The sequence below is a fragment of the Ascidiella aspersa genome, chromosome 2 (assembly GCF_963924565.1).
Source record: "Ascidiella aspersa chromosome 2, kaAscAspe10.2, whole genome shotgun sequence".
Taxonomy (NCBI): domain Eukaryota; kingdom Metazoa; phylum Chordata; class Ascidiacea; order Phlebobranchia; family Ascidiidae; genus Ascidiella; species Ascidiella aspersa.
The window spans coordinates 18,152,911-18,223,589 of NC_139448.1; the positions used below are offsets into that span (position 1 = coordinate 18,152,911).

General features: G+C 36.8%; 5 protein-coding genes and 1 non-coding gene across 10 annotated transcripts; 2 read left to right on the top strand and 4 right to left on the bottom strand.

Moving 5' to 3' along the window:
* The first annotated feature begins 2,613 nt into the window (after window positions 1–2,613).
* LOC146164150 (transient receptor potential cation channel subfamily A member 1 homolog) lies at window positions 2,614–23,774 on the top strand. The gene is made up of 24 exons (XM_083380677.1): window positions 2,614–2,640; window positions 9,155–9,205; window positions 9,601–9,725; window positions 11,002–11,125; window positions 11,531–11,728; window positions 12,670–12,840; window positions 13,021–13,219; window positions 13,314–13,518; window positions 13,732–13,915; window positions 15,252–15,359; window positions 15,577–15,812; window positions 15,901–16,015; window positions 16,448–16,661; window positions 17,348–17,463; window positions 17,749–17,868; window positions 18,892–19,032; window positions 19,237–19,457; window positions 19,790–19,904; window positions 20,179–20,313; window positions 20,935–21,135; window positions 21,898–22,092; window positions 22,302–22,370; window positions 22,868–23,047; window positions 23,305–23,774. Exons 1-24 carry the CDS (start codon window positions 2,614–2,616, stop codon window positions 23,467–23,469), a joined length of 3,615 nt encoding a protein of 1,204 aa, XP_083236803.1. The 3' UTR covers window positions 23,470–23,774.
* On the bottom strand, window positions 14,152–14,226 carry Trnaa-ggc (transfer RNA alanine (anticodon GGC)). Its single transcript has one exon. It is a non-coding gene; the product is annotated as a tRNA-Ala (tRNA).
* A 10,554-nt stretch (window positions 23,775–34,328) lies between the features above and the next one.
* LOC146164152 (uncharacterized) lies at window positions 34,329–38,551 on the bottom strand. The gene is made up of 2 exons (XM_083381914.1): window positions 38,420–38,551; window positions 34,329–36,392 (listed from the first exon to the last, which is right to left on the bottom strand). The coding sequence occupies exons 1-2, from the start codon at window positions 38,438–38,440 to the stop codon at window positions 34,599–34,601; spliced, it is 1,815 nt and encodes a 604-aa protein (XP_083238040.1). The 5' UTR covers window positions 38,441–38,551; the 3' UTR covers window positions 34,329–34,598.
* Window positions 38,552–44,688: 6,137 nt separating this feature from the next.
* Window positions 44,689–60,497, bottom strand: LOC146164153 (solute carrier family 35 member E1 homolog). 3 transcript variants are annotated; one of them, XM_083381835.1, is made up of 10 exons: window positions 60,407–60,497; window positions 58,773–58,887; window positions 57,242–57,374; window positions 56,998–57,130; window positions 56,655–56,725; window positions 56,449–56,586; window positions 56,157–56,303; window positions 55,191–55,283; window positions 54,899–55,045; window positions 44,689–45,562 (listed from the first exon to the last, which is right to left on the bottom strand). In XM_083381835.1, exons 2-10 carry the CDS (start codon window positions 58,880–58,882, stop codon window positions 45,260–45,262), a joined length of 1,275 nt encoding a protein of 424 aa, XP_083237961.1. In that variant the 5' UTR covers window positions 58,883–58,887; window positions 60,407–60,497; the 3' UTR covers window positions 44,689–45,259. The 3 variants fall into 3 exon arrangements, with proteins under 3 accessions (XP_083237961.1, XP_083237960.1, XP_083237959.1); XM_083381834.1 differs by having other exon boundaries at window positions 60,411–60,481; XM_083381833.1 differs by having other exon boundaries at window positions 60,378–60,470.
* A 275-nt stretch (window positions 60,498–60,772) lies between these two features.
* Window positions 60,773–63,676, top strand: LOC146164154 (tetratricopeptide repeat protein 33-like). Of its 3 annotated transcripts, none has more exons than XM_083381585.1 (6): window positions 60,773–60,990; window positions 61,804–61,911; window positions 61,993–62,074; window positions 62,243–62,353; window positions 62,539–62,678; window positions 63,164–63,676. In XM_083381585.1, exons 1-5 carry the CDS (start codon window positions 60,833–60,835, stop codon window positions 62,665–62,667), a joined length of 588 nt encoding a protein of 195 aa, XP_083237711.1. In that variant the 5' UTR covers window positions 60,773–60,832; the 3' UTR covers window positions 62,668–62,678; window positions 63,164–63,676. The 3 variants fall into 3 exon arrangements, 2 of the variants coding, with proteins under 2 accessions (XP_083237711.1, XP_083237712.1); XM_083381586.1 differs by having other exon boundaries at window positions 62,548–62,678; XR_014494523.1 differs by having other exon boundaries at window positions 62,186–62,678; window positions 63,164–63,173.
* LOC146164155 (gap junction beta-2 protein-like) lies at window positions 62,896–69,776 on the bottom strand. Its single transcript, XM_083381584.1, has 7 exons — window positions 69,654–69,776; window positions 68,890–68,981; window positions 68,552–68,689; window positions 64,668–64,749; window positions 64,507–64,598; window positions 63,951–64,087; window positions 62,896–63,545 (listed from the first exon to the last, which is right to left on the bottom strand). Exons 1-7 carry the CDS (start codon window positions 69,772–69,774, stop codon window positions 63,212–63,214), a joined length of 996 nt encoding a protein of 331 aa, XP_083237710.1. The 5' UTR covers window positions 69,775–69,776; the 3' UTR covers window positions 62,896–63,211.
* Window positions 69,777–70,679: the final 903 nt, after the last annotated feature.

The following is a 70,679-nucleotide window of genomic DNA, read 5'->3' on the forward strand; positions in this document are numbered from 1 at the left end:
TGATTCAGTCGTTTGTAAACAGTGTTTGTTTTACATCAGTTTCCCCAGTCAATCCTATCACAGTTGTGCATTCAACTGTTACTTTATACGATGTTACAATTACACAAAACCTAGAAGACTAGAAATAAATTTCGACATTTCTGCTATTGCAAATATACAAAAAAGACTGATTTTTAAGACAAATTAGTCATAAGAGAAAATACACAGTAAACAGCAGTGCAGCGCTGTAGGAAAATAGGTTAACGTTGGGTTTTGAAAAGCTATATTTTATTGCTTAACCCCAATCGGTCTTATTAAGTCATTTTAATTGTTACACCAACACTGTGTAGAACGCTTAAGTTGTTCAGTTTGCGACACTCTAATGCAAAGTTCCTCAACTGGTGGGTAGTTCCAGTAGGGAACGTTACCTTTCGTAATTATGTAGGGTTATCTTATTAATGTAGGGTTTTTATCATCATTGTTCATAATAATGGCTCAAAAAATTTTTTTTCATCTATTTTTTTAGGACAAGCGCCATCCACTGCTGTTTTATGCACATTTCGTTTTGCCTAACCCAGTGGTTCTAACTCCTTTGGAAAAGTTTGATGGACTTATTTCCGACGAATCCAGTGAGGGGAATATCTATGTCTGCCTTTTTTTTACAAAAATAATGTCGAGTGCACATGTCAGGAGTTAATAATATTTGAAAGCATTTTATTACTGCAATTAGTACGAAACGGAATCAATGTGCGACGCCCTTAAAACGTTGAAACGGCTCACAGTTTATAAACTTCTCTCCTAACCTGCCTTGTAGCTAAACAAAAGTGACAGCTGTAGGGTTAATTCCACAACTTGTTTCAAATCATCTTGATGCTTTCACCCAATTATATCACTACTCATTTTTTTCTTACTACGTCATGTGCCGAATCAATACAGTGTACTGTAACCGGAAATACTTTCTTGCTTCTTATTTCCAGAAGTAGTAAAATTAACGTTAGAAACACTAATGCAGACAGAGTAAGATCGTATGTGTAATAATTTAATTTTTCCTAAAAGCTTTCCGAAACATCAATAACAGTTTTTTTTTTTTAAATGATTGTTTCTATTTAAAAATCTAAATTTAAACCAAAATCACATTTAAGTTGGATGATATAAGTATAAACGCACAATTAGTTGGAAGTTTGACCATACGCAAAATACATATGCGTATTGGTGCAAGTTATGAGAAGAAACTACTTTAATCCCTAGTATTTTTCGCGTGTGTTGACATAACGATTTATGACTAAATTAGTCTTCATTGCCTGTCACCATACGTCATATGTGTCTCTCTATTCCTTTCATCGACAGCCTAGTTTTTCACGAAAACTATGTGATAATAAGAGTTATTTTAAGTAGTGATATGTGGCCACGGGTAAAAAATGGTTGAAAACCACTCTACTAATGTAAAGGGTGCATTGAAATCCCACATACCTCTTTGCAGTACAAAATCGCTATTTGCTAAAATTAATTACAAGTTTCGCAATTGGAAACCTTTAGGGCTGGTTCTCCGCAGCACACAGTTTGAGAACCATTACTTCTGTACTTCCGTAGGGGTGCGCTAGCTGTACTACAATATTTAACTTTTGATGGTGATTTTAATGATTCCATGTGACGCTTCGCGTTAATGTCCTATGCTTTATCTTTAAATTTAAGTTGTGTAGTTAAGTAAATGCAAAATGGGTTCATGATGTTGATAGTTGCACATTTTTAAGCTTTTGATTCGTTTCTAGGTGTTTGGGTCCCTTGCTTATAGTCAGGATAATTTGGTACAATTTTTTTTGTTCATGTTTGTAGCTAAAAACAAGTAAACAAATCAGATCCGCGTTAATTGTGACGTATTAAATGTTTTTCTGTAAATTACTTTGCCTACTAATGGGTTTTCATCATTTGTGCTGTGTATGTTTTTTTATCTCACGTATAGAATTAAAAGTCTACTCAGGAAAATCAAATTGAAAAAAACTTTAGAAGGATGCTGAGTGGAGTGTTCATCTTACCGAAATGCATTTTTGGGGATTTTTTGTGCAGATACCGTTGTGGTAATTTTTGTGCAGATACCGTTGTGGGATCAATGGGCCTCACAAATTGACAAAATCATCTTGATAAACAAATGAGCGAATAATTCGCGATTCTTGATTGTGTGCTAAAGACATCACGTATCCTATTTTGCTAAATTGGACGTTTTGTCAATTTAACCCAAACAATCGTTTATTTTTTTGCGCGATCGCTTTGTTGCCATATCCTTAAACGTATATAAACCCGATTGCAGTTATATTTTTGCGCACTACAAAAAATATTTGCGCTGTTGAAAATTTTCTTTTGGGAAACACTGAAGGGCCCTATACCCACTTTTACCGGCCATGTATTGAACACATGGCCTTTTCAACTGACTATACTCCCGCATATTTTGGCGATTCCCACATAATTTAATCCACTTCATGTGGCTCTTGATTTAACTACTGAATTTGAAACACGGCTCGCAAGCTGAGAAGGTTGCCAACCCACCTATAGGCTATATGGCATAGGTAAGCGGTATGGAATTTGCAAATCTTTCAAGTGGTTAAACTTTGGAGATAGTAGATAGGCCTACCGGAAACCATGAGTAAATATATGTTCGTCATTCAGGTAAAACTGAATCATCCGGATATGTACTACGCTACATGACATGCTACAGCGCATATTGAAGACTATGCGCTGGCTAAAATAAGCTTGTCAACCATATAACCAGTTTAGAAGTATTTATCAGGAAATGCTTAATTTTATTGAAATGTCTACTGTGTATAAAACTGCACGGCCACCGATGATCTAGTACTGATTGGTGGTTATAGGTCAAATTAATAAAGTTTTACACACCAAAAACAAAAACTATTCAAGTTTTACAACTTTGTGTATTTCTGCTGTAACAATTACGCCAATAACCTCTGTATAACATTCTAGAACTCATCAATGGAATATAACTCAAGGCAGACACACCGGCTTGTGGATATCAAGAAACCAGCGTATCTCTCTGAATATGTTGAAAAATATGGGAATGGAGAAGATTTAAGCTTGACTCATAAAAGTTCCTCCATGACAAGCGTAGATGATCCAACGAAACTAAATCGCCGCACTTTAAATTTGGTTAGTGTCTGATTTTATATATAGAAACTATAATGCAAATTAGGCTTTGACTGCTCATAACATGTTGAGTGGCAATAAGTGTTATGTCATCGCATTAATCATTTCTGTAATAAACCAAGTAATTCTACTTTCATCCGGTATTTAGGAAATAATACTGAAAAAAACCTGAAGTACAAACGTATTTTTTCGTTTAACTTATAGCATTTGTTAATACTTGGGATTTCATCCCTGAGTTATTTAAAACAAACCAGCATTTATTATTATCTAGATTAGTGTTTTTCAAACATTGGCAGCTTGCGGCACAGTATCAAATTTAACGGTAATGGATTAGATCAGGGGTGAGCAACTATTTTTTACCTCGGGCTCCATGAGAAACGAAATATGTTGTAGCGGGCCGGATTAAAAATAGGTTCTCAAATACGCGCAATATGAAGTCATACTGTGACGCAATAAAACAAATAAGCTAAAAACCTGTTATTACGTTAGGAGTTGTGCGCAAATGCGCAACTGAAGTCGAATTTAAAGAAAAGGCGACAGGGCGTTGCGGGAAGCGCTACAAAATTGCGGCTATTTGTTTAAAACGTAAATTTAAATTTAGAGAGGGACATGACGCACTGAGCACAGTAAACATATATGTAGGCTACAGTGCTCTATATATTGGCATTTATCAAGTTATGGGAAGCGTTGACCTAAAATGAAGGTAAAATACGTAAAAAAATTCCCACAAAAAAAATACAAGAAAATTACAATGCTTTTTTATGCATTCTGAGAGGCTTTCAGTTGCCAATGTGTTACTTGTGTTACCGTGACCATATGGGAAATACTGTAGAAATCGGAAGAAACACAAAACAAGGAATTAGCTAAATCAGTTTAACAAAATGTGAATCGGGATGTTTTAGAGATTGGAAAACGGACGTTATACTAATTTTGGTCCATATTATAAAGAAAAAGACGGAATACATTCGACCGAAGCCAAAAAATCCACTTTAAAATATTAGGCTTTAGCGTAACAATCAGGTTTGAAAAAACTTTCTTATGAGAGAGTGCCGCGGTACAGAGGACATCGTTTGCCTGTAAAAACGCGTGGAACATACGAGAAAGACAGATACTTCACCCAAAGCGTGAAAATAAACTTCCATGTTAGTCTATAAAAGAGGCTAAAATTAGACTTTTGGAGGTGTCATGATTAGATTAGTCCCTGGAAAGAGTGTTTATGATGCAACCAAAGATGTAGAAACTTGAATTTACTTAGCCTATGTATTTCAAGGAAAAAGAGCCGCGTTTTTGGCAGGATTGTTAACTTGTGTTCAATTGACACCAAGACAATCATGCGGCGGACCCGACTTTTTATAGGTACTTGCCTTCTTTAGTCTACAGCAATTTTTTTCTTGTAATAAAAGGGTCAATGTAATGAGGTTTTAAACCTCTTCCATTAAATTAACTAATTTTATATTTTCTTTGCCAAACATGATGCAGTTGAAACATGCTTTTATCCCTATCGCAACTGTACGCTTGGCTATTCCTTCGAATTATGTTTATAACGGCTGTGCTGCAGTCGCATTAATCTAAAATACTTTTTAAATTACTTCCTCTTTGTTTACCGTCTAATGGTGTTTTTTATGTTCTAAATAGTAGGTTAATGCCTTATTTTTACTAGTATCGATTCTGCCAAAGTTGTTTAGGTTTAGGAGAAAGGATTGTTTGCTTTCCACTAATGAATAGCCTAAATCGTGTTATAAGTGCGCTGAAATACTGACAGTAATACTGACAAAAAAAAAATTTGTGGCGAAAGAACTAGGTTTAACCAAATATTAGGTGCAGAATAACGCTTTCCTTCCTAAGCTATACTAAGGCCGACAAGTAAGAAAATGGGAAATGGCTATATTTAGTTAGGACACCAGAAGTGTAGGCATTGAAACATATTATAGTTTTAAACATTTTCATTTGAATTGGTTAAACGTGTCAATGATATGGACTGTGTGACGTCGCCCACTATAGCCATAGAGCAGTGGTTCTAATCTGTTTTGTTCTCACGACACACATTTAGTTTTCTGAAACTTGTGCGATCCATATTTGGTATATTACAAATACCCAGAGTCATTAGAATCACATTCTAATACAGTAGGAATCGTCTGTAGGAGTGTTGTCAAAGTTTTTTCAGCTGCGTATAGCCTTTTCAATTAATTATCTGCGTGTGTGACGTACCCCTTAAAATAATTAATGTTTTTAACTTATTGGCGCATGAGAGCCGAATATCCCTAGATATTTCTGGCTTACAACCAGAACGGCAGTGGATAAACTTAAGTTTGCTAGTTGCGATCACTAGCGTCACAAGAAATACAAAATCTTGTGTGTTACGTTCAAACTATACTTATTCCGAAGGGTGCAAAAAATATTTCTTGATCTCCACATAAACGTTAGCAACGATTTCTATGAATCAGGGTTGCGGAAAATATTTTGCCAGTAATTTGTAGGGTACGCGTACCCCACTTTAAGGACCCCTGGGGGTAAGTACACTCCAGTTTGAAAACCCTTGGCCTATAGTTGACTTCGGCTATAGTGACAGCTTACCTATATAGCCATGATTTGCCCTTTAAACTTTAGCCATGATTTGTCTTTGAACTTAAACGGTGAACTAAAAAAACGGGAGGAAACTAGTATTCTTAACCCTAAAGCAAATTCTGGACTTATGACCTGGAAATATTATCATTTATTTACTTGTTTAATCATAGTAATAACGTAATTTGACCTCGATTTTTATCGCAATATTTTTATATTAATATCTAGGAGTGGATTCAGGCCATGCCCCTCCAAAAAAACTGTATTTCTTGCCTATTTCACCTATACGTAAATACAATTTTTTGTGAATTTGGTTGGCGTTTCTTAAATATTTTGATGTATTTTGAGAAATTTGTTTTAGCCCATATGCGTTGTGCGTCTTATTACACCATCGAAAAAATAAATATAAAGGCGTTGTTTCGCATTGCCCGAATCGATAACATCTTTGTAATATAGCGTTTGTATTAAAAGTAACCGCTCTCCAACCTAAAACTTTAACAAATGAACGAACTGTGTAGTGTTTTAAATCAGTGCTCTTCAACATTTTTTGGCTTGGTGAACCCTTAAAATTGTTATGACGAACTCATGCACCCTGTTTGCTTAAAAGGTAAACTAAGGTAAAAAGCAATATGAAAAATCATAATGCATATCAATATCATTATGTCAATTAAACCGAGCGGAGCTGTCGCATCAACATTTTAAGTAAACACAGAGGTTCATTTATACATCAACTAAAACCAACATTTTTTCTAATATACTGAATGTCAAATATTAATGGTTTATTAAAAGTTTATGATGCACCCTTGTATACCTTTTCGTACTGATACACCCCATGCATATTTTGGTGGTGCACCGTGCACACCGGTTGAAGAGCACTGTTCTAAATTACTTCTTCATGAAGTCTAGTTTAGATTAACTTTGTGACGTCAAATTTTGACGTAAGTTTGTGACGTCACGTTATGACGTAACTTTGCGACGTCATCAATTGAAAAATGCAAGCCCCCAAAAAATATCCTGGATCCACGCCTGTCGGTATCTGAATAAACTGTCAACAATCAGACAACCCTACTTTAGTTTGTGATACAATATTATCGTCTTTGTGCAACAAGATGGTAAAAAAGGTTTATGGACATTGACCAGGCTTCATAATTGAGATGCAAGACAAAGCGTATAGGCTGATGTGGCTACGAGACAATAGTTCCAAACTTACAAGACTTTTGTTCTTGCTGACCACTTAGGAATGACAAAAAGTTCCGGTAAGCAAAAATTTGACTCATTGTTGCATCACAAATCACCACAGGCCGGGCCTCCCTAAACTATACTTTTACTAAAGTTTAACTATGGAAATACTTTTTTTTCGCGCGTAGCGCGAACTTTTATTCGTTTTACTATCTATTTAACCAAAGATGATATGCGTACAGTTCAATCTATGTTAAATTAGACTATAAATGCCGTTATTTCGAGAAATATTAGAATCTATTTAATGTGCCGCATGCGTCACATATCCGTTTAATTAAAGTTTTACCAATAAAAGGGTACGACATGACGCATGAGGCACATAAAAGACTTTCGGGTATTGTTAAAAATAACACTTTGTAGTATTTATTCGTCATGTCACGTGGCGCACAACTACATAAAAAACAATTATAAATATCTCGATAAATAGCAACGTGTTATTTTTAAGATCGATTAACAGTATCGTTAACTCAGAGTTTCCTTTGCGGATGCAATAAAACTGCTTTGCGGACTCCTCAGATACCGCGGACCCCAGGTTGAGAACCACCGGTTTAGAGCGTAACATAATTAAATTAAGATAGGGGGTAAGGGTGTCCGATACTTGATATTTCATTCCAATGCGCGATATTGTGGACAAAAAGTTTCCCGATTCAATACCAATACACGTAATTACTATAGTCAAAAAGCAAATTGATCAAATAGATAAGTTAAACGGTAATGATTTTCAGGATATTAAACTTAAGTTTTAAATGCGATAAGAAGCCTATTTATCTACTATTGTTAATGTAATTGTTTCAGCAATTTAGGTTTCAAAGACGAAAAGTTAAATTAGGTCGCAGAACAAGGCTGTATTGCACTAAATGATTTGGTATCGGATCGACACCCCTAGTATTGAGCGACTACTACCACTTCGGATATCGGCTTCGATCTGATATTATCGGACATCTCTAGATCACAGGCAAAATATGTGTATCCGGATTAGGACCAGGGGTAGGTAGAATAATTTTCTCACCTGAACGTATGGAGGTTTTCAAAAATGACGTTATATTGAGTATTGTTACGCCATAAAACAGCAACATCAGCAAACCTGTTGTTCTCGGTCGTTCTTGTGACAACAAAGCAGTTGCGCGTGCGAACATACGATTATTGCAGATTTAGGTGATATTAAGCAGGAAAAGACATATTCACCACGAGCTGACCGTAGCAGATCAATAAATCTCCATTTGCTCCTTAGACTGTTACATTTGCACTATTTGGAAATATTTAACTGCATTGACTGGATCTTAAAAAAAGTGTTTGTTTTCGTATAGGCCGTTGCCAACGCTAGTCGAGTATCCGTGGTTTATTGGGTTAAATTGACGAAAAATATTTTAACTCAAGCACATAAACCAAGTGGAAAGCGTAAAGTGCAAAAAGTACATATATAAGACGTTCAAGAGGTTCGCGTGAAGAAAATCGGTAACGTTTATCGCAAAACCGTAATTTTTTCTTTTTAAAAAATAATTCTATTTTAAATTATACACTAAGATCCCAGTAAGCCTGCATGGACCCTTTAAAACTAGACCCCTAAGGGGTCCATGTACCCCAGTTTAATAACCCCTGTTTACACAATCGCGTGTCTTTAATTGGACAAAGGTGTTGAACATTAATTGCTGTCTTTTTCGCTTGTAATTTGCAATTATCCTATTTCCTGTTTTGATAACATGCTAAATCTTGTTAATTTTCTACAATTCTTTTTACCTTGTATTTTAACTAACCGTTTGCTCGACAATTTTTAAAAATGACCAGCGTCTTGTTTTCCTTTGGCGTTTTATAATTGCCTGTCTTTTTGATATGCCAAAAATATGAACATTTTCAAGAGTCTTGAATAAACACAAAAAAATCTGTATGCTGCATAGGGGGTATGTACAGTATGCCATGTTGACACGATTAAACAACAGAAGAATAATCTAGCAAAGCTAGCCTAATTCGAATTAAAACGATGCTAACAATGCCTTGGCTGGCGAAATATATATATATATATATTTATAGGCCTATATATATATTAAGATCTTTTAATAGTGCGTCTGACCTGAATTGCTAGTTTGCTAGAGTAGTCTGCTGTTACTAATCAGAAATTTAGATTGACATTTATCTTGCACGGGTCAAGGTTATTTCCAACCTATTCAGTGCAGCAATGTTGACACATTTTTTTTATAAATTGCTGTATTTTACATGAACCTAGGACATTGCGAGGCAGTATTCGGCCACTACTGCGAAAAGGGACACTGAAAAGGTGAGAATGCGTGATATTTGCATTGTGAGAACTGATTCCGCTACAAACATATAGTGTTCTATATGTTTGTTGCTGTAAAGACCTTAGCATATTTCGAACTACGCATTATAGTGACATATTTTCTTCGTATTGTGAACTGGGCTGTTTTTTCGTCTTTCTACTAACTTAAATCAACATTTACCTTCTTTTATGTTTCTCGTTGTGCTTGAGCGCCTATTTATAGGCGTCCAGTCATTCGTAAGTTTAAAGTGTGGATAGGGTTTACACAATAGTCACGTTTAAATAAATTCAAAAGTTATAGCATGGATCTTTCAAATTTGCGAGAACAAACAGATAATGCTCAGATAAAACCTGTGTTTGATAATCAAGAAACTTCTACTTACGTCGAACTTCAGATTCTTCGCGAAGGCAATCTTGACGAAATTCGGGAAACGCTGAAAAGAATACAACTGCAAAACAGTGTCTTAGTTAACCAAATCTCCGCTGAAGATTGTCTTTCCCCACTTCACGTCGCAGTAAGGTATGCTGATTCTCCTATTTTTTAAATTTAAACATTAATTATAGAAAGGTATTTTATTCTGTGTTAAAGAGAAATGATGTAATACGTTAATTAGGTTAGTTATTTTCTCAAAAGCTAAATGGTACTTAATGTTTAGCAAACTTAGATACACTTATTTGATTGTTTTTAGTGTTCAAATGTAAAATTATTTTGCGAAAAAAAAGTTGTGGGTACTTTTCATTTACCTGTACGGCAATTAAGTGTTGTTGGCTTTTAGTGTTTCAACAAAATACCTCAGCTATTATGCGAAGTGTATTTACTGTACTTGAAATCGTGCTGTTAATGGTATTTATTTAACTTCAGCTATAATTTCATACTATTCGAGATTCTCGATTAACGAGTTATCTAAGTGGGGCCATGCCTTTAGGATGTGCACATATGTATTAGTCGCCAATTGAATTAACTTCTAGGTTTTTTAATTAACTTCTCCACTCATATCGTATCACGTTTAATAGAAGTGTTTAAAAATAATAAGCTTTATAAGCGTGATTCGATCGCATATTTCCACGAAACCATACATTATTTGCCTGTTTTACTTCCATAAATACAAACATTATTCGTGATTCGCGCAAATCTTACTTAAGTTTTTGTTTTAACTCGTTGTAAGTGGAATCTTTTTAGTACAACTTCGTTTTCTCCATTAAAACGCAAGTATTGGCGGATTCGCGCGAATGGTTTACCTCGTTTGCTTGAATATATTCCGACCAAGATTCAGTTGCTCATTTGTGCACGAGTACGAAGAAAACGTTTCTAAGGGTTTCCTGCAGGGCTGCTGAGTCGAACACGTAGAACTACCCGAGTCCGACGTGCACATGCACAGACGCAAATTTTAAAACTGATATTGCCGCCAACTGAAATTGTAAAGGTAGAACAGCATATGGTGGATATTTTTTAATGTATTGTGAGTGAATGAATTATACGAACCCCTATCAGGGGATTGCTGAAAATCCGCCATAATTTAGTTACGTAAATAGGTGAAATACAGGTTGTAGGTTCGCAGTCGGACTCGTGACTCAACAAAATCTCACACTTGACCGGAGTCGGAATCGGGACTCGGGAGTAGGACTCAGGTTTATTTTATTAGTCGAAGTCGGACTCGGAAGTTTGGATTCGGGTTATTTTAAACCGACACCGCAACCCTGGTTGCCTGTATCGTGATTTGAATACGCCATGAAGTTAACTGTTGGTGACCACCGATGTTGCGTTTCGTGTTTAGTAATGTCGTTTACTGTTCCAGGCGTGGCAACGCGGCGATAACCCAACTTCTGTTACAACATGGCGCCCTTACAAACGTCCACGATGAAGATGAGAAGCAGCCAGTCCATTACGCCGCCAAACATTATAAGCCGATTCTGTCCAAGGTACGGTCTAGCTGTGTTTTTAAATATTAGTAGTCCACGAAAAAACACAGTTGTTTTGCTGATACAGTATTGCGTTAAATGTGGTAAGTTTGACCAAGGCTTAGAACTTTAAATTTTGAACAAACGATTGGCTTCCTAGAAAATCCTTTGCTTGTCGGGTGATTTCCTTAAGCACTTCTAAATGCATCCAGCGTACTACTTCTAGAAAAGTATTTACGTTTATCTTTGGCGATTCAGACTTGAAGCCTTCTTATGTTATAAAACAAAGCCCCCTTACCCAATGTGTAAAACGGGAATACCTAACTATATTCAACTGTTGGTACTTAAATTGTTATAGCATACGATGTATAATATATTAATTTTACCTAATTTATGTAAACAAACAAGTATATCTGTTCTCTACAGTCCGTTGCAGTTACTACTACACCGGAATCGCTGAGACATGGCATGGAAGAGGCGTGTTGTCTCCATATTTTGCTTGAGAATGGAGCCGATGTTAACGCTAGAGATAGATTTCAATCTACTCCTCTGCACTACGCAAGCGACAGAGGCCATTTGGGTGCTGTGGAGATCTTAATCAAGACTGGAAGAGCCAATTTACAGGTGATATTTTAAGGCATGGTCATCACGGATAAACTGCCCTCATCAGCAGTTCAGAACTACCTCGACAAACGAATTACATTTATAGGCCGAGTCCAACAACATTTATACGCCGAGTAATCGGGGTATCTTCAATGTAAACAGTTTATTTGAAATACAAGGTAAAAAGAAACGCAAAACAACAACAAAGCGCTAACATATTTTTGAAAAAGGATTCGATAATTACAAACCAACACAAAAAGAAGACACAGCAAATTTTATGTAATACACTTATCCAAATCAGACATACCCAACTATATACCTAACTATTAAGCAAAACAAATTCGATCTGAATCTAATGCGATAAACCAGGCATGCGTGGCAAATTCTCGCGTCTACTCTTTATATTGTCCCTACGACGACATATAACAGTTAAATGTTGTTGGATGTAATTCAAAATTCTTTATAATATAATTTTAAACTGAACGACAATTTAAAAAAGCTTAATACATTTTTGTTAATTTTGTAAACGATTTTTGTGCACTTTGTTAATGATTTTGTCTTAAAATAATGTTGACAAATTTTGTCCTAGCGTGTATATTTTAACAAAATGTTGACTTATTTCCAATCGAAATATACTCGTAATAGTTCAACAGTCTACATGTTGCTATTGAGAGAGCTCTTTGTAAACTTTATGGTTCCTAAAAATAAAAGAAAAATACCGTTCTAAGCGTAAAGTATTCTAATGTCACGAAGTATGTAGGAAATCTATTCCACGTTATATATTAACGTTCACGAATGACAAGTATATATCAAACATTGTGAGAAAAACTGAACTTAATATAGGCGCCACCTTTGTTCCTCGTTTGAACTTTTAAGCCGTCATAGTGCACAAATTGATTCACCTATCAAACCAGAAATACTTTGAGTTTGCAAAGGAGCGTGACATTTTTATTGTGTTTAAGGCCCGTGACGACCACATGTCGACGCCCATACACGAGGCAGCGAAGCACGGCCACGCTGACATATTGCGCCTTGTTTTGTCCAACGCCAACAACTACTCCAAACTTCTGGATTGCAAAGACGACAACGGGTGTACACCGCTAATCCTTGCTTGCAGGGATGGATTTAACGAGGTCTGTCCATAATTCAATCACATGTATTATAACTGATTTTTTCTTTATTTATGAGATGATTTTAGGCCACCGCACGATAAAATGCTGGACGTTAATTCGAGAGGTTTCATTAGGCATCCATCACAGCAAAATATTTGTTGTATCTTTAAAATTCAGGGTAACACGTTCCACATTTTTAAGGCCGCCGCCGTACTCCTGGAATTTGCCAGAAAAGTAAACTGTAGCGAGGTCGTATCTCGTTTGTTGGATAAGAACAACGACCTTGATACACCCATACACGTAGCTACTGAAAGTGGGTCGGTAGCTACCGTTCGCTTGTTGCTCGAAACATGGGACAAAGAAGTTGTACTGCTCACCAACCGCTACGATGAATTAGCAAGTAAGTTGCTTTAAATACAGAAACCTTAAAATAATAATATATTACAGCTAATCTTCGTACCAGCGAATTTTTGTGATGAATACTCTATGTTCAGAAGACCTTCCGAAATACATAGACATCAGACAAAAGCACGGAAACACCCCTCTTCACTTGGTTGCTCACCACGGAAGCTTGGAGACCCTCACGACGCTTTGTAACGGCAAACCTAACATCGAAGCACAAAACAATAACCAGGAAACGGCGCTGTGGATTGCAGCTCAAAGGAACAACTTAAATATTGCGGAAGCCCTGTTAAACATGCGAGTAACATTTTTACTTTAAACTGTAACTAAATGGGCACTGCCTGTAGTTGTTTTGAACGGGATAAGAATGTATTTTGTAGTGAAACCGTTTACAGTGAGAAAGATTGAATTCAAATATTTGCAACTTTTTACGTAATGATATACAATTAAAGCGGCGATAGGTAGCATTTTTAATCGCTTTAGTCATTATTGATTTAAATTTACACACAGAGGTGCCAATATGGAAATGCGTAACGTGAGCGGAATGACGTCATTGATGGTGGCCTGTAGAGATGGCCATCCAGAAATTGTTAAACTTCTAATTGCCCGTGGTGCCAATACCAGTTGCATTGATGCAAAGGAAAGAAATTGCTGTATATTGGCGGCCGCCGAAGGAAGAACTGACATATTAAAAGTAATTAAATGTGCTTTTAATTGTCTATATTTCTAGAAAATATGATGTTTGTACCGAGACCTAAATCTAAATATTTTTGTAATGTTTTTTTTTGCAAGATTACCACTTTTCATGCATCACAACAGTGGGTATAGCAAACTCAACCTAAAACTATTTAATAGTACACCGAAAAGCCATCGCAGACTCGCCGAAGCTTTCGATCTATGATGCAAGCAGAGCAAGCCAGAAAAACAACTCGCCTGCAGTGAGGTTCGAACTCACGACCTCCGGTCAAGCCGGGACCGTCGCTCTACCAACTGAGCTATGCAGGCTCAGAGAGGGGCGAGTCGAGAAACAACCATGCGCCAATACTTGCACATTTTGTTAGTACAAGCAACTTCACACTGGGGAATCAACAGTCCGTATCAATCAATGAAAGACACACACAAACATATGTGTTTAATAACATCTGTGATCTAGCCCCTCGGAAGTTGCTTTATGACCAACGATTACGGCTTCCGGCTTTTGACGGCTTTTGACCGGAGGTCGTGAGTTCGAACCTCACTGCAGGCCAGTTGTTTTTCTGGCTTGCTCTGCTTGCATCATAGATCGACAGATTCGGCGAGTCTGCGATGGCTTTTCGGTGTACTATTGATACGGAAGCCGTAATCGTTGGTCATAAAGCAACTTCCGAGGGGCTAGATCACAGATGTTATTAAACACATATGTTTGTGTGTGTCTTTCATTGATTGATACGGACTGTTGATCCCCCAGTGTGATGTTGCTTGTACTAACAAAATGTGCAAATATTGGCGCATGGTTGTTTCTCGACTCGCTCCTCTCTGAGCCTGCATAGCTCAGTTGGTAGAGCGACGGTCCCGGCTTGACCGGAGGTCGTGAGTTCGAACCTCACTGCAGGCCAGTTGTTTTTCTGGCTTGCTCTGCTTGCATCATAGATCGACAGATTCGACGAGTCTGCGATGGCTTTTCGGTGTACTATTGATACGGAAGCCGTAATCGTTGGTCATAAAGCAACTTCCGAGGGGCTAGATCACAGATGTTATTAAACACATATGTTTGTCTGTGTCTTTCATTAAAACTATTTAAGTTTCCTAAGTTTCTGCAAACGTTAGTACTATTTTTACTCTCCATTTTTACCAGAACAGCCTGAGAGGAGGAACAAGGTTAAGTCAATATAAATACGATGCATGCTGAATTTTAAATTGTCTCGCCATACTTAAACTGAATACCGTTAATTCCATCACTTGTTTTGCTTTGTTGATTTACTTACTTTACAACTTGCGAAAAAAGAACAAAACAAACAGGGCTTTTCTTTTATATTATGTTTAAACTTTAGATATTGCTGTCCCTGGGTTCCGGCCAAAGCATACTGAACTCGTGTGATCATAATGGAAATACCTCATTACACGCAGCTGCTATACACGGGGAAATTGAATCGATCAAGGCAAGTAAACAGTCGAATGAGAATTTTAATCAATGCGCAAACACAAGTTGCAAAAAAGGATGTGTGGTTGGCAAAATACTTTGTTTATTAAATTATACTTGATTAATAAACCTTGTTTATTTCTGGATGCACCTGTAAAACTCACTAAACTCTGCGTAACTTTTGGGTGCATCTAACTCTCACGGAGCATCAGTAAAGAAACTCTATTTTGTGGCAGGTTCTTTTAACTCAAGGTGCTAACCTGGATCAGAGAAATGACAAAGAACAAACAGCATTACACCTTGCCTCATATTACGGTCGAATAGAAGTAGTGCGTGAGCTCGTTTTACGTGAACGTTCGTTACTGAACGACCAGGACGAGCAATCGCGGACCCCACTGCATTTGGCTGCTTCCAATGGCCAAACCTCCACTATACGGGTCCTCATTCAGCTAGGAGCCAACCTTGGCGACGTGTAAGAAAACCATTAACTAAAATCGTTTGCAAAACACCGGTGAAGCAAATATTTTGCCTTAAAGCTGTAACTCGTTGTTATTTTTTAGCGATAGTAAAGGCCGTACTGCTCTTGATGTTTGCGTCGCTACAGGATGTGAAGAAACGGCTACTATCCTGCTGGATAACTTTCCGCAGCTGGTTCATAACAAGACACGTGACATGGTGATTGGAATCTAAGTTGCTATTACACAGAAACAACGCCATTGAAATTAAAACCAACTTTTGATCATTACTTTTGTGCTAGTTGTTGACTAATTTTCACGTGTTTACAAACATGCTTAGTTGTAATGATAGAATTAAAATAAAGTGCCGTTATTTTAAATCAGCTTCCTTGGTGGCATCTTAAAGGCATAAAAATATGTATAATGAATTGATCATAGGTTGGCAAACCTCTTAAGCCGTAAAAACGTATATATACCGCCCCATACGCTATTTCTAAGAGCTTGTAACTTTACAAGTCCTATTTTTTGCGGAAACGGTCTGAAACATACCAAGCGAAAGTAAACTATTTTCAATGACGAGCTGCAAAAATATTTTGCTTCTAGTGGGTAAATGATTCGCAAATGCTAATACAGGCGATAAAATTATTTTTAGGAAACGCCGCTACATTTAGCCTGTCAATTTGGCCACCGCAAAATCGTGAATTTATTGTTAAAACGCAACGCCGACGTCACATCGCGTTTGCCGGATGGACGCAACCCGCTGGATGTCGCTATAGACAATCGTCACGAGCTTTGTGTACTGTCGCTGATTCACCACGTCTCATGGAAGGAGTCGCTCAAAAACGCAACAAAGCTTGACAACTCAGGTTCAACTTTTTTTTCTGACTGTCATTTTATTCTGAGTTTTCGTGCCGGGATTATATATTGCCTTATGCAAAATAAACATAAGTGAAATAAGCCGAAAATAGGCATAAGGGTCATATCGTGATGTCTAAAGGATGAACGTCTTCAGAAATACCTTAATTTTAAACAACATATGGCAGGCCAGGTTAAACGATCAGGCCGTCTTTGTATTTATCTGTTTTTAATGTATTATTTTTTATGTTCTTCCGGCCTTCAAAATATCATAAATTTGATTGGGGATATTTTAGCCCTATTCAATTTGTAATTTTAACAACGTTTTTCGTAGATAAACTTTATTTTATCCCAATATTTATATATTACGTCTTTTCCATTTTTCAAATGTTGGATTTGAAAAGTTTAACCGCGGATAAGCCAACAGTAGGCCTGCTATTGTTTGCTTTGCTACTTCTGTTGCCATTTAAAACTATTTTAATAAATAATTATGTGTAATAAAAGTAGTTAGTTTCAGTTTTCTGCTGACAAGCGATTTAATATATTGTGCAACACAAGATACATGCAAAGCGAAACTGACAAGAAAAAATGCCAAGAACAATTCACCTATAAAAGGAAAAACAGACGCTTCTAAAAATTTAACAGTTTTCCAAGGTTTGTATTTTGTATTTTGGCTTTATGGCTTTCGTTTTAATAGAGGTCACGCTGACACCCCTTCGAAAGCTGGTCGAGGATATGCCCGATGCAGCGGAGCTGGTTCTTACCAAGTGCATGACGACCAATGATTCGAGGCCTGAGGATCCATCATATGCGGTTTGTTCGAAATGCCAAAATATGTAGAACATAAAATCTATTCGATTAATAAGAAAGGAAAAATAGTTTTATTTCAACTTAATAATAACATATGTTTTCAAAATTTCGGTAATTCAGAAATGTTTTAACTTTTTTAATGTAAAATGTTTTCATGGCATTTTAGAGGCATATGTTTTCTGTAAGGTAGTTGCAGCGGATAATTGTCTTCTTAAAAAGTGCAAGCAATTGAAAAGACAACCTTTTTTAAAATCATACTTATTGAAAAAAAAATGTGATTTATCTTAGATTACTTTTAACTATGAGTTTCTTGATGATACGTATGAGATTCCGACTTGGATAAGGCAAGATCCAACGGACGACAATCAACGAAATAATAGGCCGAGTTATCGCAACAGGGCGTATGAGGTATTTTATAAATTATGCAATCCAAATAAATATTGTTTTGTTGTTATCGACAACCTAAGATTTATGTGGCATTGGCCAGAGACCGAACGTTTAATCTTCTGGTCGACGGTTTACGTAAGAGTCCTGTCCGGACGTAAGTGTCCTGGCGGTACGTGTCTGTCCTATCCAAATGCACGCCAAAGTATGTAGCCTCGTCGTGGAAATGAAAAGTTCTTCAATTGGTATGAACGGATAGCTCACGTTTAGCCTCCTTGTTGTTGAGGTGGAAGAAACCGATGTCGTTTTGGATTCGCTTAGCTTAGTCTCCACTTGTGGTGGGAGTTGGACACGACCGACAAATATTTGCTAAGTCTCTTAACACTCCGTCAATTCCCGTCAACATACAAAATCGCCAAATCATCAGCATACGCATACTTCTTGGAGTTTGTGGCGGGAAGATCACTGATGTAGAAGTTAAAACGCCAGCACTCGTCCCTCTCTGGAAGTGTCAAGCCACTGGCGGTCACCGCAAATGCCAGGTCTGGGTTTGTGCCGGTGTTCCAGCGGGCCTTCGGGTGAAAGCGGGTGAAAGCCTTCCTTGTACTAGTTTGGTAGACGTTGTCCAAAGGGTTTCCTGAGGGGATCAAGGATTTGTTGTTATTGGCAAACTGCTCGATGAAGTTAAGCTTGGTTAAGGCTTCTACATTTAGCTGTATAATGTTGAACCCACCAACACTTTTCACCGGGGTTTCGCCGTGGACGCCATGCTGGATTTAAGTCCTTGCCGTCTTGCGGTTTCTTCGGATATCGAACTGCTTGGCTAAGCGTAGGCTACTGCTAAGTCCAGACAAATTCGAGATATCTGTGCTCGTGAATGTACGACAGAATTCATCACATCTTAAGTTCACGTATAGCTGTTTAAATGTATATTTTTTGTCATGGTTTTGATTTAATAGGCTTTATAAATTGCAATTATTTTGGTGATTTTAAAAACGTTTTATGGCTATTCTAGGAAAATTATGGATAAATGTAATTGTTTTGCAGTTGGGTTTCAACGACGATACCAACGCTGAAGCTTCGTTTGATCATGATAGAAAACTTTCAAAATCAAAACTAAGCAAACAAGCACAACCGTATTGCCAGCACAGCGCTACGGTATTGGAAAACCATGTCTTAACAAAAATGGTGAGTGAGTGTCCTTAATACCATACTGATAAATAGTTAAAAAGCAACCCACAGAAATAAGTGTGTCGAGATACAGGGATGTCACCTTCATATTGATAGTTTACAAAATTTCACTTTTTTGACCTTTGTTGGTCACCCGATGTCTACGCCCTAAATGTTTGTGTTTTTTTCAATGCATTTAAATTTATATATATTTATCGAAAGGTTTTGTCAAACAACGTTCGACTGTTACATCACCCGACGGTATCCAGTTTGCTCAACCATAAGTGGCGAAAGTTTGCTCGCTACATCTACTGGGCTAATCTGATATTCTACCTTATTTTCTTCCTCGTGCTGAACATCTACATGTCTGTGACTCCGCCTCGGTTTGCCATAAACATAACTGAAACCACGACCCAGGTGGAGGGTGGAAACGACTGTATAATGTACGTTACTGAATTTATATTAAATATACAGTTAAAAGCGTGTATTCACGATTAAAATGAAGACAAAAACAAACAATTCAACAATTGTTTTTAATGTTTTCTATCGTAATATAAAAACAATCTGATTGCTTTCTTACATTTTGTGTTATGTTGTGGTAAGATTCACTGTCAAAATATTCAATTATCATATTCATACTTTCCAACTTTTCTTTAACAATCTATAGAGTTCTACAGTAAGCAGTATACGCAGAATACGGTCGGTATAAGAGTTTTGAAAAATGTCGCATAAATTTAGGCTAAGTGTTAATTTATCTTTTATTTACGTACCGCAGGGTTATAAATGACGCTCAGGAGGTTTGGGGTTCTACTTGTATACCACCATCTAACGTTCGGTATGTCTTTACGTCACTTATAATAGCGGTTTCTGCCATTCAATTGGCGAAAGAGGTAAGCAATTATACTCTTTTACTAAAAATAAATAATCCATAAAAATGGTAACAGGCAACCAACGATAACTGTAGAATCAACTATACCTACAGCAGGATCATACGTAAAACTATAGTATTAAGACGATTGACACAGTCAAAATTGTTGCTGCATTCCAAAATAATATTCAACTTTTTGTTTACTTCTGAAATACTACCTGGTTAAACTGTTTTAAAAACCGCTCAATAACGTTTTGTAAAAATCTGTTTACACGTCAAGTTGTCTACATTTTTAGGCTTTCCAAATGTACCACCAAAAGATGAAATACTTTCTGGACTTCACAAATGTTATTGAGCTGATTTTGTACAGTCTATCAATTCTTGTTTTCGTCGATATTGACCCTCTCGCTCACCAAACTGGCCTTAGAGAGGTTTGTTGATTAACGTGAACATAAATATATTTATACTGAGGAGATGCCTAGCTTTTTAACAAGACCGATTTTTGAATTATGATAAATATGTTGGTTGAGAAAGAAAAAAAAATACGGAAGACGTGTACTTTTTAGTGATGTGGCCCTCTAAATCAGACTTGCCAAAAACCGTCCGCGTCTGGCCCAGCGAACAATATATTCGTCCCGCGGCTCATTTTCTATAAAACTATTAGAATGTAAAAACAAGGCATTACGTTTTTTATCTTGATATTATTGAATAATTAACACTTAAACGACAAACTCATTTCTCAATACTCTTACCAGCTTGTCAAACAATGCTACCGGTTCTCTTCAAAGAAAACATCACTCTTCATTTTGTGTGTATTTCAGATCTTATTTTGACCAGGCCCTCCAAGCAATTTTATTATTCATATTCGCCCTCTGCCTTCTGTCAATAATTGCCCACCTCAGATCTTAATTATTTGTACAATATTTTTTAAGGCTATTCGTGTGGACAGCCGTCATAATAATATAACATAAAAAAGGCCAGTCGGTATTTTTTCCTTAACGTGACAGACAAAAATGGCAAATATGTTTTAATTAAAATCAAATTGATAACAGAAATGGCAGTGGGAATGCGGAGCTTTCGCAGTTTTGCTCTCTTGGTTTAACCTTATTTTGTACGTACGACGCTCCTCTTGGCTTGGAATATACGTCTTCATGGTGATTAGTGTCGGTTTCACTTTCCTGAAGTTTGCCGTGGTACTTTTCTTGTTCGTCGTCGGCTTTTCAATGGCGTTTTATGTTCTTCTTCAAAATCAGGTTTGGTTAATTTATTATCAGCTAATATTATTTTGATATTTTTGTCATTTAAGTTGTTTATGTAGTTTAAAAAAAATAAAAAAGGATTACAATGTTACCTCATAACGTGATATCATGAGACAAGTAACCTTAAGACAATTCTTGTGGCTATTAACCTCGTGCGTATTATGTGAAACTGGATTGAATCTTAATACATTTAAGGGTATTGCGGCAAACGTTCGAAAACTTTTATTTGTTGTTTAGTTTAAATTGAGAAAACTTTTAACTGAGAAGAAGGTGTTACACTTTGAGCACACAACAATGGTTAGCACATTGCTCGATTTATTGGCATTTATTAACGATAATTTTGGTAAAGAATTTTACGTAAAATCGCCTAATACAAAAACAAGTTTATCCTCTTAAACTGCTAATTTTTGAGTGGTGTAAATATATACAGATCTCACTTACGATAAAATGGCCACACCACAAAGACGTTATTAGTAAAACACGATTGATTTAGCAGTAATTGCCGAAAGAGTTTAGGTCTTTCAGCAGGCGCTTTCTTTATGGTCATAGAATGCTACGAACAAAAATACTTTCGGACAGCGCAATTAAGTCTATCAGTAGTTAGTTTAAGTTAAAGAAAAATATGATAATATGAATAGGCACGTTGTATTCTCTTGATGTTATGTCCAGTTGTCTCCTCCCCTCTGGGCCGACCTTCATACTTGTTTTACCTTGATAATTTACCAGAAACGGTTTAAGCTGTTTAATACTTTGCAGTACGCGTTTTACACTCCACTGTCTTCCATCGTGAAAACATTAGTGATGATGATAGGAGAAATGGATTACGCAACAATATTCCTGGCCCACTATGAGAGCACCCTTTATCACGAGGTGGTGCAGTACGACTCTTCTTCCAACGTCATCTTCGTTGTATTTGCTATTTTTATGGGTTTGCTGCTTACCAATCTGCTGGTGAGTGTTTATAGCGCGCTGTTGCCGAAGTTAAATTATCCACGAAACTAAGTGGGTTTCTTTAAGGCGAAACTTTTTCCACTATTTTTCAGTAATCAAACAGTTTCCACTATTTTTCAGTAATCTGTCGATAGATACATGCGTTACCATGGAAAGATCCATGCGAGATGCGATATTGCTTACGCTTGATTAACTATAACCGTTTATAGGTCGGTTTGGCAGTCGACGACATTTCATCCGTTCAAGACCAAGCTTCACTAAAAAGAGTTGCACTCCAGGTTGTTTATAATATCATTTAGATGGGCGATATTATGATTTTGCCTATTTTATTACACATTTTGTTTAATTATATTTTTTGAAATAGGTATATCAATTGTTATGAACTTATGGTGATTGTTGGATTATCTCTTGTTTTCTCATGCCATCCGTACGTTGTGTTGCACGTTGTCTACATGCCTAATGCTTAGTAGTATTTGTCTACATGCCTAATGCTTAGTATTGTTTTGTACTGTTTGCTATCCACCCAGCTATTTTGGTAATGATTTTCTAAATACAAATATTTAAATATAATTTATAAGGTGATTCTAGCAAATGCCACTGTTTAGCAGCACCCAAATTGTAGTCATACAAATAAAATTATTGCGAGCGTGGCAAACATAAAACGGTTTTACAGAACTTTCTACATCTGAGACATGCAGTGGGTCACCTTGTTTATTATTCAGAACAGATGGCAAGATAGGTTTGCAATTCTTTAACAATCTGTAGTTTTTTTAAGATCGATGGCATCCTGGATATGGAATACGCTATGCCGCTATTTATCCGCCGGCGCTGGGTGGCGCTACAGCGACGCGTTGAGCCAAACAAATTCGCAGGAAAAAATGGAATTTTAAGGTGGTTCTTAGAAGAAAAGGAATTGAAACAAAAGTACATACAGAACACGATATCTCCTCCAAGCGTGAGTAGAACTGAATAATCATTTTAAAATCATTAAACGTAATGAATAAAGTCTGTTCAACATATTACACTACCAGTTTGCAATTTGGTTAGCCTACGTTCCCTTTTGTAAAGCATGTAATTCAAAATGCTTCAATATTTTTAATTATATTGTTAGTTCATTTGATTTTGGGGGCTAAGTGCTTTATACTTTAAATTTTAGGTAGATTTGTTTTTACACGGTTACAACATGGTTTTGAATATTAAAAATGTTTTCAGACTGAATTGGATAAACTTCAAAGAGACATTCGGGATCTAAAGCAAGATGTAACAGCCATGTTTACAATTATGAAGGGATTGTCTAGACAACGAACTATTATGCCTCATGGCATCAATCAAGATTTTCCTGAATCGAGTACAACACAAACTAAAGACTTGACATAGTGAAACGCTTCTTTACATGTTAAATATCAAAACAATCTTACGAGGAGGGCGATTATATCCAACAACTGAGAGATTTTTAACTACAAATTTAAAATTTTGACATATTTTCACCTATTTAGAATAAATTGATTTTCACACAAAATATTGTATGAAGTACTGCATTAATGCCTTGGCGTCGTCAGCCATTTGTTTTTCGTGTTTTAGTAACAACCGATCGAAATCAAATCAGCTATTTCTTCGGGGTATGCAAAACTAATGAAAATGCTTTGTAAAATTTTTTGACATATCAAAAAGACATAAAACTAAATAGTGCCAAAGAAAAAAACAAGACGCTTGTAATTTTACAAAATTGCTTTGGTAAATAGCAGGGTAAAAAGAGTTGCAAAAAAATAACATAGACTTGCATATTATCGAAACAGGAAATTAATGCTTACTCTATGGTTCCCTTGGTCTTTTTTGTAATAATTTATTTATGGAGAATTTTTGTTAAATAATATTGCGAAGCAAAAAACTTACATCAGTCGAAGATAACGTAATACAAACCAAGAATAAAATGCAGAAGTAATGTAGGTGATTTAGAGTAAGATATAAACTTTTAAAGCAGTGGAAAATAAAGATCATAGTCCTCGTAAGCAACAAGAGAGAGAGGAGGGGACTGTTTTGCATATTTTAGGAAACAGCATTCTACGTGTGATCGAAAACCTAATTTTCGGTCCGCTTCTTTTATTATAAGACAAAATAAACGGTAGAATGTATATAAAGTATGTGTAGGCAAATATATCACACTATACTCAGGGTGAAAGTAGAATAATCAACTTACCGCAACGCAAACTTTCCAGAGGTGGCGTCAATAACCTTGGGTTATCGTTCGTTCTCGAGTGCCAATATGGAACTTAAATTATATATTCAAAAATATTGCTGATTAGCCTGCTAAAAAAGTAACTTGACCTGCTAAAAACATTTTTTAACTAAACGCTAAGAACTATTTTACCGGAACGTTGTTCCGGATAGTTCCGGCTTACTTTAATCACTTAACTATAAAGAACCCAGATTTAATTGATATTAAATAATCTTGCTGTTTCTAAAAAAATAAGTACAATGGCATGAAATTCTACGAATGCGACAATAAAACTTGCACAAAGCGTTGATTGTTTTGGAAAAATATTTGCTCGTATAACGGCAACAGTCTTTAAAATGCGCTCAGGCAAGTTTTAATTTTACGAAGTATTTGGTATAAAATGTTGCAACTAGTTTAAAAATTAAAAATTAGAAATAATACGAGCATTGGCGCCGTGTATGTTTTTTGTTTTAATATTTTGTTAAGAGGCAACCTAATTTCCATACGGCGAAAACAACAATATTTTGTTATTTTATCAAATAAGCCTGTTATTGATCTAAATTTAAAAAAATATTTTGTAATTCTCAATATTGCGTTTTTAACACCAATTGTGTTGACATCTTCTGTTTTCCCTTGTGGTGTAGAGTTAGGAAAGCTTAGCCACCGTGAACTCTTTCCAAAACTCTTCCAAAAGTCTATCTTCTTATAACTCCATTTCTTGATATCGTCCACATGTTGGCGTCTTTGGATATTTTAAAGTGGTCAAAAATTGTCATCAAGTCCTGTTTTAGAAAAGATATGCTTTATTGTTACAATTGTTTGGTTAAGTAATTTTTTATTTTGAATTTTGAATTGATAGCTGTAACAAACAACAAATTTGGTAACAATACACTAATTGCTTTATTGAAGAATTACTAAAGCAGTGGTTTTCAAAGTTTTTAAAAAAAAATTACGCAATGGTCCCCTAGCATTTTCTTGAATTGCTCACGGTACCCTTAAAAGGCTTAAAATATACACAAATAAACACTAAATAACACTTTGTTTTTATTGGTATCAATGGGACAGGTTTATTTGAGTGAAGCAATCACGAACAGTTTTGAAACCATGACCGTACAGTACACTTGTACAGCTCACATGCACATCAGTACACTTGTACAGCTCACATGCACATCAGGCAGCGCAGCCGCAGCAAGCTGAAAGCGCAATTCTCATTAGCACAACGCAAGACTATGACGTCACAATGCACAATTTAACTCAAAGCGTGCAACCACGTGAATGAACAACCAATCGTAGCTTGCGATGACGAGCGCAAACCCATTGAAATTACATTAGCTAGCGTAATGTCACTTTGAGCGTATATAGGTCGAGCCTGAGTTTGGCTTTCTTTCTTTCGTGCCACAATTTGGCGTATGTAGAGCATATTTATTATTATTGTGTTTGTTAAGCTTAATTTGGAAAAGGAAGATGCCTGCAAATTTTATTGCACAAAAAAATTTCTTCTCAGTAGCGTCGTGTTGATTTTTTGTTAGGTGCTGCGCGGTCGAAAATTGTCTCGCGGACCCCAAAACGACCGCGGACCCTAGTTTGAGAACCACTGTAGTAAAGAAACTTCGCCGTGACGCATTCATCTAAGAAGCTAGATAATTTACTGAAATGTACGGTATTTAGTATTTTAGAAACTAATAAAAAATTGAAAACACTAACGAATAGATTTTATTGTCGCCATATGCCGCATGGTTTGTGTTTGTTTAAGGAAATCAAATTGGCACACTATCTCAATCATGATTGTAAAACCAGATATGTCCTTACTTGGTCAAAGCCCCTTATACTTGTTGCCTGCTAATAAATGTTTTCTTGGTAGTTTTATTTAGTGTTGGTATGGTAATTTGTTTGGTTTTAATATTTATATCAGGCGTGGCCTATCAGTCAGCGACTAAGAGACACATTTCTGTCGTGTTAACGGCAAAGGGCCACACATTATGAATGGGTAGAAACGACTATAAAACGCCGTTTCTCACTCATATGCACCGATACCGTATCTTTGATCGACCATATTTATTTTAAATGTTACACACACCAACAAACAATAAAACAAAAACACAAACACAAAGCATAAAGGGTCATGTGTGTTAGTATTAGCGGGACTTTTGACTCATCTTTGTCTGCGATAGGTTAGCCGAGCGGGGGGTTCTGCTCTAAATGGTGTGGCGTTACAGTTGTATGTCTGATATCATTCTTTTCAATTTGACGTTAGTAGGCAATAATTTAAATAAACGTTTTGTTGGGGTTTATGCAATGTTCCAAGCAATTCGTTTCAGTGGCTACTTACTTCGTAACTTAAAAAAAAAGTATCTGCTTTTCTGCCTACTTGTTTAACTAATAAGCTTTTGCTTGCAAACTTCAGTGTCGTTTGGATATTCCTAAAGATCTAAGGCTTAAAACTCCGCCAATGACGCCTGACATATAAGGCAGAATAGCGTGTCATTGCGTCAACAAAAAATAAAAACTCTCCCACTCTGTTACAAGGATCATCCTCATATTTTTGTTTTTCTGTGCACTTTCTTCCTGCGATATTTGTCAAACAAAATCCAATGCTATCACGCCGTTAAGTTTCTAATAGGTAAGTAATGCTTAGGGCGATTATTTTTTTGACTTGTTAAATTTTGTCAAAGTTTACACGTTACGTCAAAATTTGTCAAAATTATTTCATGGCAAAATCGAATAAAAAAGTACATAAATCGTTTACAAAATTAAAAAAACTGTAGTCAGCTCTTTTAAACTGTCGTTCAGTTAAAAAAAAATTATCAAAATAAATTAGTCTTTAGTAATATTCAACGACATTTTAACTGTATTATGTCTTCATTATATCAATTTACGGTATTGCAGAATTAACCACTCAGGCCTAGTTTATCGCATTAGACTCGGCTCGAACTTGTCTTTTGCATTATATAGTTGTTTATATTTGATTTCGACAAAAGGTTTTTTGTCAAAAATCACTGATTTGCGTTTGACCTAGCTGTAGCCAGTAAAACATCAAAAACATGTGGTTGACGACAACTATGGACACTAATGCAGTTTTTCAAACAACAATATGTTGTTTTAATCAATGCATTTCCAAGAGGTCAAAGTTTTGTCAAAAAATATATTGTTAGGTGAAAATTTGGCCAAATTTAAAATATTTAAGTCAAAAAATAACGAATCGCTCTATAGTAATAATAGATATTCTTAAGGGACAGGCTTGCAAAACCAGTAACAAAATAAATTGGTGACTTAACCAAAGTTGACCTACAATCTAACAATAATATAAAATACAACGTGAACGAAAGAGCCGCATGTGGGTCGAGAACCGCGTGCTGGCCACCCCTGATTTAGATAATGTGATATAAAACGGTTCGGAATAACTAATGCACTTTAAAATATGGAATCCTAGTTTGACTAAAAGCCCATGAATTTTGCACCAATTTTAAACTTATTAAAATTGCTTTTTTATTGTTAGTCAATGTTGGAGATGCATGTTTCTTGTTTCTCTATAGTTATACCCAGGATTCTTAAACTGGGGCCATGAACCCCTTGGGGTAGATGAACTAGTTTTACGGGGTTAATGCAACCCTAGTTATAATATTAGTGTATATTTAAAATGTAATCACTTGTTCAAAGTAAGAGGTTGAATTAAAAATAAAACAGTTTTGCACTGAAAGCATATTTAGACTCCATTGCATTTTTTTGAACTGAAAACAGCAGATTTTTAAAGTCTATTTGAATTGTGACATCAATTTATCATTTCTAAAATTTCTTGCCTACACTGGCCAACGCGAAGCAAAAATATTTCTTAGGGTTCTGTGGTAAAACCTGCTTTATAGTCAACTTAACAAAGAACAAGCACAACCACTCATACATTTTTTGGTAATTTAGTATCGGATTTTATAAATGGAATTATTTTTACAACAGTACATAACGCGGTTCAGCGTTCCGCTAAAAATTACATTTTGCCTGTTTTAATCACGGTATTGCAAAATAAATACAATACCTTTATATTAACGATTTTTCTCGTCGCGCAAATGTTTGTCGCCAACTTCTTGATTGCGTTTAAACTAAGATTCCAGCACGAGATAGAACGATAAACTGAGGTTTCCTAAGGTTGCTTGTTGTATGACATCCCGTTATGACGTAACTTTGCGACAAAACAGCTAAAATTCTACACGCGTTCTGGTATAAAAATATTTTACTTTCTCGCCAGGTTATCAGCCACTTTAGTCAAGTAATAAAAATGGCGATACTCGAGTGGTAAAAATGGCGATAGACCTAATAATGTATATCGACTCAAGGCAAAGGTGGCTGAACAAAAATCAGTTCTTAAGAAAACCCTCCATTAATTAAAAAAATAGGATATTAAATGTTGGGTTGCAAAATTAGTTTATTTAGGGACTAGATTAACACCGCAAACTAATACGAGTTAATCTTATTTTTTTTACTATTTAACCAGGCATTAAGATATTATAGGCCAATCACAATTATGTCAATGCTTCAACAAGGTATTCGACTTATAATTAACAACCACTGGGAAAAACATAATCTGAAAAAAGGAACATTTTTGGGTCAGGTTTGTATTTGACACATTTAGCCATATTGGTGATTTATATTAAATCGATTTCATATTTAATATAGCCAATTATATTAATAGTGCAATGCGCAGAATCTTTTTAAATTGGAGTTTGGTTTAACTTCAACGGTAATGATGGAATTGTTCTAAAACTATGTAACCGATACTACTGCAAAAAGTGAAAAAACATCTATAAACGCAACCCTTTAAAGCAAATCACGTGTACCTCAGACTATTCCTAACTCATTTCAACTCCAATGCATCAAGAAAACTTGCAAAATGTTTGTCAGTAGTTTGAAACAAGCGATACCGAATATACCGATGATGTTGTCTCGCCATTTTACTTTCTGTACTCTATAAGTACTTTATTACTAATAATATTACTAGCGGTAAGTATCTATATATTAAAGAGACTAACCTGGTACATGTTGTGTTTATCTCAGCTTCAACATAACATCTTTAGAAAACTTTGACTTCTAAACAGTCACAGTCGGCAAAGCTAAAGAATGAACTTGGTCTTGACTATGAAAATTTCTAGACAGACAAGAATTCTTAGGTAATACGAGTTCCCGGCTACAGGGTAAGATACTTTATCCTGTAGCTTTATCTGATTGTAGAAATCCCCAAAGACAACACAAAACGGTCAACTGATTGATTTTGACTGACAGCGATATATTGTAATGACTTGAGCTATTTCTTTCTTCTATAAAAGAATGTCACACTGGCCTCATATCTACCTATACAGTATAGAAGCTATTTAAGCAGAGAATAATCAGCGTTTAACATGAGGCGAAAGAGAGGTACGCTTGAAATCCCTAGAAAACATTAAATCGACCATGCTACGTGAAACGATATGGTGTACGACAGAATATTGAAACTTATAGCAAAGGTACGATATATTTACAGTTTAAAATCTATTTTACGAGAGTAAAAGTGATAGGTTACGAAAAATATGACAAATGTCATTGGTTTCACAAATCTCCAACCATTTTGTTTCTAGTTAAATAGGTTTCCCGAAATAAATCGGTATTTTATTTATTATTTTATTAATGACAAACGATAAACGCAAGCAGTATGTGATTCCACAATGATAGGAATTCACTTAAGGGCATCGTTCTTGGGTGGCAAATAAAGGTAGGTGCTTTTGTTTCCGAAACAGAATTAACTTTGAAATGTGATATGTCTCTCGCCGACAGTGGCCAGCGAATTGCCGAAACTGGACACAGCAAGATTTCTGAGATTCAGGGACCCGATAACGATCGGCACTTGACCAACAGTCTCTTTTCGGTTTGATAATTGTCAATTTAAACTATTACCTAAAATTTTTACTGATGTGTCTTTGAGAACATTTTCAAGTTTTGCGCCGATCTTTAGATTTGTGTTGACGATATCTATAAACGCCATTTTACATTAGGCCAAATAGAATTAGGTTTATTCTAGACAGAACACATACTGCGTAAGTGTATTTTTTACTTCTTTTCCAGTAAACTTGGCGTTATTTGATATGAAAGACTTATTTTTCTTATTTAGAAATCTATAGTAACATTTGCAATAAATAATTATAATTATTGACTTATCTATTTACATTGAAATAAATTTTCTGAAGTGCAAATAAAAGCATTAAGACAACAATCAAAGCTGCCATCGAGGCTGCGGAATGCCCATCAAAACTTCGATAAATATCAAGTGGCCATTACCGATGCGCTATTTGGACGGATTACAAGTCAGCTTGTTGTATCGAAACAAGCCAAAGGAACGGAATTGGGTGGCAAAACACACAAGTGGCTGGGATGGCGTTCCCAATGTTGGTAGGTCGGAATCCGCTTGCAACAACATGTTGGCACAGGCGATGATGCGGGGCGTGAAATAAGAATTTTACACCTCTTCGAAGTCCAGCCTGCCGATTCAATAGAGTCGATACCATACGGTGGAGGTTTTGTGCTTTCTTCGAATTAATCAGTCCGTCAGATTGTTGTTATTGTGGTCGGGAGGCATCGCCCCGCTGCACTAAAAGTTTCGTTCGACGTTTTCCAAGGGAGCTACGCAGCTGTTGCGTTTACACGGATATCTCACAAGTTAGCTTATATTTTGCACTGCGCACTTATATAGTTAATGATACCGTGCTATAGAGCTTTTACATGGTAGTTTGTTTTTAATATTTTTTATTCGTTCAATTTTGTACGTTTTTCGTACTAATTACATCAAATTATCAACAAAGATAGACAAACTACAATCATAAATTACGTCAACTATACCTAAAAACATTTCTATTTTTATACAGAAAAATAAATTTGATATAAAATCAAAATATTTTTCCTTTAAACGAGCGATAAATTAAGGGACTAATTAAGGGTTTGTTTTTAGCAAATTGATTTTTGAAAATATTATGTAAAATTACTACTTTTGGGCGATAGACATGTTTAGTGGCCTGATGTTAAAACAACTGTAAATATTTTGTATTTTTATATGTTTTTCAGACGTGCTATCGTGCTCAATGTTTGTTTTTTTAACTAAACATTATTTAGCACAATTTTCACTTACAAAAAGCCGTTTTGTAAACACTAATATATGTTACAACAGGGCATTCGAAACTAGGGTCACGACACTGCACTGTAAAAGTGACTTCAATTAGACAAAGTGTTATATTATTAAACTTTATGCTGCCTTTTGATAAACCAATGTCAACACTTAAGCGAAAAAGCATGAGATACACAAAACAAATAACGAAAAATATTTTAAACTGGAATTGTGTCCGGGAATATATTCTCACAGAATTCCTAGTGAAGACGTGTTCTACTAACGTCACACGAAAACTTAAACAAACACGAAATTGATATTTGAAAAATCTTTATACCATTTTTGGATTAAAAACATTTTTTCTGTATTTTTAACGTTTTCACTTTTTAAATATTATTAACCTCGCATATGGAATCGTGTCGCGTCATTGCGGAAACACTTGGGTCTTTACCTGTCAAGCGTTATATATTTGCAGATAAAGAAAAGTGTTTCTAAATTCCAGGACGTCGATCTTCCCGTCTGAACTCGGCTCCCAGACAGTGCTGGTAAAAGATCAATACAAAGGGCCAAGTGCGATAAGATCGTTTGGGCCCGGACTGGAAACAACTCAAATGGTTAACGACTGCCCGGTGAGAAAGGGGGTTTGCAGCGGTTAAGATGTGACTGTCCGAAGACGACACCTCTCGTTTGGTCTCTGACCACGGAGATTTGACTGGCGTCCGCAGCTGCGCTACGCAGGATTGCTGCCGCAAGGACCCAAGTGCGCTGAGCGATTGATCGTTTGAAATGGGAGCCGAGTTGAAACACAGTTTTACATTTACCTGATGTTGTCCAGCCTATAGTGCAATTGTACTGCCGAAAGTGTGCACTCGTGTGGCTTGTAATTGGCACCTTTGCGATATAATTGATCTTTAGTGTTTTTCCTGAAAAAAAAGCAATTTTCTAATATAACCAAATAATCCAAACCATTTTGTTGGTTCATTTAATGATACTTAAACAGCGGCCAAGACAAAGATAGGATGGCTAAAATCAAATAGAGTGGCATAAAATTATACACAATCGTTATAAAAACAAGAAAACTACCATATAAAAAATATAGCTTATGTAAGAAATGTTTAATTTACAATAGAAAGTTTTCATAATCATTTAACATTTTTTGTTTTTTGTTTTTTTGTATGGTCTATGTATTTTCGATCTATATGATTTCAATTTCAATGTTTTGTAATAATGTTTCGCTTTGTTCTTCTTTTAAAAAGATAAAGTTTTTTAATTTTCGAAAATGATTTCTAATTTTGTTTAAAAAAACTACATATCTGTTTGGCTAGGTTTCTTACATTTGGATTGTCGAGTGAGCTATGAATTTTATTATCACTGCCTTTTAGCTTTTATTTAAATATAATAATAATAATAATAATATTTTTTTTTTCCGAAACGGTCCCCCAAATTTCTCCAGCGGTTTCCCAAAATTTGGACTTAATATGGCTATTTTTTGGTATTTAATGAAACACTTGCGGTCTCTTAAAACTACGTAGCGGTCACCCAAACCAAACCTTAAAAAAAAACCCTGACCACATCGGTATTTTTATTATCTGTGAAACATTTTACAATAAAACTGCAATAGATTTAACTACATGCGCAACCTTTGTCAGCAGCAATCTACAGATTTAGGCACATCAAATCCTAGTTTAAGCCCCATGTTTATCCCGGGATAACATTGGGCGTTAAACCGTGAACCAGACAATTTTAAGAGATCACAGGAGTATAGGTCACGATATATAGTTTGTAACGAAATGGATACATACTATAAGATGTAAAGTAAATGCTACAATATGTATTTACTTGCCATAATTTTTTTTATTATTAACCCAACTTTCCCGCTAATCTGGAACTCATTAGTGTCGTACCAGACTCTTAGTTTTGTTACGCCATGGGAAAATAATTGTACCTCGTATGAAGACCAATGTATTAGTATTTTTACCGAACAGGGCATACATAAAACATTGTGTAAAGAAAATACCCTCGATTTATAAGTGTTATTGGTCAGTTCGGATTGACAATATGACTCTTTTAAATCTTGTGGCGCTATAGGAAAAAAAATATTCGCGGTACTCTTTCTAGAAAACAAAGTTAGAAGTACTTCTAACTAACCCAAGCAATGCGTAAACATTATAAATATTATGATTTATCTATTCGGTTAGTGTGCATTCAAGTCTCGCATATTTTCCTACATGTCGATTTATAATAATACGACTGGTCGACTGGATTATTTACGAAAATAACAAAGTTTTAAGTCACACTTAACAATCTGTCGAGAAACACTGCTGTGTCACGGTACACTATTTGCGACTACTGCTCTGACGTACAGCAATAAAAACAAGTTTACAAACGTTACGTACTTTATTAAAAGCCGAAAACGTGGCAACACCAAAAACGGCACACTACGCGATATAGAAAGCGTCCGGGCTATACGTTATGCGTCTACAAACGATAGAACAAAAATTTACTGCTGTAATGTACTATAGTTAAAATTATCAGTATTTTAGCAATTTCTGGCGTATGCAACAGAAAGACATACTTTAAAAATAAAAACACATTCGAAGCCAAAAAATATGAGGTAGAGTTGAATTATTTTTTTCACACTGAAACGTCATTTTTTGAAAACTGTTTAATACAACTGAATTACGTAGTAACACATAACAAAAATCAAACAGTTCAAGAATTTATTTTATATAGACTGTACCCGTTGCAAGTTGAAGTTAGCTAGGTGAATTCAGTATAACTAAAGTTTTAAAGTTTTAGAATCAGTTACAGAACATATGCAATGTTCAAAGCATCAATAAATTTTATGAAGCCATCCATGAACTTTTTTTATTTAATCGTAAAGCTTGAGTTGCGATGTATTCACCAAAAACAAAATGGCCGACAAATTCAATCGTGAGCGTCAAATCGATAAATACGAAAATGCGTGACAATCGAGCAAATGTAGTACGTATCTTTAACATGGTTCGTAACATGGCAAATAGCGTCTTTGGGCTGATTGGAAATAAAACACAAAGTGAAAACTATCGACCAATTCGTCGGCGAAAATAAAATTCGAGCAAATCAAGTGTATTTCTTTTTAAATGAACTGTGTTTACTTCGGGAGTAAATTCGCAATGAGACATTAGCTTAAACTTAAATGGTCGGTATATATCGCTCGAAGCCGCCATATCCGGTAGCGGAAGATCGCATATACGGATTGTTAGAGAGACCGTTAATTTGGCTTGGTGCCGGCTGCAAGGCACTGAACTCCCCGGTAAAACTAGCCGGGACAGCGGCTTCACCGGTGTGGTAAGGGTGAACTTGACTGGAAAACGTTGCCGGGTAAGTTGGCTTCATCGGCAGAGAGGCAAGGCGCTGATTCCCGCAAGCAATATAGGATGAAGTCGATGTTGCTCCAGTCGAGTAAGTTGGCATGTTAAGCGCTGCTGGTGAGGCTCCGTGAAAGGAATAGGGCGATACAGCACTCGGCGACCCAGTGACGGTACTACCTGCCATACCTCTCGTGGACATCGACGAGTAGCCAGATGGCGGGCTGAGGTTTATGCTGTGCTGACTAGGAGCAGTATCGTGACCCTGGGAAATGCTTGTTACCGCTGTATTGCGTTCACCGTGGATCAATGTAGAGCCTGGGCCGATTGAGCTGAGGCCCTCGCTACGGTTTGCGTCCATATACAAGGAAGTCATTTCACTTTGTCCGGAGTCGGCAGGACGACTTGGGTGGCCGATGATGTTCTCAATGCTGAACATTCGCGGGTTAGCTGCCGAGGGCGAAGCCATTGGTGGTGGGTAATGCGTTAGCATTTGGTGGGATACTGGAGCGCCGCCGACAGAATGCATAATGGGTGATAAGTAGCTACCAGGTGGCATCATACCAGCTTGTGGATAGTAATTAGATGGGTATGGCGGCCCATAAGGTTTCATTGAATTGGTTGGCGTAAAAGCGCTTTGATCCTGCATGTAAGTGTTCAGCAATGCTTTTTCCGATTCAGAACGCTTAAATCGCTTTCTACGTCGCAGAAAGGAACCGTTGTCGAACATGTCCTCAGCTGCAGGGTCGAGGGTCCAATAGTTTCCCTTGCCCGGCTTTCCAGGCTCTCTTGGTAACTTGATAAAGCAATCATTAAGAGTTAAATTATGTCGGATCGAATTTTGCCACTTTTTGTTTTGTTCGCGGTAGAAAGGAAATCGTTCCATGATAAATTTGTAAATGTGACCTAGCGTCAGCTTTCGTTCCGGTGAACTAGCGATTGCCATTGAAATCAAAGCGATGTAGCTGTAAGGGGGCTTACCCCGCTGAATTGGCCGCTTTCGGCGTCTGCCTGAGCTTGTGGTTGTTACCACATCCGGTTTGACAACATCAGCTTCGATCTTGTCGCTGTTAGCCTGCTTTTCGTTGTCTGTAATTTCACCAGCGTCTGCGTCCTGCTCCATGCTGCAATCGCTAGCCTTAAACGCGCCGTTTTCGAGTTCGTGGTTGTCCTCGCTCATGTCGCACAGCGAATCCTGACGAACCGACTCGGTTGAGTGGTGGCTGTTGCAAGCACGCTCGTGTACCATATTCGGCGAACCGCTATAAGCGTGGTAGCGCTCTGTTTGGTCGGGATAGGATGGTGACACAACGTCACGGACATGTGGTTGAGGTGCCGATATCTGACAAGATTCGGGCTGCATTTGAACCTGCTGTTGCTGAGATGACAGGTTGGGTGAGGCAAAGGGTGACGCCAGGTTGGAGTGCATCTGGGCGTAATGACGGTCAAGCATGTTGGTTGAGTTGGAATGACCAAAGTGGGAAGATGTGGAAAAGCCACGATAATGTGGATAAGCGCTTAAAGCTCCGCCCACGGTTGACGACGAGTGCTGGGCGTCAGTTTGGTGATGGCCTGAGGTCGAATGAATGTGACTGCTTGGATGATGAACTCCATGGGCCTAAAAATACCGTATAACATATGGTTAAATAGAAATTATGAAATTTATTTTTTAATTACACAAGCAATTCGTTGTCCTTTGTTGTTCGTTATACAAGAGTAAACCTGACATGGTATGAATATTGCAATTCATAACACATTTCATATATCAGTTGTTATATTAACCAATACCAAGATAAAGGTTATTTAAGTATACCATAGGTTTTTTTTATTTTTGTTCCTAAATTATATATTGTTTATATGCTATTTGGTTAGAAGCGTTGTAAAAGGCCTTGACAAGTGAAATTTACATATGTGCGAAATAAAATAAAATATTTTTTAACTGGCGAAATGTGCTATCTAGTTTTCAAAAAGTTTAAAATACCATACGATATATTTGTGAATAATATAAATTATTCAGTGATGTTTTATGGATGAAACTTACAGTTTCAAGTAGAAATGTCAACAATAGACTTATGTTTAACTGGTAGTACTGGCGATATTTTCAATAAGATATGTAATTGCTAATTTTAAAACGTACAGCGCTTATTAAATCATGAACAGTAGCAGATTAACTCGTGAGTTGCATGTAGCTTGCAAAGCTAAGCATTTGGTTTCAAAACGACAAGTTTTAAATTTTGTACTATAAAATAAGTTACACTTGATTCTATTAAAAACGGATTAATATTATCGAATTAGTTGAATAAAATTTTAATAGAGATCCAAGTTTGCAAGGTCACCTCTATATAAAAACTTAAACTATCATAGAAACTTGTTTGATCGAAAACTCCTGTTAACCCAATCCTGATTAACCTGTTTGCTGGTAAAAGAGGTGATGTTTAAAATAAAAAGTATTGTACTCATAACTGAACGATGTAATATGCTTTTTCGTAACGAAATTAAATAAGTTACAGGATATAAATTTCCAATACTGCCTATATTTGGGGCAGCGAGTAGCCTAACTTTTTATTAGGTTAAGTATTGTATACCAGTATTTTATCATGAATTTGTTTTATATTTTAGCTCTAAATCAGTGATTGAAGTGTCGCATATAGGCTATAAGTTTTAATTTTCTGACCTTTCATTTTATAAACGAACTTAATAAAAATTGAACCCATTTAGAAAGAAGCGATTTGATTTCCATTGTTGTTTATCGAAGGTTTTTTCCTTCAAAAATCAAATTTAGGCTATTTATTGAAAAAAAAAATTCTAAACGACAAATAAAGTACTGTATAATGTTATATACCGCCACAAGATAAATTAGAAATTATAATCGACTGCAATTACATTGGAAACATAATAGGACATGTAACTCAGGTACTGCCTTGCAAAGTGTGTGTTTTTTTGCAAACAACAAGGACCATCAAGCACTATCTGTTGTTGAAAAAACACGGCCTCTTATCTGGGCTTCGGTTTCGACCACAAAGCCGGGCACTTGATCGAAAAGACAACAAGAAAAGCAAAGAAAGACAATAAAATCCGACAAGTAAATATGCTAGTCAATTGCCACCAACCAAGGCAATAAGGCTTGTTTGCTAGAATACTGTTGCCAACATGCGAAAAGCGGTGGCCACACTTGGCCTTGAGGTAATAACACATCAACATTTCGTTAAAAAAACAATAATATCGCAATCGTTAAGCGTACCTTCTCAAATTATTTAATGAAAACCAAGACGATGAACATAAAGGATTGTATAAATAACGGACCCAGACTAAATAAGTTGAACTCATTTTATCAGCAATATAGTTCGATTTCATAAAGGTGGATGGTCTTCAGATTCGATTGATAATGGATTACGTTTATACTGAATCTTTCTTGAAAAGAGAAGTCATTTTTTGACGGATATAGGTATTATGTTTTTTAAACTAGCCATTTTTTATTTTTTAATTCAGCAACGTTTAGGTTATTAAACGCAATCAAAACAGAAATTATTTAAATAATTTTAATGATCGTGATAGACTGTATACTCTTTTAAAGTTATAAGTTATAAAGTAGACTACCATTTCTGATAATATTGACATTGTCAAACTTTTCAAAGCAAACCTTACCTCTGGGTAATATGTTAGCATTGTTAGACTTTGTTGCTCGACTTCGTTAAAATCAGTTCAGAAAGGTGAAATATCAATTAGGCGAAAATGATATTTTTTAATATCACTTAAGCATTTTAATTACAATTTAAATCGTCTATAAAAAAAACTAAAAAATTGTGCACTCACAAAAGCAACTATTTATCTCCATGTAAGAAATCATGTTTTCATATAAAATAGCCCTGTTACAAATTTTCTAAATATAAGGTGTATCAAACACGACAAAGGTAAATAGACTACCACCACAATTATTTTGCCAACTAACAAACCGGTATATTACGTCTTACTTAAGAATTTTTCAATCAGATTTCGGTTAGGCACTTTCGGCAAACCGCGTTCCGCCATTTTATTCCCACTACTCCTTTTCTATCGAACACTGAAAAGACTTGTTCAAGAATATAGGCAGCTAACTAAATTAAAAGTCTTTAATTGATTCCAGTTAAAAAATCCTAACAATTTGTCCAGTCGATATACGTATGTAATTTAGAAGTCCTTCTTAGAGATGCAAAATTAAAAACAACTCAGCGATTCCGAGCGAGCGAGCGAAAAAATATTGCAATGGCAAATCAGAGCCAATGCATAAAGCCGTTGACAGACGAGAATTCTAATTAGAAGCTTCTGTACCAGTCCCAGTGGCACCAGCATAAAGCGAAGGGGTCTAGCCTTAGGTAACCAAGATAGCTCTGGGGGAAAGTCTACCTGCTGCGACGGCGGCCCCCCAACTACGTCCCGCTCATTCCGCCTCCCTCTGACGGGTCATCGTCTCGTCTCGCTCGGTTGCCAATCATTCGTTTTCGCCTTTTTTTCGAACTGGCGTTAGGGGCGCTGCTTGGCGCTGCTTTCCTTTGTTTATAAATTTACCGCCCCAAAATGAAAACTTACTTGCCGTGGAATGTTAAGGTCGGTTTAGATCACAAAAATTCAAAAGCAAAAATCAATTAATAATTTTTTTTGTACTAAAGATCTGTGGCAAAATTAAATTTAAATTTGCTGTATTAGAGAGGGTAACACGAAAGAAATATGCTGAACAAAACATTTGTAATTTTTAACATTCGAGAATAAAAATTTCTGTTTACCGTATTTGGTGCCCCAGGTGCTGAACTCGTTTGGTTTTGAAGCGAAAAAGAAAAGTTTTTGTCAACCATATCACCATCGTTGTTTATGGGGCTTGAACATGATTCGCTTTGTCGGATGGTCAAAGGAGGGAGGCGGATTCCTGGCAAGGAATTAAGGCTAACGGAGGACTTTTCCTCGTCGGGAACAAGAGGCTCCTCCTTCATCTTAAACTGGGCCACGGTTGCGGTAGTCTGCTTAGTGACATATCTGTCGCCGTCGTAAACCGGGTAGAGCTCGCTCTCGCTAAAAGCGGGGTATATTGAGCCTTCCGGGGGCGGTGGCGCGTTGTTGGCCGACCGACAGATGTCATCGTCGAACGCCTGAACGGGGTAGACCGCGCCTTGCAAGAAATTATTGAAACCGTTTGCCAGCTCGTGGTTAGACGACAGGTGACTGGTGAAGGGTTGAGTGGCGGCGTAAGCCCCGTAGGTCAGACTCCTGTTCTTGCCGATTTCGTCGTCGGCCAAGCCCGCGCTGAAATGAGTCGAGAAAATCGAGTGCTCGCTCGATTTGGTCGCCCGTGACGATCCCTCCCCGTCTCCGCGTAACTCGTACACAGAGCTGTGGGCTGAAATAAAACGTTTATATTTGATATTATTGACGTAGTGATGACGTTAATTTAAGTCCTGAAAAACAACCAGCCTTGGAATGAACTGTTAATAGTTTCATAACGTACATAGCAGACGAGCAAATAATTCAGAAAATTATAATTTATTTTATAGTGTTCTCAGGCCGTTGTTTTCGGGGTGTATTTTTCTTATAACCTCCCATCAGTTATACTAACTTTTTTTGACATATATTTTAATGCAGTATTCGAAATTCTCAAAAATAAAACTGTCGCCCTGTCGACCAAAACTCAGGCAAAATAAGCGTCAATATTTAATCATTATTATTTGTTAGGCTTTTCAAGGGCCATTTCATTATGGACTTTCCGTAGCAAAGCCTTTATTTCTCTTACCATTTAAGTTGTTTTGACTGTGGTAATCGGAAGAAGAGGTCGATTGCTGTACAGGACTCAGAATGCTGAATTCAGTGTAATTATTTACACTCGGTTCAACGCTACTTGAGACTCCCAACAACTCAGTAATGTGCTGAGTCGTTTGAAGGGAAACTTGCTTGGGTGAGTCCTTCGGGGTAATCTCGATTGCTTGCACTAAGGGACTCGAAATAGGGGAATCCCGCACTGAGCTTTTGATGCAATCGCTTGTTATGGGAGAGCTGTCGACGGTTGACATGATTTGTTTCCCTTTAAGTAATGAGCTATCTGAAATATGTCAAACAAATAAATTTACATTTACACTTTAAGCACGATTAATAGTTTCTCATTCTATCTTATTTAAAAGTGTAAATAAACTAACTATTTTTACAGACATTAATATTCTGTCACGTTGTTAGTCGACTAAGTTATAAAAACTGTAGATTTTTTAGATCCTTAATGATTTGCATATTTTATACAAATATACACGCTCTAAATCTTCCATGTATATTACTCCATATGTTTCGCCTTATTTTCTGGTTTCAAACTACACATTTGAAAGAAATAAAATATTCTCAATTTGGTTTTCCTGTATAACTTTTGTCTGACAACTCAGCAATCTTAGCCGTCACCCCCATTGTTACATCACGTACTCAAAAAATATAATTTTAAACCTCGTGTTAAATGTCTAAGATAAAATAAGCATCGCTATTTTATGTAAATACTGGTTGTTTAGGACATTTTATTGTATCAGATTTAAACTACATATTTGCTCGTTGTTAATGAAATTGTGTCTACGTTTCGTTGAACTAAAAACGGCTAAAATACCTTTATCATCTTGATTGTTAAACGTTCTTTTGTCGATATTTAATAGACAACTAAATTATCTCATGTTATTTAAAGGAAAATATTCCAATTACAATCTCATAAACCAACGTAATTTCGCTTAAGAACATTTTTTGTGTAATCGCTTAAACCCAAACCATAAAAAAAATAAAAAACTATAACGGCTATACAGTATCCTGCTTCTGGTATATCTACACTGACTAAGGCTTATAAGGTTTGCATTGTCTAAAAAACACACCAAATAAAATATGGCGCCACAAGAGCACCTGGAGCTCTCGGGACGTTGGGCTACCTGTCCCGCGCTAGCCTGGACTGGAATCACACACTAGATGAGGCTTTTGTTGGCCTCACCATATCAATAATCCTACCAGAGCGGGTCCCGGTGACGATTCGCCTGCTGGAGTAGGTGCTTGACGGAGGGGCCTTGTTTTTATTGGTAGGTTCGAGCCGATATACGTAAGTCTACCACGACTGTGCGTACCAGGTGAGCCCAATTTGCTTCTACGCTGCATTACCCCCCCAGAACTCGACGCATTTCATTTGACTAACTTAACTCACCCGGATACTACATAACTGATAACGGTTGCCCTCGCGACTCATAGCGCCAATCGCATTCAACGTTATCTGGTTTTCGGCAACAAAGGAGCACTTCAGGAACATGGAATGGGAAGCGTAATAACGAGCGAAAATGAATAATGGCGACACGATAAAGGTTGAGATTACGGAACCTCGGCTTATTTTCGATCGGGTCGCAACGAAATCACCCACCTTATTCATGTATATGCCGCTTTCCTACGACGAGAGATTTTCGCCTCCCTTGCGATGGAGGGCAGCCACTTAAGAATAGACGGATTTATGGAGACGTGGGCAATGGCACTAATTCAGGTAGCCCTCCGGTCGCGGCGGAGACGGCGTCGCGTTCCGGACGTTTTCAAACGTTTCTCCGTGTCGACATAATGCAGTCGACGGCGACTTGAAGCAGGGATCCCACCGCAGACCAACGACATGTTATCGACGCTTCTTTTGTGTCGAAAATCGAACAATGGACCAAACCGATCGCCGAGAAATGTTTGTAAAGCGTATTAAGCGAAGGGGGCCTTGGCTCATAGATGAAGTCTTGTCAACGGGCCCTGACCTACACATTTTGACTTTATTCTTTTTCTTGGTTCTTTATTCTTGTGGTATTGATTGGAATTTTCAGAGATTCAGGTAACGACTCAATACAGAGTGCTGTCAGCTTTTTGAACATTATTCCGTTAGCCTTCTAGATTACTATTGGGTAGACCAGCCACAGCCTAAAATTATTTTAAATACAAACTTTATGTATTATACATAGATAAAAGAAGAATATATTACAACTAACAAAACAAAATTGAAGATAAATACTCAAAAATACTCGGCTACTTTTATGTTGTTAGTATTTCAATCCAAATATCGTAGTAATATGACTACCAACTGCATTTTATCTTCCAAAATTTAAACCTTCTCTTTTAATTTTGAATCAACAAGCTTAAACTTCACTTTAGGCCATTTAGAACAGCATACTTTTTAGGTTTACAACAGCTCTGCTGAATGTTGTATAGCAAGACTGGAATGTGGAGGCCAGTTTTGTGGCATTATATGATATACTGTAATCACAGACCTAATATAAGCGCGATAATAATATAGTGTCAAAAGGGAAGCAGTATCAACAGGCTAGCCGCCATTGTATTCACTGCAACGTGGTTGAAAAGCAGCACAATGGTACACAACCGTTTGCGTACGAACAACATAGATGTGCGCACGTACAGCCCTCCGTTATGTATATCTTACGCATCCACAAAATCAAACAGTTTAGATTGGCCCTTTGTGCTCTTGAACCTATAGCATCGCTCCGCAGCGGCGCTGTGAGCATAAGTAGAAATAAATTGTATCTTGTGGAGCTGTGAGGTTTTTAATCACGCGAAGAGTTGAGAATCCTATGGAATAAAGTTGAGATGAAAGTAATTTTACCTAGCGCGGTAAACAATATCTTGTCTCACAATTTTGCACACGCAATGTAAAAGTAAATAATAAGTTTTAACAATGTTTTACCAAAAAAATTCGAATTAACCGGTGTCGAAGCAGGGCCGATGACAAACTGTACACCTTGGTAGTTCAACCAGAATCAGAAACAAAACATCTGTTAAGTATTTTGTGCGGCTTCGCATGATTGCGTTCAGCAGTGACGGCTAAATACAGGTATTTCATCGAGGCAACCACGGTTAAGTGACTGGCAATGCTACGGTTGTTCATGACCTGGGCTGCCTTGGTCCAATCCAAAGATTGTTTTTGTTTAACGTCAGCTAAAGTGGAATAAGGTAGTTCGTTCGCTAATCGTTTACTGATAGCTAAATATTGGTTTCTCGCGTAACCCAATCTATGGTTATACCCAAAAAAATATTTTCACGTATGCCTACATCAAAAACGCCACTGGATTTTGCCGGCCTGCCGCGTTTTCTAAGCGGGCAGAGATCGCCAACACGTGCTCGCTATCCGCCGCTAAACCCCGTAAAGACTGAGCAAATAAATAAACCCATCTTTGGGATGTTTGACAAATCGCGTAGGTGCGATCAAACGTTAACGCCGTGTGGTCGTCAGAAACGTTAAAGCTTCTTGTGTGCTTCGACGCACTCGCGACAATGTTTAGTAACACATATCAAACGATGACAACGTTGTCAGATGTTTGCTGGCACTTTTCAAGGAAACATCAGCGATCATAAAAACAGTGTCATAACAGACAAAATTCGGTTATATATTTTTTACGTTTTACAGCTTACACTATACATTTTCAAGGAGGTATATACTTTGTATTTGTTAGATAGCAGTGCGAAGACTTGGACAAAAATTATTGGCTCATGTTTTTTTTTTATATTGCTAGCATCCTTTTGTGAAGTGGCAACATTGCAAACGCTGATTGATTGCAGCAGTTATGTTACTAAAAGCTACGTTTTTAGCGGTGAGGAAAGGACGGTATAGTTGCATTCCTCATTTATCTGCGTGTCATATAGGAACGGGCGAGCGAGTACAAGCCAATGAACCGTAACCTAGCAAAAAGTTGAAGTTCGGTTTCCTTATATTGCGTTTCGTTATCTGGTCATTAAGGAAGTTATGTTGCTTAAAAGATCTTGGTAAGCAATTAACTTTGGCTACCAAAGCGCGCGACAAATGAAATAAAAAGTATACCATAAAGTACTAAGACATGTCAAGGTTAGAATCAGACAAACGAAAGGTTCTCAGTTTATTTTTGCTAAACTAATTTTATGTTGTGTAGACGTTAAAGCAGTTTGGACAAATAAAATTGAATAAAATTTAAACAGCAAACAGTACAAAAGTGTATAATTTAACCGAAATGTAAGTGCACAACGAAAAAATAATCAAGGATAAAAAAATATTATATTCCGTATAACATGAAGCGAATGCCATGGTAAGTTAAATTGCACATTGGCCCAAATTATAGTACGATTTTTACAGGAATGTTAGTCTAACATGTTATTTAAAACCAAGTAAACCGAAATAAATGGGTTTGCATTTTAAACAATATGGTTGCAAAACGTCAAAAACAATAATCTACCGCAAACGTGTAAATAAATATGCTACAGCGCGGAATAATAGAACATAACTGCATGTAACGACATATTCGAACGCTATATAGATTTTGCGTGCAACTTCATGTATTTTGTGAATCTACATTTGGGGACAAAACGAAATATGGCGAAGCATTCCACAAATTGTGTATTTTAAGAGAAAAAACACGATCAAGTCGTCTTTACTCGCCTCACAACGTCAGCAATCAATAATTAAACACATTTTGCAAAACCTGTTTTTACTTTTACCTACCGCGATCACACGTCGTGATACTTTACTGTACTGAAGGTGCGCAGCGCTGGCACATGACTGGGCGACAACATATTGCTCGTCCATTCCGAAGCCGTTGCCCCATGCTGGCTGTAAATCGTCGATGCATGCGAGGAGCGATGGTGCGCGTGGGGAAGTCCCCTATCTTCGTCACTTTGACCGGGTATCATTGAAACGGGAGTGAAGTCGACGGCAATGGATCCGCCGTTTTGTGTGAGCGGATTGCGGCGGAGCTTTTCTTCTAGCGCTGCTTGTTGTAAGACGTCGGCTTGTGCCTGGTCGTATTTGGCCTAAAACGTATGCGATTGTATTAATCAACAACCGCAGTTGCAAATAACAATTTGTTTGAAACGCACTTTTAAACATTCGCGAACTACGCCACTCGATTCCGATAGACGAAAACCCCAACATTTAACAACAAATGGTACCTGTGGTAATATATACTACGGGGAATTTTGTTTAATCAAATGCATCCGGGTGAACCTTGTTGACAGATTAGTCAACAGAAAAAAAAAACAGTATAGTCACTCAAAAAAATCCCCTCAGATCCCAACCCACAAACAAGCTAATACAATGAAATGTGCAAACGTGTAAACCGAACAACTGGGTGGGTGTGGAAAGCACCGGTCACAACACTGCTAAGCCTGGCTGGGTCGAGGGTGCGTCGCACTGGGGCCTAGTAGGCGGCGAGATATGCGATAAGATGGAAGAGTTCCGTTGGCCGCTCCGCCTTGCCGCCAGCGTGTCTGCGCGTGGAGAGGGGGCCGTCCCATGACGCCAGATTAACTTTATTTCGCCGTTTAATCTTGCGCAAGCAGATCGCTCACGGAGCGGGAGTGTAAACGGGCATTAGCAACTGTGTTAAAAGCGTCGAGAGAAAAAACGGGCTCCTCCAAGCACCACGCCACTCGACTATCCGCGATTTCGCCGACACACTTAACAAACAATATGTTTTTGCAATTCGTTTATTACATGACAGCTTGTGAATCGATCATACGCTTCAGGCAGCGCGAAGTTATCAGCCACGGCGTGCTGATCGCAGTAAGACAGTGCGATGGAAAACATTACAAGTTAAATTGTTTTAGAGGCGAAAAACTTTACTTTTGCACAATAGAAATGTTTACCCTTCCTAAATCCTAATTATAATGTTTTGAATATTTAGCGTATTTTGACCACTTCACATTCGCAAGGTGGAGTGAGAAAATACTGTCGCAAACAGAAGTTTGTCGCTGGCACGAAGATCACTCGGTTAGCAATCAAAGAGCCAATTGCCAATTGGCGAGCCTCTTCAGGCCGATGTAAAAGTGCTCGAGTTAGGGTCGAGGACGCCTTTAGATGAAATTTGGCTTTTTCATAACTGACGCCCCGGGAGAGCGGCGTCAGAATAGCGATGTGATTGGATTATTGGCGCACCTTTCGTTCGAGAGGCAAGAAAATTCCCACACGGATCCGAGCCGTCGGCCTGTGCGCTATTCGTCATAAACACGTAATCATTTATAGGAGACGGCCCGTGGAAAGGTTCCCATGTAGGGAATAGAACTGCTGATCGAGGGAGGCTAAACGACTGGCATGTCCGCGAATATTCAATTGTCCTTGGGAGTTCCACGAGGTCGTGTTCATAGCGATTGGAAAACCGATTCAACGGAACCCCAAACTGCTGTGCGCGTGCTTTCTTTGCTCGAGACACGATAAAATCGTTTAGCGGTTTGTCGGGAGGACGCACATTGACGTTATTAAGAGGGTGGAAGCACACACCGGATGTGGTGACAATGCCACATGCAGACACAAAGCTGGGATAACTGAGAGTGACAGGACAGCCTGTTCGGCAAACCTGAACTAGGCATCGCGCTATGACTAACTTACATAAGACTGGTACGTCACAAGTGAACTTTGCCTCACACCGGTGACTAATTATCTGGTAATTGGCAAAGGAAGAATTAGGGCGACAGATCGACCACACACCTTAATCAATTTCTAGTTCTCAATCAAACCCTTGCGAAATCAACGGACCATTGGCCACATTTTCACCGTCCTGCGGGAATCACATATGACGTCATATTCAGAGCGTGATGTAATCATCTGGTGATCGGGAATGTGACAGTGATAACAAGGTAGGCGCGAGGATTGGGCGAATCGAAGAATGGCCGGTAGCGCAAAGCAATTGATTAAGGGCAAAAAAAGCCTACTCTACGCATGGCTGGTGTTAACACAACACGGCGGGCCAGTTAGCGGACCGATAATGTGACAAGCATTACCAGGGATCGCATACTGGATACACAAGCTAAAGACAACAAGTTTTCACAGCGGCCGTTTCGCACCCATCGACGCCGCTTGCGTAGCACACTGGAATACGAGGCAGAAATGAATGACAAGTGCCAAACAGCGAAGTCGCCTCGCCAGTACAGGTGCACCTGGGGAATTAAAAACGTACGCCATGAGGGTAGGGCCGTTTTCATCCCGGGATCTATTTTCAGTGGCGACATGTTTGATTCACGGTACGAAAGTTGTATGACGCGAGTGAAAGTTGTCTTAAGGTTCGTAATGGTGCGGAAAGTCGGAAACTCGAATGACACACAAGATTGGACGGTGTTATGAGTTTGGTGAATTCATATTGACATCGTCAAAACCCGGCTAATACGTATAACCGGAATAAAATTGTTGGTTAAACTTCACCTAGTTTATTTTTATTGTAAACCACGAATGTAATTTTGTTACATTTTTTTTTAAAGAAAGGTTTTCCGTCCTATACAGGAAGTTTTTTAAGTCAAAATCTAAGCAAAAACACAGGTATCAAATATTCATCAAATCAACGAATGCGTTTTTATGCAATTAAAATCGTTAAATAGTTTATGAATCATAAATGAGAGACTGGAGAGAATTAATCCTTGACGTAAAATTGCGTACTGTACAAGATCTTGTACTTGGCCCCAAATAAATTTGTTTCACCAAATCAAAATCTTACACAAGGAAAAACTAAGAGATAACTATAGTACATTTAAATTAGATTTCTTCAAATGTTGGTATAAAAAGAAAGTCGTAAACATTATTGGTGATGGTCCTGCTGCAGCAGCAACGGGCAAGTAGGTCGAGTAGTGGGCGCGCAAAATCACAGAAGCAGGACTGCTGACAGATCGACATCGTTGCCACACAAAGCGGACGAGTCGGCGCAGGCCGGACAACATTTCGGCCGATGCGGAAGCGCAATAAAACAACAAGCCAAATCGCATCAATTTCCATTGGATCGAAAGTGGCTGGAAGCTGTTTTCCGGGCCGGTAGTTGGCTGGTGCGTGGAGTGCCGCTGGCGAGTCGCCTCTTGCCCTTTACGCCATTCAAGGAGACTCGTACTAACTGGCTTTTAGCGCACGTGCCTGACCAGCGCTTACTTAAAGTGGTTAAGTCACCAAACCGTTGCGGCGCTGGTCATCGTAATTTCACGTCTCACACCGAGCAGAAAGCAGCTATGTGCGAAATGTGACGCATGACGTACGTTTATTCGAATTTGGTGTACTCGAGCGGAGTCATTTCGTCAACAACCGACACTTGAAAGCTTTCGTAGAAACAGCGAATTGCAGGCAAAAAACGGCAATGATCTAAAGAGGATTTATTTACCTTAATGGTTATTTTTTTATCGTTTAAGATTTTGTTTGGGTGTTTGGCAATATAACTTCATATTCATGTCACAAAAAGCCACATGCCGGCAAAAGTGGTGCACTAATGGGGTTCGAGGGACACGCAGTCATATCGTGGGAGAGTTTTACAGTAAAACGTTACTTCTCTACGAGCTTAAAATAAAACGTTTACTCAGTAAAATGCTTCTGTGGATTAAGGCGTCATTTCGGGTCATGGAATTAAAACTTGGGAGACGGGGCGAGGCTTAATTATGTGCGACTCTTAGGGCGATGTTTGTTGGCCTTCTCCTCAAAAACCGACTACATACTTAGGCTAATCGAGTATTTTGAAATGCCATATACTCACTAAATAGCTGCTACACGTTTTAGGACTTAACGTTCCATTGGTAATTCGGAAATGGCATCGGTAAGAATCGATTTCTAAATTTCTGACGATATTGGTTTCTGGCAGGCCGACGTTGTTCATTGTTGAGCAACAACCCATGTAGACCTAGATTGCGGCCCGTGTACCAGCACGGCGCTGTAGGGACAAATCGACCGAAAGCACGCACTTTCGTAAGAACACAAACAAACAATGTTTTCGACGGGCCATCTGCAGCACGATCCAAGGGCACTGCGTTTATTTTCGTTCGCATATGCGCCATTCGTGGGGCTAATGGGTTAACCGCTATTTATGCCTGTATAGCGAAAATGGAAGCGTCAATCAACTTTTCAAATCGATTACAGCAACACAAAAAATCGATGCTGATGGATTAATGAAAAATGCAAATCAAGTTTTCAACGTAGGACACTGTTCATTTTATCAAAAACCTTGCAAAAAGCATGACAACAGCCGTTTAAATCATGTGAAAACGAAGCATTGCATGGGCAAAACAGCGTGTTTACCGGGGTTTAAAAATGCGCCACGCCGTCTCGCCGCGAAACACAATCGCGAAACATGGGCACTATTCCGGTTGCGGGCGAAACACAACCGGGCTAACAACACAACACGCGCAGTTTAGTCAGAAAAAATCATCATTCGACTGTCTACAGAAGGCAGACAGGTGGTTGCATCAATTACTGCTGCTCGTTATAGACGTGTGAGATTGGGTCGAGGAAGGCAGCGCAACATCGTACGTGTGCCGGCTGTGTGCTTTGTAACATAACGCTTGTCCGCAAGGTGCCACATCGGATCAGCGCGAATCAAACAAGGTCCCGGGATGCGAAAGGAAAGCAAGCCTTGTTTGCTTAGTGACGCTGTGTAAACCGGGCACCATGTTGTGGTACGGCCGGGTCTCCACGGTAAGTAAGCCACGTGCTGCTGTGCCTGCTGTACGTTACTAGCGTCGCTGGGGTTTGTTGCATTACGCTTCTTGCTTTTTGTAGTTAAAATACGTGGCGAATTAAATTTATTGAGATTTGGGTTTTTTGCGGTATTTAGGAAAACACGACTAACTTGCTAGGTGCTATTTTACTAGTAGGTCGTTTTATTTTATACTAATAATTTGTTGCATGTTAACTGTCAACATTACAGAAAGCTACTACTAATTATTCCCAAAAACGTATGCATAACAAATTAAGTTAAAAGTCCTGTAATATGTATAGAAACACAGACGTTTCAATATCCAGATAGTAAATAATGTGTGAAACATCCCAGTTAACCCAGTAACAAGTGGAATAACCGACATCATAACGCTGCGGAAACCAATACACAATTAATCTTTGTTCAGAGAAACATAATCTTTGTTAAAGGGTTTTGGCGCATTTGTCAAATAAGTCAATTTCAACTTTTGTCCCGGGTGCAGTCTTGCGTGTAGCGCGTCTGTGCTATAAAATAAATCATAATAAGCAAACCTTTTACATACACTAATGCAGGAGGCGTGTTGCAAATTAACAAAGTCTGTTTGAGACGCATACAAGCTAGCTTTTTGTTACAAAAACTGTGGACCAATCGCTTTATTTTAAAACAAGAATGAAGACAGAAAACAACATCTACAAATCTTATATTTAAAACAAATAACAATTATTCTGTTAATCGGTCAGGTAGGTATCGCTCAGAGTGAATAGGCTCAAGAAGTTTGATAAATTACAGTTCCGGTAAGGGGCAACATTCCATCTAATACGAGACGGTAGCAAAGTCAAGTGGCAAGCAGTGCTAAATTTGGGGACCCGAGTCCAATTTCGCCCCATTTCTTCCGAGCGGCAACAAAACCCTGATCACCAGTGCTGATCAAAGGATATGAGGCGCAGGACTTTTGCGGCATTGCCAATTGAAATTCCAAGTAAAATTGTTAAATCGATTTAGATAAAGGCGTACATGGCTCCGAAAGAGTGCAATCACCTTAATTATAAAGAAGGCAGAACGTAAGCTTCCAAATATTTAAACAAAATAGACTTCTCGAGCTCAGGGCCATTGCAGTCTTTCCAGATGGGTGGGCTGGGCGCGTTTAAAAGACTTTTGCGCCAGTCGTGAAACGACCACTGCGTTTTAAAGTATGTAGCAGACTTATTTCGCGAGCGACGTTAATTTGCGTCAGAAAACACCCACCAAATTGGCCATCTAACAGAAAAAAAAATTTCACAAAGAAGAAGGAAAAGTCTCGGGCGTTTTTGTTGGTCACACCGGTGATTGTATCGAGTATCGGAGCATAGAAGCAGCAAGATAAACCGCAGTTATCTGCACACAACGAGAACACCATTGACCGACCTAGGCTGTTTACCAAACGCATAAGGCTAGGAGGTTATCGCGTCATCTTGTGGCCAAAGTGACAGCACCGTGACGGCAAGTTGGGGCCATAAACACATGCAGGGGCACCTGTGTTCCAGGCAAATCAAATTCAGCAAGTGCATCGCATGTGCTGGTGAAAGTTGCGACCCTTAAATAACTATACTCTTAACTGCACGTGCTGTCGTTGTTGCCGACAGAATTCAGTGACAGCACAAAATATTAGCACTTATGCAGAGCCACTTTGTGCTAGTGAGGCACGGGGCGTTACTGATGCATATCGCCCAACACATGCTAACCGGCGTCCAAAGGCGTAAATGGTGAAAAATACGTGAAAAACATCTTCCGCCATTTTGTTTTCGGTGCACAATTTGACAAATATGGGTATTACAACTGCCGTCAATCCCAATCTATAGATTATTTGTTTGGGAAATGTGAACGCAATGTGGCATTCTAGAAACCAACTTTTGTTACACACAAACGTTGCTGAATAGTAAAGATGGGCGATTTATGGCACAGAATAGTATTTACTGGTCGGGATCCAAAGTGATTACTCTTTCCGCGTCAAACGTGGCTAGCGTTCCATCTTAGTGTTACAGATAAATCGTGTAGCTGGGGAAAGGGGGGTACCAAAAGGGAGTCTTTTATGGGGAGGCTGCCAGCGACGTGCCGTAGACGCCAGGCACACTTAAAATATTTAAGTGGCGCGTGTGAGTGACACGTCACTACCTAATAACACCAAGAGGCCACGGCGGGAAGCAAAAAACTGCGGTGGCTTACCAGTTGGCAACTAGTTGGGCGGCTGTAACGGGGCATGAACCACGTCACGATAAAAGACGGCAGCGATGGGAAGCCAAAGGTTGCATGTCATCTGGACACACGAGGAGCGCCGTTATTATTAGCCGTAACGAGCGAGATGAAAGTGGTCTGTGGAAGCTTGCATGCGAGGCGTCAAGAGGTCTGCTGGTGCAAGCCTTACAACTGGCCAGTAGAAGATTAGTATCAGGGGCGAGGGGTAGAAATTTTCTTTTTTTTTGTCAGTGCTCACGAAATCCGATTGGTTGCTGTGAACAGATTTTATATCTCAAACAAACGAATTTGTTTCAACCATTACAAAAATCAATACCGCATATCAAATGTAAAGGGGTGTATGCTTGATAAGAGAGCGGACCACCAAAGAGCAAACTTGAGAGAAAGAAAGGCACAAAAATCTAAAAAATATGCTCTTATAATAATGAGTGACAGGTGTTAACTAGCCGTAAGCGACGCTTGAACGCATTCATTTTCTACAAACGCATTTATAAACCATTGAATGTGCCTGGTGTTAGTGTGACTGTAATCACCTGAATTCGGATGTAAACTTATACGGTTTGAAAAATCAAGGTGGAGTATTTGTACAAAGTTCGTTTTTGTTCACAAACGTGAATTAAACAATACAGAAAGTTATGTAATATGTTAACGATAAATTATCTTACTTTAGACAGTTATACCCAGGGTTGCCATCAGAATACCCAAAAGGAGGAACAAGCAGAAAGATAAATTTTAATGCAACTAAACACGTTATTAAACAAATCGTTGCATTTATACAAGCCATGACATGTCACATTTTATCAAAAATGCTAGTTTGTCCAACGGCATTTTTGGTCTTAAACTTAATCTATTGTAAACAATTAAACGTAATTCTAGTTCAAATATCAGTTTATTTTTAGATTTTCAAGAATTTAGTAATTCTAGTCCTAATCTAATTCGAAAAAAAAAATCACAGACCTCTCTGTTTGCTGTGTTGTTTTGCCTGGACGTGATATTATTATTTTAATAAGACTTCTTGCGGTTCAAGCTCTCATAAATTCTCGGAAGAAGTTTTTGTGATTATTGAAAATAAGACAAAAAGAAGGACATATCTTAAAACTAAGGAGAATAATTTTTGTAAGACATTGCCCTTTAAAATAAAGATAAATCATACAAATAAGCCAACCCTGGGTATACGACAAGCGTTACACTTGTTTTTACAGGGAATACAATCCTAAAATGTCCGTTAAAAAAATGGAAAAATATACTTTTACGAAGTAATATATGATAACGACTCTTGTTATTGGTGTTGCATGACTTTTGCAAATATTAAATATATTAAATAATACTTGAGTAGAATATTATTTTTGATAACAAAAAACTTTGCCATACGGCGCAAGAATCGTTAAATGCAACAAGAGTTCAGCCAGGACACATAGTATGATGAGCACTGTATTGCATGATTGACGTATTTGTCATCTATAACAACTCAAACTTTGTTGCATCTTTAACAACAACCTTTTAAACAGGCTACTGCAGTGACGTAAAAATTTTATAATTAATGCCGCTTGAATTTTTTACATACAAAATAGTCGAAATAGGTAACTATTAACTTTATTATAAGCAGTGCAATAATCTTTCCGTGACTCAAAAGTTCGCGAACTAACCAAAACACTTTTTATTGCGAATTTTTAGCAATCGGTAAATTAAATACTCTTGTAGTACATTTATCTTAAAAGCTGTTGTTAAACATAAGGAGTATTGCAATTAAGTGTTTTATTCATTAAAAAGTTTAATGAAAATAAACATAAACTAACAGGGGAAAACCGAAACGTAATAATGAATATAAGCTAAATCTAAACCATAAGTATAAGATAAAATTGCCAAGCGGCAGAAATTCAATCATGCGCGGTTAAATAGCAGGCGCTAAAGTGAATCAAATCGTGAGCAAGACAAAGCAAACAAATGCTTTCAGTTGGATACACTTGGCGCTATTGTTAAGACAGCGAGGCCCATTTGTATGATATTAGCAAGCCAGGAGGTAAAAGGAAGTGCAACCTACGGAATGTATGGCGCATAAAGAAGCGACTTTTTTCCGGGCACCCGAAGGGCCATTTACTTTTGTTGACTCGTTGGCCAGGCAAGGCAAGGTAATGGAATGGATTTAACAAAATGGCGATCGGGGGGTGTTGACCTATTCGTGTTCCAGTTTTTATCTATATAGTGGATTAGGAAGTTTTAATAAACTTTAGCATTATTTTTGGTTAATTTCAGATTTATATAGCTAAAATAGAATGCTTCTGCGAAAAAAAGATGGTGCAATTAAGCGACGTAAACAAATAGAGTACCCCCTCCCCAAATAAATAAAGCTATGGTAACCTAAAACTCTAGCGATGGACAAGAATCACGAGACAAAGTATTTCTTCTGCCACGAGATGCTTTGGATAGTGATAGTTGACCAAGCTGACAATGTTCTAAGGTAAGTTCAACCTGGTTTCCTCACCTTGTTGTAGCAAAGGACGCCACCGATGGCTATTAACATGCCAAGAACGTTGGTGGAAGTTACGGGGTTGCGCAGCGCCACTAGTGACACGGATATCACACAAATGCGTTTGGTTGCGTTGGCCACGGAGTAAGAGAGTGGGGAAATCTGTAGAGACGTTTCTCGTTATTTTTTTTATATACACGAGTTTCATTACCGACAAGGAATCTTGTCTTTTCCAGCGCTTGTTAAACTGACAAGCAAAACCGTAATAAACCAAAAGTAAAACCAACAGAATATCGACTATACTTACTAACGATATGACCGTAAATGCGACCATACTCTGTGCGAAGTTGCAAAAAGCGTCGACGAAAATGAGCATACTTGTCCATAGTGGGTAGATCTCCTGCAAGGAATAATATAAAACATATCACTGCATGCGGAATCATTGTTGTTAGACTGGCTTGCTCTTAAAAAGGGGAACATTTATGGTTAGGTTAATTTAAACCACCCTTAACGTCGAACATTTAATTAAACTACAGTAGTGTTCACTTCTTTAAATACCGAAGGAGTCTGGTTAAACAAAAATCGATCACTGTCAACAATATTTTGCTATTTTAACGCTCTATTTCAGGCTAACATTGGCATTCATAAGCGCGAAATTGCCATTTCACCGTACTTTGCCGCGAAAAGACAGGAAATCGGGTTTTCGATATACCAACTTTTAGGTTTTCTTTAATTGACACATAAACAGCATTAGGTATGCGCCAGAGGAAATGGTTTGCCGGTGCGGCCAAGAAAAGAGGAAAAGAAACACCACACACGTGTCGGTTACCACTAAAAATACGAATTCTGCAAACACAAATGTCTGAATGCAAGACTTGCTGCTTGATTGGGTTTGTGTGGCTCACCGTAACGCGACACTACGAAAAGATATATTTTTAGGCGTTAAACTTTAAATAGGTCGTTAGCTCCATCTAGCGACGTTTTTCCTAAATAAAACACCAGCGCGAAATAAAAGTGTAAAGCGATATATGACAAAAAAATAAAAAATAAAAAAAAAATTGCACGTCTTTCTGGCAAGTTAGGCTAGTAAACAATGGAGAAACGAAAGGGTTCAACTAAAAAATAAACATGACACTTTTGGTTGTTTTAGATATTTTGTGTACAATCACAGTCGACCAGCCTAATACTAAACCGGCAATATTAAAAGGTTCATAAAAATCTTCCATACGTTTTTTTAGTTTACAATATGTAATAAATAGGTTATGTAATAAACCTTTGATTTGTTAAGGTCTTGACCATTTGTTACTTGCATCCACCTTCTACAATCAACTATTAACCACAGTGGAACTGTTATGACAAACGTTATGTAACCAAGCACTTGAAGAAGGTGAAGATGGTGTATACTGGTGTCCTTCATAACCTATAAAATGTACTAGTTTTGTACCAGACAAATAACATGGGCTGATCCAGAATTTCTTGTTACACATGGCAATTTAAAAGGGATTTGTATAACCATATTAAACAAATCAAAAGCAACACTAATAAATAAACAAATATCTATATACCTTTTTTGAATAAATATTTTGCAGTGAAAAATTTACAGTTGCAAATAAAGCACTTAAAAGTCCAAGCACATTAAATGATAGTTCAGTAACTGTTGCGATAGCAATTCCAGTTACTATTGGAATGAGTGAGCTATACACCTAAAACAAAAGAACATGCATTAAGATTAAGATTTCTTTACTTAATGTCTAAAAAACAATCCACTTACTATCCATGTTTGTTTCTGGCCAAACAAAATTCTAGTTAATGTTACTGTAAATATTGGCATTGAAGCTTTGACTGTAATACAAAAGTGTAAAATTAAATTCCAGTGCAGGATTATTGCTCTAAAAACAGCAACTTTGAAACAAGTATTGCTAAGTCAAGGAAGTTTATTATCTTGAAAGAAGGATAGATTTGGTAACTACAAAGTAATATTGTTAAGAAAAAAAACCATATATTTCGTTAAAAGCTTTAAAGAAAAGGAATGAATTATTCTTGTAGAAGAAAATTAGAGCTGCAATTAAATAGTATAAATTAATAAATCCCACAAAATAAGTAAATATTTATACCTGTGTGAGAATAGGAAAGTGGGACCTTGTAAATGCTAAACTGAGAAGAAATGGATGCAAGAAACTTCCCAAATGCCAGTGGCAATATTGTAGCCATATAGTATCTGGTGCTCAGTGGTACTCGAGGTGGAATCTAATATAATACAGTAAAACATAAATTTAATATTCAAAAGATTCCCTCAGAAAACAAAAATCAATGTAATACTTAGGTTTAATGATCTTAAAAATAGTGTCTCTAGGTTACCTTCCATATTTTTAAAATGGGTCCGAGAAACACAAGCAGAGCAGCAGAGTGAGCCATGGAGAGTGTAGCAGGGTATGGAAAATCATTTAGGACAATTTTACCAATTACATTCCCTGTTGTACTGAGAAAATACCTACACAAAACATTTCACAAAAATACAGATTATTCATTAATAGAACATATTTTAAAACAAAAAAAAAACACTTAAAACACAAGATGAAAATACTTAAATTTACAAATACTGATGTATCGAAATGTTTTTTTGCAATTTGTTAACCTCTACAAATTAGACTACTTTCCATGGGCAAAACTTTAGCACATTAAAAACATATTTAATTTGAATGTCATTCCAGTAGCCTGATAAACATATACATGACACTAATTCAGGCTGCCTAACGCTCCCTGCATCAAACTCTTTTTGGTAAATGTCACCCATCAACAATTATTACTTTTGTATGGTTCAAGTTTTTCTTATGTTAGAAGCCTTGATTTTATATGCCTTACACCTACCCAAAGCAATGACGCATTGGGAATGAATACTTTTTCAACTAATACACCAGTTAATTATAATTCATTTGCATCTTCCCCATAAGGCAGGATATTGTTCCATGCTGGGCTAAACTTATTTTGCCTTTAGTTTTGTATAATGTGATATTAATACTTTTACTTTGAAAGGTTTTTATTGCCCAAGCTACACAATTAGCTTTGCATAGGATAAATATGTTATTTTTATGAGTGTTAGTTTTCTATGAGTAGTTTTCTAAAAGTCAAAAAATTATGTTTTGCATGGTATATATTTATAATTTCATGAACAAATAGGGTATGTAGTGTACCTTTATATACAAAGATAGATGAATATACAACAGTCTTGCTCAGAAATATAGCCAAGTTTTTTTATCATGTTATGCAACTGTTAAGCATTTTGAAGTCAGCATTTTTTTAGATGACCTAATTTATATGCCGATACTGTTGGCATATCATTATAAAGTCTCAGTTGAATTTTATTGAACAAGCACATAGTGAATATTGCCTGGTGCAGAGATTTTCTATTTTCTTAAAAGTGTTAAGTTCCAATAAGTAACATTTTTTTAAACAAATTGACCCAAGACAAATAGGCCAAATAAGCGGGTCCGGGTACTCAAGATTAACTTCCAGCCAACATCAAACAAGGTAATGCCCAACTGTAACAATTTACCAGTAGTAATAAATTATAGTCTTTGTAGCACATTATTCAACTGCTTAACATATCACAATAAAAAGCAACTTAAGCATAACAATGATTTAAAAACGAAGGTAACTTGTAAAGAGTTTATCGTGTTGCATGGCACTTACTCTATGGGCCCAAGAATAAAGTTTGGCAACAGCCTGGTATTTGCCCCTTAGAAAATGGCAAAAATTAATAAAAAGGAGTTCTTTTAAACACTATAATTATTAAAACATACACTAGTATGCAAAAAATCTGCTATTCTAGATACCTTAATACTATACTTTGGTTGTGTGGTAAACTAAACATGTGTCCCTATATATTTACCATGCAATACAAAGAACAGCAATCCTTCCAGCGGTCTTTACAATTTTTTTCTGATGTGCTTTTTGAGTTGTTTGTAAATTGTGATGAGTAGGCAAAGTCGCATTTTTCATTGTATCTAAAATAATAGAAAAGCATAACTAAATTTACACATGAAATATAAAGAGCAAGGTTGAAAACAAAAATAACATTTTGGGCCAGCTTGGAAGATAATAAAATTACCGGTAAAAAATGTGCAGCTCTATATCAATTGCTATGATAAACTAAAAGCATAACGGAAATTTTGCACTTTTGCCTGGCGCCAGTGCACAGATTTTATTGTGGTTTTCCATAAAATGTGCATAGACTGAAAGTGCAATTTCACAGATTAAACTTTTCAATCTAAATTGAGATTATTTTATGGTGACACTTAAGGCTTGGTGCGGCGTAGCATTTTTTAACATTTCTTTTATTAAAAACTTAATTTGCATAACTAACAACCGACTAACTGAAACTTAAAGTACAACATATTCAGACAAAAAAATACTTCATGTACTATAAAGGCACCCTTATTTTAACTTTTTAACTGGGTTAACTTTTTAGGTATCTTACTACGATTGTACTGTCTTTCATATCATGGCTGCGGAGTTATTAAAAACAACAAGAGTCTTATTCTGGATGAAATACTAAATTTTAGACAGAGTTTCCTAGTCCTACTGCTGCCAAAACTTATTTTAAGTCCTGCGTCTTACTTTATTTATTTTTTTTTGGTAGTTAACAATCAAGAAGTGTTGGTAATTTAGTTGTACTGTTTTATCCAGTATATTTGTTAATTAAGATACCACACTGTAGCCTCACCAAGCATTACTCCACTACTTAACGCAGTATGATGTCGCAATACACATGATCTGTGTCCACTTACGTGTGACCAACGCCTCGGCTAGTGGGATTGGTGTTTCGCGAATTCATTCTACTTGGTACAGCTTTTATTGAGTCACCGTGTTATGTTATCGTACTGAGATTTGTGAATATACTTAACGAAAAATATCAATTGAGTGAAGTGACTCTGTCTGGATTTCAAGAAGTCAAGGACAGATATTTTAGCCGCCTTCTCCTTTGAGTCAGGTGTACAAAGAAATGCGCGAGATAATTAGGCAGCTGTCTTCCGTTGCCTTGTCAGCGCAGGTACCCGTAGCAACACACTTTAAAGGCTAAACGCACTAACTTATATATTATAGCAAAATCTCAACACAAAAAATTAAACCACTGTGAAAAGCCAGTCTGCATTCCATGGCACTTCAAGCAAGAGATCTCAGGTATGCAAGTGTGCCGTTATGTTTTTTTACACCTGTGGTTGGAAATCCTACCACATTTTACCTTTTTTGCGCAAGTTAAGCACGCAATACACCAATTCAGATGTGCACACAATTTTTGTGGTAAAAATATCGGGTTTGCACTTGTCACTTAAAGGGTTAAAGTATTAAGTAATATAAATTATTACTCGTTTATTAAAACATTTGGTCCATTAAAAATCCATGGCAGGGTACGGCACGCCATTTGTTCAAATTAGGCGCGTATGAAATTAAAATTAAGCGTAGTTTTTAGGCTTTAGGTGCCGACGTAACACACCTTTTGGTCACACCACTTAAATTTATTACCCACTTCAACTGGAATGCCTCAAAATCTTGTCAGAAAGTTGTTCCTTGAAGAGTTAAACAAAACTTCAATCTTCAAGGCGATGGAAGCCGCGACACGCAATCAAGCAAGAAATCAGCTGTTGGATGACGTATTTTGCTTGCATCCATTGAAGCATGAAGAATTGTGCAGACATGTTTCTCTTTTTTTTAAGTTTAACATTGAATTATAAAAGTTTATGGCGCCCCACAGAAAGCACCCGTGACAATATTATAGGCCTAATTGCGACAAAGCGGATTTTTAATTAATACATTTATTATCATGTTTGTTTTTCACTGGGTATTCCCCATATTTGTTTTTTACTTTCTAAAAGTGAGTGAAATCAAATCTATATCGTTAAACTTTTATAGTTTTACACTGGTTCCTGGAGTTGACTTCCTGAGGTGTTTATGATAATGGATAGCGACGTCCCGATTCCTTACTTGAAGCAGGCAATTGTTTGGAAACAAAGTAAACGTTTGGTGGTTAAACGTTCTGCCTTTTCAAATGAGTGTAATGATGACAATGAGGAAGAAAACCAAATACTTTTAAAAAAACGTCGAAAGAAGTAAACTAGTCAACTATATTTTATAATTTTAAGCCTACTTAAAAAAGTAGTACAACTGAAGTAAAGCTGGACTACCGTAGGCTAGCAGCAATATTTTATGCAAAATGATGTCAGGGGGGGCACTATGGAAAGTATGGCAAGTGCACCCTCTAGTTTTTTTCAACCTTTCAAAAGTATACCCCCAAAAAAAATCTGAACTGCACCCCAAATATGTAAAACGCTTGTGTACCTTAGTTTTATATCGGCATACGTCTAAAGTGCAATGTACGCTAAACAGAATGCTTTGGAAAATCATAAAATGCACCCGAGGTGCACTTTTTTTACCTTTGTTGCACCCGGTCACCTGGATTGTTTTGGCCAAGCATCCGCGAGATGTCGTAGAGATCTGCCATACTTTCCAGACTGGCTGGTGGGGCAAGCAGTCTATGTCAAAGATCTTTTGGAGGGATTTGAATGCAATACATAATATAGTGGTGGCTTTGACGATATCACAGTTTCAAAAAACACAGCCCAAGTTTACTATGAATCTATGTACTTAATTTTCTCATAAAACCCATGTTTACTGTAAAATAATATCAGACATCAAACTTAAGCCATTGTCCCGGCCTGATTCCTTTGTTTGTATCGAATCCAATAAAACCAAGATAAAATTTGTTCACTCGTTTTCAAAAAAATGTAAAATTAGTTTATATTTAAAAATTATTAGGATATGCAAAGCTAGCACAAAATATTACATATTTAAAAAAAGTATAACCAGTTTAGTAGTATACAAGTTTATTAAATACTATTATTTATCCTAATTTTATGATTTAGCTTATTAAAAGTGAACTGTGATGAAAATATTTCGAAAACATCCAAAACTCTAAAAGAAGAGGGAAGCTTGCTAGCTGAAAAGGGCAAGTATGAGGAAGCTTTAAAAAAGTAGGTTTACTTTTGTTTTTTGTTTGTTGGTATTATAAAAATTTCTTATTTTCTTATAAAAATTTCTTATATTTTCTATAGATGGAGTGAAGCGATTTCGTTGACACCCGAAGATGAAACTTTGTTTGAAATGCAAAGTCAAGTTTTAATGATCATGGAAAAGGTTACTGTATTAACATAAAATGTTATATTATATATAGTGCATAGCAATGATTACACATCCTGTGTATGTACCTGTTAATGACTAAAGTATTATTTCTTATGTTTTTCACAGCTTTCCAGTGTAATGCCCTTATTTTGTATTTAAAAATATACATATTTGGATAATTAGGACTTTTCTGCAGTTCAACAAGGGGAGAAATGTACAAAAATTAAAAAAAATTGGTGGATCGGTTGGCAAACATTAGGCAGAGCACAACTAAATCTTCATGACATAGACATGGTTTGTTTTGATTGTTGTATATTATAAATCATAGTTTTGTTCTTAACTAAACTATGGTATTTTTATGAAGTTTTCAGTTTAATGATTAAAGTTTAGTTATATTGATTTAACTTATCAATTGTGTCCTACGTTAATCTATATAGGCTCATTTATTTTGTTTACTTTGTATTGTACACTATTGTAAGTTTTTACAGGCAGTAAATAGTTTTAGCCGTGCTTCTCATCTTGCACCCTGGGAGACAGATTTGGTTGAAGTTGATTTGAGACAAGCTCTACATTCTCAGGAAAAGCTAAAATGTGATGAGCTTTGCTGAACTAGAATCAGGTTTCGAAAATTATTCGGGTTAAATTTTTGTGATAACAGTAAACTTTTACAATAAGTTTTCCACAATAGTTCAAGTTTGATAAAAAATAAGTGTCCATCACTACCATAGTTTTATACAATATACAAAGCACCGATTATATTAATAAAAATAAATTATGACGAATTGCTTGTACAGGAAGTTTAAACCGTAACAATTGTAATCCATATTTTTGGACCCACAATTTCCATGAAACATGTTTTCAACTCACTTTCTTGCTATTTTCTACAGTGCTAAAATAGGGTTTACCACAAAGTACAGTATTAGTAATGTTTTATTTTACCGAATTAATTATGTTGCGCAAAAGCAAAATTATTTTAATTGCATTTTCGCGAATTTAATTTAATCAAGTTGATAAGCGCATGGCAATCAAAAAAGGGGCGTTGTTGCTTCGTAAAAATAGCTTTACTCTAAATAGCACATATATAAAAGAAGCTTTGTTCGATAGGCAGACTACTTTGATCGAAAGGCACACTACTGTTCAACAACACTTTGTTCATCTTCGTCGGTTCTTTCGCATTCCAGTTCTGTATCTGGACGGCATCTGCTGTCTCGGTACCAGGGTCGGGATGCCGGCCACGTCTGGGTAACCCTGGGGTGACATCTCGTACATGCCTTCGACCCCGGCCCAGTAGCGAAGGTTGCCCTGGCCACCATCGAACATAGGTGCTGAATCATCTCCGAACACTTCTTTTGTAACATCAAGATGGCGTTTCTTCCACGCGGCTGACAAGTTGCCGCCCAGTTGGAATATCTCGATGACGCCAAGCATAATCATGACGCATCCCGTACAGTAGAATATACAAACCATGATCGTCTTTTCTTTTGGCCTTTAAAGAAGATTTTCGTCAATAAAATATTATAAAATGAAAACTATTTAATTTTCTAAATGAAACCCCCACTACGAAAAAATGTCTAAGTAACGTTATGACAAAAGCGAATAATAATAATCAATTATATTTATATTAATCAATAATATTTATTTTTTGCTTGTATTATGAAGAGAATAAGGAAAACACATTTTAAATTTGTTTTCTAAAACAATAAAAAACCCAAAGCGTCTGTATGTAGCGAATAAACAAATGTGTTTGTGCATTTTAAAAGTCGTGTTTTTTTGGATTAGCAGCACACACGCACTTACGACCACCAGAAAATATTTTCCGATATTGTCTCTATTGTTACGTTTTGTTGATAGTATTACATTTAAGGTTCGACGTCTTTGTTCAAACACTAACCTTGAAACGAAACAGTCAACAACGTTTGGGCAGGGCCAATGTTGGCATCTGAACAGTTCGGGAACCACAAATTTGAAAGTGTAGAGGTGGTATTGTGCTACCATGAAAGCTACTTCAACAAGTAGTCGTAAAAGCGCCTGCAAAACAATTAAATACAAAGCTTGTTCTCAACGCAGTCTTAAAAAAATTCATTGTGTTTTAGGACCTCCGCAACAACCAGCAGTACAACTCCAAACCAAGAAGTTTATGATAATTTTATTTTTAAAGCACACTATTATACGAAGATTACGTAATATTTTTATTTTGTTATGTATACTGGCCTGTAGCCTATGTGTGACACATTTTGCTTTCAAACTGCATTATAAACAAATAATATATATTTAGAATTGGCAAATAAAGAGGTTCACAAAATTAAATTTGAAAACCCTTGATGGTTTGATCAACGTTTCCATCTAAATAACTGGCAGCATCTTTGGATGTCAATAAAAAATATTACACACTAAAAGTAAAGTGCAATGGATGGCCAGAGATCAGTATGCAAGCTTGAATACCTTACCATAATGAAGTAAGACAAGTAGAGTTTTGAGGGCTGCTCCGAATCTAATCGTGTCGCAACAACCTTTGGGTCCTCGGCTTTGTTTACTTTGACTGCAAACAACAGAGCAAGTGCACATATTTAACAGTTTATTTACACAACGGGCTGTGGACTGTGTTTACCTTTCTCTTCCTTTTCGGGTAGGTTTTCTTCTCCGCCTTCAGCACTCTTTAACTTGCGTAACTTGGCTTTCATCTCCGCCTCCTTGAAACGACCGTATAATGATGTCACACAAGGCTTTTCATTTTTTCAAATTGCAAACTATTTTATTAAGTTTTTTGCGATTTTATTAGAAAAAATTACACAATTATTTTCCAACGTACCGATCTGTTAAGTGTTTGAAGTGGAAACTTTTCAAATAAATATTTTAGCTAGGGATTTACGAGCAAAAACTATACTATGCAGAGTTGCCTGACAGACTTGTGTTTGCCGTTTGTAGGTCTATACGTGACACAGCATTTGAGTTTTAAAGGCACGATTGAGCATGCCTTACTTTAAGTGCCTGCCCAGGTATAGGTTGGAATTTACTTTGAAACTTTGGAATCGCAACTTTTCCGTTTATCCATTACAAACTAATTAAAAAAAATCGATAAAAAATTCTTTGCATCAAGTTATATAAAAAAAATTACCTGTCTAATCAGAATAAATACAGAGTTGGCCAAAAGTAGGCTTACAGTTATAAAAAGTAGGGTTTGGGTCTAAAAGTAAATTTATTGTTTTTTCATATCATTTTTCATCTCATACAACTTGTTCTTTACAATAGCCCCCCAAAAGAAATCCATTGGTGTCAGGTCAGGTGATACCACAGGTCAATTTAAAGCATATAAAATATGTTTATTAACTGTAAGCCTACTTTTGGCCCAACCTGTATAATATTTACAATATTTAGTAGCCCCATATGGATGTATCGCGAACCACTTGACATAATCTAATTTCAGTACCGAGAACGTGATGTTTTAGTTTAACATGAATTAGTTTAAGGGGTGTAATAAAAGTGACTAATGGATTAACTTGATGTATTTATGATGTAGCCTATACAACTGTACATCAATCGAGTCTTTGAACCTCAATTATTATTCAACCTGGTCTGAGATCCATGGTAGATTTTAAACTGAGATTAGGCGATAATTTTTTTCGGTTAATTTCCAAATCTTCTATGCCATATTTAATGTATTAAAATAGTGGTTAATTGTGGCAAAAAACAATTTCATTTTAAATTTGTAGTTTTGAAAATGACCGTTAATTTTTGTTTTAAATTGACGGAAAACATTTGGGCGCAGCTAGAATTAACGCCTTAAATGCAAGTCATGATTTTATTTCAGTTGAGACGCACGGCGCCTTTGGGCTAAAACAGCGGTTCTCAACCAGTGGGCCATAAGAACATTTGAGGTGGGCCACAGACCAATTTGAAAAACGCTATATTTTGTTTCATTTGTGTCACTATATCTAATTTTACAGGAATAAATGGCTTGGGGAGGAATTAAAAAAATGTAAATTTATTGTTCAGCCGCAAGTATCTCATTAATGTATGGTTGAATAAATAATCTGTTTTGAAATATGTACTGCTGTGTTTTGTTCTAAACCTACTTCACAGTTTTTTCTTTCATAAAACTATTGGGCCACAGAATTTTTTTTAACGTAAATGGGCCACGAAAGAAAAAAGGTTGACAACCACTGGACTAAAACGAAAACATTTATGCATTTACGTATCCAAAAATACACTTTGAGCCTATGGGGGAGGTATGGCCTTGTGTCCCCTCCTGGATCCGCCACTTGGCCTATCTTAATGTAAATAAATAAAGAACCCTTCTGAGGTTTACGTCATTTATAGCTTAAAATTAAACCAAGGCTTTCCAGATTTCGAAAATATACTACACGACCCCCCAAAGCCAGATTACAATATGAAATAAAAGACAAAATGTCATATAAAAATAAAGGAAAAATGTTTTTATTTCTAGACAGATTTTAAAATTTTACAACAGAAGTTACGGCTTGAGGTTAAATAGGTGCAACGACTTTTAATTCAAAAGAAGAAAAATGTGTTGCGTGCATATGACGTAGCAAATGAAAAATTGACTGCCGTAAGTTCGTAAGTATCTTAAACAAAACAACAAGAATTGATTTACTTCAGTTTTTCAAAAACTTAAGTGGTCCTAATATATTTGGAAAATATTTTACAGCAGTATTGTTAGTGTATGTTTTTAGATAATCTCGATTTTTTCTGAAATGTTCAAGTGAGAAAAATGTTGTTAAATATAGTTTTATGAAGTGTCTGAACACAGGTCTTTGGTGATCGAATGGCCACGCTTCCTATCTATATTAGAAGAGGCATTTAGACGGACTCCAGCCATAAAATCGAAATAAGAACAACATCCACGTCGCAATCGTAATAAACATAGTGCCGAATAAGAGCAAAATAGGATAATTACGTATAATAGTCGTAATAACGTCAAAATCGGAATAAATTATAAATCTGTCAGAATAATTGACCTAAATGCCCAGAATCAGACCTAAAATACATTTTACCTAACCCCAACCCCCACCCCTAAGTACATTACTTACTCCACTAATAATTTCAGGCATAATCCATTTTTTATCCCCACTCATTACCTAACAATTTATATTATCGTATGTTGTGAACGTGTATGACATACACTGTATGTGGATCATGTGGCCTATAGACAAACAATTTGTTTAGATCCTTATAAGTGTTTGATAAATAGGAATTTATTATCAAACAAATCAGCCGTCGAGTAGTTTGATATTTTAGGTCTTTTGTTTAGATAATTGTGGCCCATATAGTTGTTTTTTGGCCATTTTTCTGGATTTTTTTCTTACGGTTTGGCTTTAAATTAAAACTTTAATCTAGCAACCCTCTGTTAGGCTGGCGATGGTTTTTGCTACTTCGACTTAGGGTTGCGCTAGATTTTTACACTTAGATTTAAGTCTAGGTTTTTTTTGGTTCATCTATACCGGTAGGTGTCTAGTTTTTTTCTTCCATAAAATAAAAAATCTAAACGTTTGATAAATAAATGTATAACAAGCTTTGTATCTGCAATTTTAAAGATATATTAACATGTAAAAAACAAGTCACAAAACCGATTTTAAATATATTTAAGTTAAAATTGTATTTCACGGTCCTAAAAACCTCGTAAACATTAATGTAGCCCACAATTTACAGTTAAATTGTTAAAGGTAATTGCAGGGTTGCCAATTCAGAAATAAATTTATTTTTTCTTAACGGCCTTTAATTTTAAGCGACGGGTTTTTAAAGTTTTTATTAAGCCGGCAGTACTTTAGAGATGTTTTTCGTGAGTTATTAAACTATTTCCTTTTGTTTATCTGTCAAAGTTCTAAGCTAAATGTACTGCTTTTTAAACGGCACTAAAACTATTTTTTTATTTGAAACGAACGATTTAGTTGAAGAAAAAACACATATACTATACAATATTTAAAGATGCATGGTTGAGGGCTGAAAATTTTAACAATGGCCAAGGAGAGTCATTGTGAATAAAAACATTAGTTGGGTAATGCTGAGTGTTATGAGTAAGTACAACTCAAGTCCCAGTAAAGTCATTTGTAAAATAACTCAAGTCCAGACATTTTTATGCAAGTCAATTTCACGTCACCTCATTGACATCAAAATTTAATACTAAACGTCTAAAACGGTCAATACGTCCTATTCTGAGCAACATGTTGCACAGCGAATACAAAAAACTAAGCAAATAGATAATATAGTCAATTCATTTGTATAAAAGACTTAAATCAAGTCAAGTCATTTTCCCTAAAAGATTTAAGTAAAGTCAAGTCATTTTAAAACAGCGACTTAGGTGCATTTAAGTTAAGTTCGTAACATGTCTCTTACAAACCTCTTATTTAAGAAAAACATTATAACTAACTATTTATCTATAAAACAAATTAACAAACTATTGATCTATGACTGGGATGTCTGCAAATTTTTTTTGATGAACGCGGCCTTTGGGATTTTGCGTGTTATTCCACATACTTCCTTTTCCATGCTTTCCTCATGATCCCTCTTTTGTTTTATGGCGCGTGTAACTAAGGCAAGTTTATGGGTTGTATACACCATGAAAACTATCGACATCATTGCGACGGCAAGTAATTGAAACATCCAGAATCTTATCTGTAGAATAAAGCAATGGTTTTAAACATTACATTTTATTTATACTTTTATCCTTTTATCTCGCCTACATGTAGATTTTTTTCTCTATTTATCGTTAAAAACTAAAAATACGCAACTGCAAATCTGCCTGATTAAACGACTAATTTAGGCGCAAAAAATTTTGCTAAAATATAAAAAGTGACAGAAGCACGCAAACCTACAGGTAGAATAGGACTAAATTCGTTGATGCAAACGTTCTTGCAACCAGGAGAAAGTGTATTGCATACAAGGCTGGAATCGCTCCAAGTGCCCTCTGTATAAAACATAATAATTATTAAATATAAAACATAATAAAAGTATCCTGCAAAAATAAAATTCGGTATTGTCGATTACATATCAGTGATATAACCTGAATGCTACACAATGGCCCATTGCTCGTGCTCGATATATTGGATTTCATCAAGATGATTTTTTACAAACATGTTGTTAGGACCATTGACTGCTGAAAGGCTACATAGAAACCCTAGGCGCAAAGCCCAAAAATAATGTACATTGTGTTTATCTTGTTTCAAAAGGTGTAAATGGCCAGGCTAAAACTAGGTCCGAAAATGAAAGAATTGTTGGCAGTTTGGGGGAATAGTCAGATGCCCAAAATCACCAGTTTATACACTGTCGAGCCGATGTCTTATATTTATACTGCGTACGTGACTTTGGGTATGTAGGACGACCGACGACTGACATACCCCCTTCTTGCGCAGTAATTTTGGGAATTAGTCGTTAATTTAAAACAATTGCTCACAAACTGGCAACCTCGTTTTTTCTGAAATTATTCAAAAAATTTAATGTACTATATAAATCCGGCTTAATGGCACACATTTGGTAACAGAACTTGGTAGGTTTTATGATACGTATTATCGGTAGATGTAGTTGGATTTTGTTACAGGGGGAATGTGCGTAGGCTAGCGAATTTTCTTTTGTAACTTACTTGCTATAGCTATGACCAGCAAAAAGCGAAGCAAAAGAAAAGAGTTGATCCAAAATTTCCCAATCAAAGTTGAGTGCGCTCCTACTCCCTCAACCAACTTTTGAACAACATTCCAGCTCATGATTTTACTTTATTAGTTCTTAGTGCTTTAAAAAATATCTACCGAACATTGCTGTAAAATATCCTTTTCCAAAACATAAGTATTTTTTAACTATCTAGTCTTTAAATCCACAAAGTATTGTTTGCAATACAGTCTGCTACCTTTTGGTCTTGTCTATAACGAGCAGTGTTGCTATGCTATGAGATAAAATAATCAAGCCTGAAATGTTGCTGTTTTTGTTAATACAAGCTTCTGTTGAACGCCATAACCTGAAAAGCTATTGGCCAACTGTGCTAGTCGAACTGCGACAGTTGAACTAGTTGACTGCTGATCGAAAGACAACCCGAGCGTATGTGCTGATTTTAATATCGTTTGACATAGGCAAATATTAGCTTGTTGTCGTGTGTGACTAGCACTCCTCTGATACAGACCACGCCTAAAAGATCCATTCCATATGCTTAATACATTGAAATGAGTTCACGGTTAGTCTTTTATAGCTACAAAACTTACACGCATTTGCAACAACGCTTTGTAGTCGCGGTACGTATGTTCGAAAATTTTTGATGTGAATGGTATATGATTATTTTATTAAATGCTATATAAAATGCAAAATCTATTTCAAAGCTCGTCATGAAATTTTAATAAGTTCGAATTTGTTTGAGATGGGCCATTTCTTCCGCAATTTTCTCAAGCATTGGATAAAACTTGTTCAGAACCAATCTCAATAAATCTAACCAAATAAAACCACTGCAGTTGGCGATCCAAACAAGTCAAACAGCGACCCAATTTTGGTAATAAGCATTATAAAAATATTTTTTAAAGTAAGTTCTCCTGTGCATTTTTCAATACATACATGACAAAACAAAACTTTTATATTCGTGTGCTGTGTGGCTTATTCCGATAAATTCAGTGAGTTAGGAGTAAGG

Excerpts from the sequence above, each read along its gene's own strand:
- LOC146164150 (XM_083380677.1), top strand. The coding sequence starts at position 2,614 with ATGAGTAAATATATGTTCGTCATTCAG. Across the intron at positions 13,519-13,731 it reads GCGGAAGCCCTGTTAAACAT|AGGTGCCAATATGGAAATGC; the intron begins GCGAGTAACATT and ends ATTTACACACAG. Across the intron at positions 19,458-19,789 it reads GGTGGAAACGACTGTATAAT|GGTTATAAATGACGCTCAGG; the intron begins GTACGTTACTGA and ends TACGTACCGCAG.
- LOC146164152 (XM_083381914.1), bottom strand. The coding sequence starts at position 38,440 with ATGCTAACATATTACCCAGAG. Across the intron at positions 36,393-38,419 it reads TGCTAACATATTACCCAGAG|GCCCATGGAGTTCATCATCC; the intron begins GTAAGGTTTGCT and ends CGGTATTTTTAG.
- LOC146164153 (XM_083381835.1), bottom strand. The coding sequence starts at position 58,882 with ATGAAAAATGCGACTTTGCCTACTCATCACAATTTACAAACAACTCAA. Across the intron at positions 56,726-56,997 it reads ACTTTCCTATTCTCACACAG|TCAAAGCTTCAATGCCAATA; the intron begins GTATAAATATTT and ends TTTGTATTACAG. Across the intron at positions 56,304-56,448 it reads AAAATATTTATTCAAAAAAG|GTTATGAAGGACACCAGTAT; the intron begins GTATATAGATAT and ends TACATTTTATAG.
- LOC146164154 (XM_083381585.1), top strand. The coding sequence starts at position 60,833 with ATGATAATGGATAGCGACGTCCCGATTCCTTACTTGAAGCAGGCAATT. Across the intron at positions 60,991-61,803 it reads TTAAAAAAACGTCGAAAGAA|CTTATTAAAAGTGAACTGTG; the intron begins GTAAACTAGTCA and ends TTTATGATTTAG. Across the intron at positions 61,912-61,992 it reads TATGAGGAAGCTTTAAAAAA|ATGGAGTGAAGCGATTTCGT; the intron begins GTAGGTTTACTT and ends TATTTTCTATAG.
- LOC146164155 (XM_083381584.1), bottom strand. The coding sequence starts at position 69,774 with ATGAGCTGGAATGTTGTTCAAAAGTTGGTTGAGGGAGTAGGAGCGCAC. Across the intron at positions 68,982-69,653 it reads GCTGGTCATAGCTATAGCAA|AGGGCACTTGGAGCGATTCC; the intron begins GTAAGTTACAAA and ends TGTTTTATACAG. Across the intron at positions 63,546-63,950 it reads GTTGACTGTTTCGTTTCAAG|GCCAAAAGAAAAGACGATCA; the intron begins GTTAGTGTTTGA and ends TCTTCTTTAAAG.